Raw genomic sequence first — 72089 nt, 5'->3', positions numbered from 1 at the left:
TGGGCTTGATAATATGCCCTTGTGAATTCCCATAGAAGCCCAGGTTAAAACCAGAACAGGCGATAATCTCATATCTCCAGCCTTGGTAATATGCCCCCAAGATCCCAGAAACAACTCTGTCATAGACAGGAGCATAAATGGAGAAGAAATGATGTTCCATGTGAGGGAAATTAATACAAGCAGTGTATTAGGGAATTCAAAATCATGATTTTCATGCTTAATCGAAAAAATTTAATCTGCTAAAAACTCACCTAAAGAACTCTTTCAAAGATTTAATACACTTGTTAATTTTAACAATAAGACCACCTTAGGCCTAAATCAAACCTTCTGTATCAAACTTGCTATTTGTTTTCAATCAGAAGTCAATGAGGTTTTCAATGAGTTTTCCTCAAATGTGCAGGCTGATAATCTGTTTCATTCTAATCATGAAAGCTCTATTGACTCCTAATGAATTCACTCCTCTCACAGATGTGCAGGTGATAGAATTAAATCAGGTGCTCCATCAGATCCAAGCCCCTCGTGAATAGTACACCTAGCACCGGAGATGGTAGAGCTACACCTTGCTAAGTTACAAAATAGTATGTTCAGTTTGAGATGTTTCCCTAGAATTTGGAGAAAGGCCTCTGTGTTGCAGTCAATAAAGAAATCATCACTCAATCCACATGAAGTCAACAGTTGCTGTCCTGTTTCCAGACTTCTGATCCTAGCCTAAATAGTGGAGAAATCAATTAACATAATACTTTCTAGAAGCCAAGTGCCATTCCTACTGCTAGGCAGTATATTTTAAGAGTGATTCGTCTGGAGAAACACAAAAACACACGTCATTGTCTGGGGGCGCTATCTATACTAATAAGAATGTGTCAATAACCCAAAAATAAAATTTTTGAGGGAAAAAGTTGGAAACCTGTGCCTTGCAGTTTGCTGCAGTCTTAGAATGAACTAACTGCAAGTAACAAAATGATATCCATGTCAAAAGCAGAAGCAGTAAGAAATTGGGTTGGTGGTTGACTGGAATATAAGCCCTGTTCAAGCAGGAACCACAATACTTGCCAGGGTAAGGCACAAGCAAACCTCAAATTAACCTGTACTCAACTCCCTGGTAGCTATGCCAGACCAGTCAGGCTTAACTTAGAGGCAATGAATGAAGTATTTGTGCAGCACTCCAAACAGTAAAACAGTAAAAATAAACACACAAAAAGTATCTCACACCAGGTTAGAAAAATAGTTCTTGATATCAAATCAAATCAAAATATCTTTATTCGGGTTCCATATGTGAAAACCATAAAAGTACATAAAAACGATATAAAATATTAAAAAACATTTTTCATTCATTGTAAAAAAGTTATTAAAAACTATTACACATCATTTACAGGTTCGTACGGTGCCTAATACAAAGTTTTAGATATTGTGCCACAGATTTTGTCATCAACGAATTTTCCAAAAGTTGCAGAGCTAAATAGGCAGGGCGACATCTACGGATGTTCATGACTTTTAGTAGTGGTAATATCCACCTCCTGCGTAATTGCATATAAAATTTGCAAAAAAATATGACATGGATTGTGGACTGTGAGGACGTAGAGTCACACGGACACACTGCAGTGTTGTGAGTCCATACATTCTGAATGGGAAATAAAACCAGAATATGGTATATGTTAAGCCTAAAATGAGTAAGAAGTAACTTTTCATATTGCGATAAATCGTATTGTAAATAAGGTTGCATAGTTGGAACCAACTGTATCATTAAACATTGTTGCACTGAGGGTTTACCTATTTCACATAACATTCGGATTTCAGATAAATGTGACAGGCACAGTGTTTTTAGGTCTTTTTTTGAAATGTCTGTTACGGATAATGGGTCTTCAAAGAAACTCGGACGGCCAATATCAGTAAGAAATGATTTTACATATGCCAGCCATTTTATCTTTTTCATATGGTCTAGTTTCATGCAATCCTCTATTATTGTTCTCGTGAGGTGGCATCCTTCCGTGGCCCATATTCTACGCCATAGCATGATAGGCTGGATCTTAATTATGTCCGATATATAGTGTACTCCGAGTTCACGGTGACACCCAAATGTGGTAGTGCTGTTAGGAACCGCCAGGAGAAACTTTAAAAAGGAGTTTTCAGTCTTTTGGAGTTGCTCTACATTCGTTGTACCCCAGACTCCTGCTCCAAAGGTGGCGGTGCTGATGGATTTTGCGTTATATATCTTAATCATTTCGTTAGGTGGTCTTTTTCCCAAGCGAAGTGAGAATGCTTTTAAGGCGCCAACTGTTCTTGTGAGGGCTAAGTTTCTGGAATTATTTGCCTCTCTCCAATTAAACGCCTCATCGATAGTTATACCAAGATAAGGATAGATGTTAGCTCTTTCTAGAGGCAGGTTGTCAACAAAGACATAGGTTTTCCTTATGTTCACTTTTAAATTGAGACTGGTCATGAAGGAACAATAGTTGTTTAGGGCCTTCTGAAGCTGGACGGGTGTTCTTGCCAGGATTACCGCATCGTCGGCGTATAGCAACGCTGGAATCTGTCGACGACCGGCTTCCGGCAGATCTTTAACGCCATTTAGCAGCGCGACCTCTAGGCCATTCGTATAAAGTGTGAATAGGAAAGGGGCCAACACACAGCCTTGTCTGACCCCTTTCTGAATTTGAAAGCTATCAGTTATTTGTCCTGTTATTCCATATCTGACCTTTCCAGTTGCGCCAGAATATAGCTCACGAAGGATGTCCACTATAGGTGGATCTATCCCCATTTGTAACATGATTGCCCAGAGCTTCGAGTGTTCCACGCAGTCGAAGGCTGCTGTAAGGTCGACGTACACCATATGTAGGGAGGATTTCTTTGCTGTTACATATTTCCCTACAAGTAATGTTAAGTTTAGGACTTGATCCACGGTGCTTAGGCCGGCCCTGAAGCCGTATTGGAGGTCTGAGAGTACCCCTTGCTCTTTTGACCACTCCTGGAGTCGATTTAGAAGTATGCGGCCTAGCATCTTTCCAGTTGAATCCAGGAGGGATATGGGGCGGTAGCAGGTTGGACTGTCTCTGTTGCCTTTTTTAAATATGGGGACCAGGATCGAAGTTGACCAAGAATCAGGAAAGCCAGTGTCTTTTGCTGCGTTAAGCACTTTGGTCAGAAGAGGGGCCCATAAATCAGGTAGGATTTTGTAGAGATCCATAGGGATAGAGTCTGGTCCCGGCGCTTTACCATTTTTTGCAGATTTTATAGCATTGATTGTTTCTTTGAGTGTAAATTGTATCTCAATCGGGTATTGGACCGGCGGAAGAAGATCTTGAGAAATTGAGTCTTCAGTCCTAACCTCCCCAAAAAACCCTGAAAAGTGGTTTACCCAGTCTTCTGCATTTATGGCAACATCCAAGGAGGGGCCAGCGTTATTATCAGTTAGGAATGGAGTTTTAACTGTTTCCCAGAAGGCTGTGCTGTCTTTTAGGGCACTGCTTTTTAGGAGTTGTGTCCAAAGTTGTACTTGTACCTCCTTTTTCCTTTGTTTAATTGCATGTGCGTAGGCTTTCCTTAGTTTTATTACCTCTTCTCTGTTTCTTGGTTTTTTTGTTAAAGCTTTCTTTAGATTTGAGTATGCTTTTGTGCATTTTGTGTTGAACCACCCGCTTTTCGGTTTATTGTTGTTTTTTTTGATAGGTCTGGTTAATTCTAGACTTATTATATTTGCTATTTCTTGGTAGCTATTCATAATCTCTACTGAATTTGAGGAAGGATCTAAGCATTTGTCAATTTCATTCTTGCATGTTTTAATTATTTTCTCACTGGTAAGTTCTTGATCTAAATTGCCCCACCTAAGGGTATATCCGTTTTTCCTGTTCAAAGTTAGTACTTCTTGATGTAGCAAGCCGGGCAAAGTCTTTTCAGAGTTCTTTTGAAGATCTGGTTCTTGGAATGTTAGTCTAAGTGGGAAATGGTCGCTGAGTGCGTTTCTCTCCACTTCAAATGATTTGATACATTTGGCTTTACTGCAGGATATCAGAATGTAGTCTATTAGTGATTCACATCCTCTACCATGGAAAGTAGGAGAAAACTTAGTAATCGGTGTTTTTAGCATATTTGCAAACCCTATGTCTATTTCAGCCATGATGGCCTGCATATTAGTGCCTTCGTTGGTATGAGAAAAGTGAGGTATCGGATTTTCATATTCATCTGTAATCCCGCAGATGGAGGCGTCGCTGTGTTTGCATAGATGAAGATTAAAATCGCCTCCCCAGATTATTGTGTGTGAAGTTCTGGCATGTTTTCTCCTTAATTCGTTAATCTCCTCAAGAATTTCTTTTAAGGTTTTAGACTGCTCATTTGTGGTCATGTTGTTATAAAAGTTTACAAGAATGTAAACCTCTTGATTAGTACCTTCGATGATCAGAATCTGGTAATTCTGATGGAGTATGACAGGAGTTACTTTGTGACATGTCCAAAGATTGGAGATATATATTGTTAAGCCTCCTTTGCTTCTCCCTGATGTTGATTTTATTGCCTGGGAGAAGAATGTTCTATATCCCACAAAATGGATTGGGTTATTTAGCCATGTCTCTTGTAGACAAACTATGTCGCTTGAGTAAACCAAGTCTAAAAAACTGCCTTCCATATGTTTTGTTGCTAGTCCTGCCACGTTCCAGGATAACAAGTTCCTGTCCTGATGTTTACTAGAAATAGCAAGCGGGCTTGGGGGGATTTGTAGGGTGATTTTTGATCTGTTGCTTGCATCGGTTATGCACTGAGATGCTTCAGCCAGTTTTACAATGGGTTGAGATTGTGTCATTACTTTTGGTTCCAGTTGTCTCGCTTTTGTTATACCTTGGGTTTTATTTGAGGTCGTAGTCACAAGATGTTTGACTGGTCTTTCAAAGCGTGATCCTTTATTGTGCGAGTTGGGTGTGGTACAGGGCTCTGATGATGGTCAGTCCACCATATCCAGGCAGCTATAACTGTTTGATGTTGGTATTCCAGCCCATGTATCTCTATGGTGTGGTTGTCTTGGCCTTCTACCATAGTTGTTCCAATCACCCCGTTCGTTGTAGTCATGTCCCCAATCTCCCGGGTGCCAACTCGAGTGGTTATTTCCTTGGTCCCAATCCCCCTGATTCCAGTGTCTCTGGTTATTTCCCTGCCCCCAATGCCCCTGGTTCCAGTTTTTTTGTTCATGATCTTGATGATTCCAGGACCATTCTGGGGGGTAGTTGAAGTCATCATGACGGCGAGTTTGTTGGGGGTAAAAGAAAGATAGACGTTTAACCTGTATTCCTCCTGTATTACCTGATGAGTCCCATGAACATATGTATTCCACGGCACAGGGGTCTTCGAGGTTGACTATTATGCAGTCTCCCGATATTGTTTTTGATTGATGGCCTATCCATGAAACCCTTTTCGCGGTCGAAATTCTAGTAATATTATTTGAATGGTTAGGTCTGTTGGTGTTTAACCAATATCAAGTTTTATTTAGTAATGACCATGTTGGTTCTTCTGTGTCATAGTTCAGTTCTGGGACACCTGTTAAGATGACCACAAAAGATGCTGCTTCCGGTGGAAGATTTACCAATTTTGACCGTTTTTTATTTGACCGTTCTGGTTTGTTAGGTTGTCTCTGTGTCTGGTCATGGCCAAAGGTGTTTGGTGTGGGACCTGTAGAAGGTGTTTTTGTTGGAGGAGCTTTTTTATCTGTGCCATCCTGACTAGGGAGTTTTCCTGGCGATTTGTTTAGTGTGCCCATAACTGTTTTAGTAGTTTCTTGAGAAATCTTATTCTTTGAAGAAGATGTCGAATGGTTCGTATTTTTGTTTATGTTCTCTACTGGTTTTGCATTGGTGTTATTTGTAGTAGCCATACTACTAGCTGGTTGTTTTGGTTTATCTGTAGATTTTACGACATTTGATAGAACCTTAGGTCCAGAGAGGTTTAAATGTTCTTTGTTTCTCTGAATAGGATTTGTTTTTGAGATTGCTACCAGTGTTGCTAATTGCTTTTCTATGATTTGTATGCTTTTTTGAAGCAGTTGGAGCTGGTGCTTAACTATTTCCGCAATTTCTTTTAGTAAAGAAGCTTGTGTTTTGGTATTAATTACATTTTTTGTTGTGGTACAGGCTGCCGACTTCTTGTGAGTTTGCTTATGATTAGATCTATCGTTGTGATCTTCGACTAATAATACCTCGGCAATGGTGTTACTATTGGATATCGAAGAGGCAGCAGTTTTGTCTTTGTTTGAATTTGAAACATTGTTTGAATCACTCGTTTTTGTAGGTGGATCTAAGTTTGAATTGGCAGTTTCTTTAGTTGTTAAGTTTTTTTGGGGTTTTTCTTTATGATGCTGCACTTTGGGAATTGCTCCTTCCCTAATCCCTCTAGATTCACCTTGTGTGAGTTCGATAGAGATTCGCTTTGGACTCGTAAAGATATCAGGGGTCTGTTCGAGACCCTGACTAAGTTGTGAGTCTGAGAGTTGTAATGATACAGAAAGATCAACAGTGTTTGGAATCACGTGGATGTCCGCGTTTGTTTCCAGATTTAGGGATTTTTGCAGTGGGACGTTCGGGGTTTGTGCGTTAGCCAGCATTCCCATTGATGAGAGCCTAGCTTGGTCTAATTCATAGGAGACTCGTCGATCGATTAGCATTACCGTTTGGTCGATGGTTTGATTCACTTTAGTTAGGAAGAGATCGATAGGACCAACAGTAGATGTCATGTTTTTTCAGAGTTTTGCTCCTAGAGCCTCTGGTAGACATTTGTATACAAATGGAGAAAAGAGACAGTGCAGAAGTGTGATTTCTAATCAGCACATAGATGACTTTGTGGTCACGTGTTACTTACTGTTCCGGTTCTTATTTGATGAGGGGTTTTAGGGGGGTGGGCCCAGCCCAGTCTCCTCCGGTCTTTGACGGGCTAAGACGGGCCCACCCTTGGCCCAGGCTTCGCCCAGCGTCCCGCTCGCGTCCCGCGAGACGGGTTTAGTGGTGATTTATAGCGCCGCCTTGCGCACGATGACCTCACAGGACCTCGCAAGGGCTTCTGGTCCTCGTAGTCAAGCCCCTCGCCGGTCTCCTCCTGGCGCCCCCGCTCTTGGTGGTGTTTAGAGCGGCCGGGCAGCTGGAGACTGGCGGGCGGGTACAGCCGTTTTAAAAGTGCTTTTGGCAGTGCTTTTGGCAGTAATCCAGGCCAAAGATGAAAGCGGGAGGGCAGGTACGGCGGCAAAACAGGTCCTCACAGATTCACCCACTCGATGGAATTAGTGGTGATTTATAGCGCCGCCTGGCGCACGATGACCTCACAGGACCTCGCAAGGGCTTCTGGTCCTCGTAGTCAAGCCCCTCGCCGGTCTCCTCCTGGCGCCCCCGCTCTTGGTGGTGTTTAGAGCGGCCGGGCAGCTGGAGACTGGCGGGCGGGTACAGCCGTTTTAAAAGTGCTTTTGGCAGTGCTTTTGGCAGTAATCCTGGCCAAAGATGAAAGCGGGAGGGCAGGTACGGCGGCAAAACAGGTCCTCACAGATTCACCCACTCGATGGAATTAGTGGTGATTTATAGCGCCGCCTGGTGCACGATGACCTCACAGGACCTCGCAAGGGCTTCTGGTCCTCGTAGTCAAGCCCCTCGCCGGTCTCCTCCTGGCGCCCCCGCACTTGGTGGTGTTTAGAGCGGCCGGGCAGCTGGAGACTGGCGGGCGGGTACAGCCGTTTTAAAAGTGCTTTTGGCAGTGCTTTTGGCAGTAATCCAGGCCAAAGATGAAAGCGGGAGGGCAGGTACGGCGGCAAAACAGGTCCTCACAGATTCACCCACTCGATGGAATTAGTGGTGATTTATAGCGCCGCCTGGCGCACGATGACCTCACAGGACCTCGCAAGGGCTTCTGGTCCTCGTAGTCAAGCCCCTCGCCGGTCTCCTCCTGGCGCCCCCGCTCTTGGTGGTGTTTAGAGCGGCCGGGCAGCTGGAGACTGGCGGGCGGGTACAGCCGTTTTAAAAGTGCTTTTGGCAGTGCTTTTGGCAGTAATCCTGGCCAAAGATGAAAGCGGGAGGGCAGGTACGGCGGCAAAACAGGTCCTCACAGATTCACCCACTCAATGGAATTAGTGGTGATTTATAGCGCCGCCTGGCGCACGATGACCTCACAGGACCTCGCAAGGGCTTCTGGTCCTCGTAGTCAAGCCCCTCGCCGGTCTCCTCCTGGCGCCCCCGCTCTTGGTGGTGTTTAGAGCGGCCGGGCAGCTGGAGACTGGCGGGCGGGTAGTTCTTGATATATTTAAATAAAGCAAGACCAAACCAACAAAAATGAAATTAGTAGAAGCTGAGATGTTTAATTGTAAACTTAAAAAAAAGAAATAACGCCAAAAGGCATAAAGCGCCAACTGTAAATATCTGCAGTTGGCATGCAGTACTGGGACAAAGTCACATGTTCAGGCCGACCGTGATGGAACGTGGGCTGACTACAAGGACCTAGTTAGGCCAGCTGAATAGCATTACCTTCAATACTGGTTTCTGGAGCGTTGTGTGGGTCCGCTTCAAAGATGCATTGTGCAACCAAGGCAATGTGTTGGTTCCGAGATGCGGTGATGTTGAGGTGCTAGGTCCTGTTGCGTAAATGTAAAGGATCCCATCGATAGGACTTGAGATGCGAAGTCTGGTCTCGGGGATGTAGCCTGCAGTTGCAGCAATGTGTCCGTTTCGAAGAGCTGCGAGGCTGTGATGCGGAGTCTGGCATTGTCGCAGAGGATTCTATCAACAAGAGGTGTGAAGGCTTGTACTGGGAAAGTATCGCACAGCAGCAGTCCCGAAGGCGATGCGGGATGTGGCGGCGATGTGAGTCTTTTGCAACGGGTGAAATCCATGCAGCAGAGGAGATGTGGTTCTGCTTGGATTTGCACCTCGCAGCAGAGGAGATGTGTCAGTTCCGCTGGATCCACAGGCTGGCAACGCACCTGAAGCCCATGTCCAAGTGTCCAGAACTGGGATGGCACTACTTGGCAAGGCAAACTCATTGACGGCAGAGTCCAGGTGCAGATGCAAGGATGTTGGAAGCCTGTTATGTCCCAGAGGACAACCAACTAGCCCTTGGATTTACTTTGGATTATGGGTTCAAGAGATGGCGGTCCAGTCTTCTTCGCCCATGAAAGAGGGCAGCAGGCAGCAGGTCAAGTCCAGCAGAGTGGGAGTCCTTCAGCAGCATAACAGTTCTTCATCCTGGGAGAGCATACACAGGTCCAGAAATGAAGAAAAAACACTTTGATGGCGGACCGTAGTTTCTGCATCTCACTCTAATTTCATTTATGTCAGGGGTTCTTGCGCAACAAGCCCTGGCACCAGCCATCAGATGATGCATCTGTAGATCAGATCCTAAGCAGGGAAATTGTTCTGCGTGCGGCAAGTAACGAAGTCCAGAGAGTCAATGTAATACGTTTTCAGTAAGCCTTTATTTTCAATTTGTGGGTTCTCACGAGATTTGAGATTTTCTGGGCAGCTGGCACATTTCGTCTGAAGATGAGAAATTCGTCAGGGCTCAATGGACAAGTGTCTTTCCATTGACGTTACGGTTGCTACACTGGTTTGCACTCCCAATTGGGTGCAGGGTAGAATATAAGAGTCGCCAGATGTGGCCTGACTCCAGTCAAGACCTTTTGTTTAAAAAAGAGAAACACAAATCAGTCATCCACAATCAAGGTCGGTGTACAGAATAATATTTCTGGAAACACTAGGGAAATAACAGGGCCTTGGTTGGCTTTGTAATTGAATCTTTAGTCGAAGGTCTCCTGCCAGAATCAGCGAGGCCCAGAAATGTACTGGAGTGGTGGTGTTTGCAGCTCTGCTAAGCATCACGCAACAGGGATTAGAGTAACGCAAATGAGTCATTGTTCCCGCATTACAGCATTGACACCTGGTTGTCACACAATTTGTGGTCCTTGGGCTCAGCAGCGCATTCAGTCGGGAGGTGTGAAGTGCCAGCATGTGTGAAACAGTCAGCATTCAGCTGCTGCTAGCGTGCTCTGCATTCAGGGTCGAGGAGAGGTGGTTGTTATGGTAATTGGAGGCTTCGGAGCCCAGTGTATCATCAAGTGGCAGCCTGGCCCCTTAGCTGCTCTCTTTCATGATTGGTCTACTCAACTGCTGTCATTTCCGAGGCTATAATATGTTTTGTGGCTCAAGTGGCACCCGAAAGAACTCTTGACACACTGAATAGTGCAGTTTCACTGGTGGATATAAGTCCTTGTTTGAGAATCCACTGTGACAGGCAGCAAGTGAACTTCCAAGCTTCGTTACACTCCTGAGATGGAGGGACACAGCGTATTCAGATGTAAGTGAGGCTGTCTCTTACTCCTCCCTCCCGTCTTGCCAGTGATGGCCCATCCAGTCACACCTAGTCTTCCATTGTGTGTGGCTGTCTAGGACTCTGAACTTCCAGTGGGGCTTGCTTTTAAAGTGCATAAACTCTGAACTCCCAGTGGAGCGTGCTTTTTAAAGTGCACACACTCTAAACTGCCAGTAGAGTGTGCTTTTAAAGTGTTTACACTCTGAAATCCCAGTTGAGCTTGCTTTTAAAGTGCACGTATTCTGAACTCCCAGTGGAGCGTGCATTAAAGTGCACACACTCTGAACTCCCAGTGGAGCTTTCTTTTTAAAGTGCATGAATTAACGGCACCTTGAGAACTTGGCACCCAGTGCGGAGGCACCACCTGCACAGCCCCAGAGTTGTCCATTAGTCTGAACCCATGTAAGGACTTTATTTTCAAAAGCATCACTTTATTGTCAGTATCTGCACCTTGTGTTGATGAAGATTACCCCTCTCATGAAATTCGTCAAAGTGATGTTTGCAATGGTGATCAGTGGAGCTTTTATCCACCTGGAGTTTTCAGTCATCCTGACTGTGGGTTTCCCATATTCTCTCCCCCCTTTCTTACCTTGCCTTTAACTTTCCTCTTTTTCTTTTTCCTCTTCTGTTTGGGTACTTCTAGATGTACTGCGGGGAACATCCTTTACAACACGGATGTTACCCCGCAGTGCAGTTACGACGCATCTTTTACAACGCAAGTTGTAACCACGACTTGTGCTTGAGGGCGCTCTAGACTATGGAATAGTAGATTTACTATTCCAACACCTTCCCTACTGTATGTAGGCTGGTGTTGGAATAGTAAATGTAAATATTCCGAAGTCCAGCACCCCTACTGCGCAAGTCGTGGTAACGACTTGCGTTGTAAAAGACGCGTTGTAAAGTATTGCGATGTAATACTTCGTGTGATAACACCGTACATCCATGTACTGCCCTGTGTATTTTCCATCTTGGCCACACCGGATTTGATTTCCCATCAAACAGGGCATTTTCTCCCGCCTGAACAGGGATAAGCATCCTTCGGTGCCCAGAATCCTTTCTTTCGTCGCTGCCCTTGTGTCTTCCCATGCTCTGCCGCGTTCCTGCTCGCTGAAGGCGGATTTCTAAAAGGTACCATCTGATCCCAGCTCCTACCTGTTACATTTGGTACTGAAGCACATCATCAGCTTCTGTCTGTAAGTCAGCCCAAAGTAGGGGGTCTGTACAAAAATGTTGTCACTGGGTCTCTGAATTTGAGTTGTGTTTTTATTGTGCATTTTGTTTGTGGGTTCAAAGTTTTGATTGCCTCTGGGTGTGACTGTGGTCAACTGTTGAGCTCGTCCACTACAAGGAAAGGCTGGAGGACATTCTAAGGTTACAAAATGGTGCATGGCTACCATGGCTGAAGCATGTCTATGACTGGTTTCATAAATTAGGTCTTAATTATTTTTGGGACGATCCTGCTGGTCTGTCTATGGTATCGAAGTAAGTGCTTAAGATAACTTTTTGGGCCTATATTTGAGACAGCTATCATCATAATTTAGCCACTGGTACTCTAACAATACAGAGGCATATTACCAAGGGCCCTTATCGCCGCTTTAGCTGGACTTTTTCCCGCTAAAGCGGCGATAATTTGATCGCCCTATTACCAAGCTGTCGCTAACACCAGTTAGCAACAGCTAATAAGCGACAACGAGCATCTTGGGGCCCGCTTTGCATGTCAGCGATATTTATCGCTAATGACATGCAAAGTGGGCGTTCCAAGATGTTAGCGACAGTCGCTAACATTGCTATCTCCTATTACTTACAAAGGCGTAGTTTTGGAAATATTCGCGCTAAGCGCGAATATCTCCAAAAGCTAACGCCTGCCCAGAGTAGTTCTTAGCCATGTTATCTAATGGGAGGTGGATAACATGGCTAAGAGCATTGTCACGATAATGTGTGAATATTGTTGTATTTCCAGCGATATTCACGCATTTCGAATGATTTTTATAGTTTCTGAGATAAACCTTGATGATAGCAAGGTATCTCAGCGATAAAAATCGTCGTAGCGCGGCAATAACATTATTCCCGCTAGCCCTGCTTAGCGATAAATATCGCTATTTCTAGGTAATATGCCCCAACGCTCCTCTCTATGAAACCAACCTGGGGTTTTGAGCCCTTTTTGGACGAGGTGCAGCCCCAGTTAGCAAAATCTTTATATTTGAACTTCCGATACGGTGCATTACAGATAAAGTTGAATACATCAAAATGGGTCCAGAAACAAGGGGATGAAGGCTTGGAGTGTTGTGTAATATGCCATAGAGGTGCTAAAGAAAACGATGTACATATACTGTTCTTCTGCCCAGCCTATAAAAAATGTAGAAATAAATGGATCAAACCCATCTGCCGATTGTTTGGTATAAGATCCTGCTATGAGGCAGAAAGAATATTACAATCTGAAACATCCCAAACTGTGGTTTTTAGTGTTTGTAGGTGCCTGTTTGGAGCAGGCCTAATAAGAAGAAAAGAAGTTTTAACTTACTATCCCAAACTACACTGGTTCTCTGCATTTGCACTTTAGTTAGTATATGAAGAACATTATTAGTATTATTATACTTACCACATGGTTTAAAAAGGAAAAACAATTAAAACATTATATAGGGCATACATATATTTGTTTGTACTAATAGCATTCTTAAGATCAGGAAGTAAGCTTGGCTGCTGGTATTTTTTTGATGAAATTTGCATGACTCCTCAATGTTTAATGTTCTTATGATCCTTTTTTTTAAAAAAGAGCTTTTATGATATTTATTTTTTTAGGATTAACAAAGGTCTTTTGATTAGAAACACGATTTCAAAAAAATGTATGCATTGGTCTAGCAGTACCTTTTAAGAAGATTATGTCATAAAATGTTTTTACTGCGACGTGTAATTTGTTAACGTGTATCTTATGGTTTGTAAAACAGAAATAAAGATTAATTTAATTGAATTGATTGTCTCATATGTCATCCTTCCATACCACCCTTGAGTAGTTTTAGCAATGGCTCAGTGTCAAAGGTTGAGTCCAGGGGCGTAGCTTCAGGGGGTAGGGAGGTTAAATTAAATATATTTTCTGATAAATAGTTGGATACAGGTGGTGTCAGTCGGCTTTGGTGAGGTGTCTGTCAGATTTCACCAGAGATTTTACATATACACAAATTCACACTCTCTCCCTTTGTCTGTTTTGAAAGTCTTCAAAAATGTTGGTTATTTTACAGAATCTTGTGCTTTCTCTAACTTAGGGGCCTATTAGGATGGCGGACGGACCTGCGTCCGTCTGCCACCCCGGAGGAGGAGGGACCGTCCGCAGGGGCAGCGGCGGTCCCTCCGTCCTAATTAGCCGCAATGTTACAGGATGTGACTGCCAGCAAACGCTGCAATGTTAAAAAAATGCATGTTTACCTTTGCATGCACGAAGCTGCAGGCACCGCGTGGTGCCTGCTGCTTCGTGCACGCAAAGGCAGGGGGGTACCATAGGTACCCCCCATGTGCACCCCTAACCCCCCTTAACCCCTTGGGGCCTGCAACAGGCCCCCGAAGACAACACTGTATGCCTTTCCACAGCGGAAATGCCGCAGTGGAAAGGCATATGACCGCAGCTATCATAATATGGCTGGGGGTGTCTGATAGACATCGCCAGCCATGTGAGAGCTTTTCCGCCACGGTCGGAAGGCTACCGCGGCGGAAAAGCGGCAGCCGGAAAATAGATCCCCCAGCCATCCTAATCTGGTGGGGGGTCTTTTTCCAGTCCGCAGCGGATAATCCGCATCCTCCAGGCCGGCGGTGGCTTCCACCGGCTCGGAGGATGCGGATTATCCGCAATTATAATCGGCCCCTTAGTGCCCATACCAATCTACATTCTTCTTCCTTTCCACCGTCCCTGTAGCCCTTCTTATGCGCCTTCCTTGTTGCATACCTGCCAACTAAAACAAAGATTTCACCGTGTGAGGAGGGGAGGGGCCTTGAAGGGGCAGGGCCTCGTGCTGAGAAGTACCTAATAGAAGCTTTGGACCCGCCCTGACCTCAAGACCCCTCCTCCAAAAAGAAGAAAAAAAGCTTTCCGAGTATGAGGCTGGTGCCCATGTCCTAGGGTGTTTTCACATCCCTTTATGGACATCAACACTTCAAAGTCTTCGAAAACGATCTGAAAATCCACTGTTTACAGAGTTTTTCATCTCTTTTTCCTGCCACCATGTTATTTCGTCTCCTGACCGGGTGACTGGGTGACGGGAGACGATATCGTTTGTCACACGGTGGCACCATGTGAGATGGCAGGTCTGTTCTTGTGTAATGTATTTTAACATTAAATGCCAGCGCGATTGCTTGAAAATTTGAAGCTCACACCGCCCAATCTTATTGACCAAGCCCCCCCCCCTCCCCGGTTGAGTCAAATCCCTTTTACTAAACTACAAAGCAAGCACATTTTCTCCCTTTCTGTTGTCTGTGGACATATTTATTGGGAGTGTCATTTTTATATCTCTAGGATTTCTTTGTATTTGATATTTGGTTTTGTCTGTTTGGAATGCAGCATGATCATTTCCCAGTTTGCTGATGACACAAGTAAGCACTCCTCTAGCTTTCTTCCTTGATCTCCCGTTAGGTATCTCTACAGACAGCTTTAGCTGACTGTTGTCGAAGACCTGCTGTCTACAACACAATCAACAGGGTGGGATTTGGGCTTGCCCTGCCTTATGGTTAGATAGTTTCAGTGTCTACCTTAGTCCGATACTCGCAGAATAATTTCTATATTATTTTCACAAGAATTATTTAAAGATAGCCACTGCACATGCCAGCATAATCATGAAGGTCATCTTGCAATGATATTTCTTTTGCTTTAAGGAAAAATTATTCCAAGAGGGCCACCAGACTGGTGTGAGTGCATATGGTGGCCCAAGGTGGCATTAGCAAATCCAAAAGGTTTCCCTAGCGAGACCTATGGGTTTGCCAATTTTTATTTATATACAAGGGTGATAATTCCCTTTGCCAGTAAACTGGAAAAATGTTTGCACTGCGTGTCACATTCAAAACTTTCATCTATAATGAACTTGGATAGGATTTAGCCTCGCAGAGCGGCGTTGGCTCAGTATCCTGTGATTCTGGGTGTTATATCTCATGGTTATCATTATTCCCAGTTATATTTATGTATATATATGCTCTGTTGTATGTGTTCACATTGTACATTGTATGGCATTCACTAGTTTGTACCTTTTTGTGTGGGATTCTACATTCCACTTGGATTGTTTTGGTCTGCCTTCCACCGGTTGGCTTCAGTTGCCACTGAAGTTCAACTTGAGCAGATTTGAAGCCGTGCTGCCAATAAATCATCTTTACTGGTATTTGGATTATATTGAATTCCTTCAATGGGGACGAGGTGAAGAACTTCAATCCACTCCTGTCTTAATTGCAGCACGGGAACGGAGTGTGCTTGGGAACCTACGTTGGATTTCCTACATTTATTTATTTGAATACCTATGGATACTTTGAGAGTCGACTTACTATTGGTGCGTATTGTTTTATAAGCTAATTGCGGATTGCAGTGTGAAATTCCGCTTATTTTGAGATTTTGTGTAATTTTCATCGTTTTTGGCGCAATTTCTGCCGACATTTAAATTTCAAAAAGTACAAACGGATCATTACCTGACTCGAGACTTCGCACCGTCATCCGAGTTCCAGAAGCTCTACGTTCCACCCTGGAGTCTCTCAAGTAAGAACACGCAACAGGCAAGCATCCATCGTCCATACGTCACCACCCTGCCTGTGCGTGCAACGTAACCAGTGGCCATTTTGAGGGTTGCAGTGACAACACTTTAGCGCTTTGTGTTTTGCCGATGTTTTTGCATTAATGTGTTATGTTTAGCCGGTTTTGTTATTCAGAGTGGTCCGCTTCTACAGCGAGCGTTATCCTTTTAATCGCTCCCACAGTGGCAAAGTTCTACGAAGTGTTCCCTTTGTGGGCGATTTTCCTCAGTGTTAAAAAAAAGTGAATATGGAGACGTGAATACTTACATACGAAGTGAGTCAACATCGTATTCATATTTGTCACACAGTTTTGTTGCATAAGAAATTTTTATGGTTCAGTTGCTTTGTGTGTACACCACCAGTTTATATGAGAAAAGGAACTATATAGTATCATATCCTATATTTCAGTAATATATATATTGTGGACAGTTTATGCATAATGCAATTTGACCCTCCTGCTAAGTTCCTACAAAACAAAGGGGACCCACCCATGCCTTGGTCAAAATGGAAAGAAGAATTTCTCACCTATATGAAAGCTATAGATCGTGAGCATATGGGTGCAGAAAGGAAAAAAAGTATTTTTCTACATTGTTTAGGCTCGGAAGGGCAAGATATTTTTAGAACTCTTCCTCAAGTTGTTGCACAAAATGGCAGTGGAGACAATATGAATGTTTATGTAGAAGCATTAACTAGAATGGAAAGGAGATTTAAAACTGTTACCAATATAGCATTGAACAGATTTAAAATTCTTTACCAGGGCACAGAAGGAGGAAGAATCCTTTGATGATTTCTTAACCGCACTTAGATCTTTGAGCCTACATTGCAACTTTGGTTGTATTCCTGATGAAATGATTTGAGACCAAATTATTGTACATATTAAAAATAAGAAAACTCAGGAAAAGTTATGGGTCATGGGAGATCCTAATTTAGAGGAAGCAATTGCTACAGCGAAAGCTACTGAAAAATCGGAAAATTGGATGGATATTGTAAAACAGAAGTTGAATAAGTCTACCAAAGATGTGAAGATTTGTGTTGTAAGAGTTAAAATTGAGTCTAAAAATGATACTTCACATGGAAAAGTTGTTTCAAAGCTCTTCAAGAATTACAGGAGGTATTACACTTTCAATAATCACACTGTGTGTTACAGGTGTGGAAGTACATTTCACATTGCATCTTTTCCTGGTTGTCCTGCCATTAAAAAGGAGTGCAGAGTTTGTGGTAGATTAAGGCATTTCTGAATTGTTTGTAGAGATATGAAACGTCATCCTAATTAGACGCGAAATGCTTCCAGTACTACTGAAGTTAACAAAGTTATACGCATTAAAGAAATAGCAGAACACAACAAAGGATTTGTTTTGTCTATTCTAAACAAGAATCCTGATGTAGATCTTAAATCTCCTATATGTACTTTCACTATCATGGAAACTGATATAGAACTGATGGTAGACTCTGGATCACCTTTGACCATTAATACCACACAGTATTTCAAGGAGAAATGAATTAATGTGTGTGATTATAATAACTTACAACGATCAGATATTTGTGCTAAAAGCTTTGATGGCTCAAGAATTGAAATAGAGGGTTTCTTACATGTGACTTTGTGTTTCAAGGGAAGGTGTGCACAAATTAATTTATATATTGCTGTGAGAGGAGTAAATGTGCTAGGGTGGCGCGACCAGTGGAAGTTGGGGATAATTCTCAACCCACGGTCCAGAAAACCTGTATCCTTAAGTGAAGAACCTATGGATAATGTGGCTGTCATTAACCTAAGTAGTAGTGGTGTGGATAAGATAATAAAGTTTATCAAGACCTATAGCAATGTTTCTTGTGCCAAATTGGGTAAGTTGAAAAATTTTACACATTAAATTGTATTGAAGGATAATGCTTTACCTTTAAAACAAAAATTAAGAGGGGCGCCCATAAATATAGGAGATGAATTAGGTAATATGTTGAAAGATGTATCGGATGAAGGTTTTATCGAACCTATTGAGTCTTCTGAGTGGGTTTCGCCCATTGTTTTGGTACGCAAACCATACAAAAACTCAGGGTAAGTGTGAACTTGAGGGCGATAAATGCAAACATTGTTATAGATTGCCAATCAACTAACTAATGTCAATGAGGTGGTCTCCATAAAGGAAGGTGCTAAAACAAATTCTGCGTTAGATTTGAGATCTGCTTACCACCAAATAGAACTCATGTAAGAATAAAAAAAGTTCACAGCATTCATTACTCCGCAAGGTCTGTTCCAATATACTAGGATGCCTTTCGTGTTGGCGTCAGCAGCATCTGTGTTTCAAAGGGTAATGTTCCAAATTTTCAGAGATATTGATGGTTAATTAAATGTTTCCAAGATTACATTTGAAATATTCTCAAGGAATGATGAAGAGCATGAAATACATTTAAATGAAGTATGTAAAAGATTAGACAGTCATGGCCTTACACTCAAAGCTCATAAGTGTAAACTTTTTTAATATTCTGTAGAGTATTTAGGTCACTCATTATCTAGAGACGGAGTAGTTCTGAAGAAGTCAAATGTTGATGCTATAATCAATGCTCCAACTCCCAGTAACAAAGATCAGCTATTATCATTTGCTGGGATGTGCGAGCACTATTGAAAATTTATTGAAACTTTGCCACCAAGATGGAGCCAATAAGAAAATTATTAAGGCAAAAAGTTATGTTTGTCTGGGAAAATGAATAGCAGGAAGCTTTTGAGAACATAAAAAAGGATGTTATAAATGTACCTACGTTAAAACCTTTTAGAATGAAAAAAGAATGCATTATTACAGTTGATGCTAGCTTATATGGTTTAGGTAGTGTTTTATCTCAAAGGGAAGGCATGGATGAGTGGAATGTTGCTTTTACGTCTAGATCTCTAAATGAAACAGAGTGTAAGTATGTGGTAATCGAGAGAGAATTACTTGCATGTGTATGGGCAGTAGAACACTATAGAATCTGTATTTGGGGTAGCAAGTTTATTCTCAGGGCGGATCCTAAACCGTTGGTTAATATACTGTCCACTGGAGGAGGGTGGAACTCTACAGTCAGGATTTCTAGATTGGTGTCGAGGCTTCAAGAGTATAATTTTTAAAACTGAATATGTTCCAGGTAAAAAGAATGTAACTGCAGATTTTCTATCACGATTATCGTGTAGTCAGGATGAAGTTAATGTTGTTAAAGAGGCAGATTTTGTTGTAAGCGTTAATGATATTGTCCCTCTACAGTCCCCAGAAATTACGGAGGAATTATGGGTGGAAAGTGAAAAAGGTGATGACAGATGGAGTGACCGCAAAAAATTTGTTTTAGAAGGGTGGCCCAATAAGCATCAAGTAAGGTCAGATTTGATACCTTTTTACAATGTGTCAGATCAGCTAGAAATGGAGGATGATTTGATTCTCAAAGCTGGAAAATGTGTTCCTATAAAGGAGTTCAAGAGGCAATTTTAAAAGTGTCTCACAAAACTCATCCAGGTATTTCGGCAATGAAACGGTTAATCAGAATCTTTTTTCTGGTGGCCAGGTATGGACAGATTCATTTACTGTGTTGTTAGAGAGTGCAATGACTGTGTATCCAGAGAAAAAATGCTGAAGGTAAATACTCCACCTATGAAAGTTGTTACTTGGCCTAAAGAACCTTGGCAAAAGGTTCCATTCAACATATCTGGACCGTTTAATATGTTACCTGAGAATTCAAGGTTTACAGTGGTCATTGTTGATTATCATTCCAAATGGCCTGAGGTGAAATTTGTTTCCAAAGCTACCACCAAAGCTGCCATTAGTTTTTTCAAAGAAGTATTTGCACGAGAAGGATGTCCTTCAATATTAATATCTGATAATGGTGTGCAGCTTACATCTTCTGGGATGAGTGTTTTCCTCAAAAATTGTGGCATTAAACATAAATTTACTTCTCTTTATGAACCACACGAAAATGGACATGTTGAGCGTTTTAACAGAGTTCTCAAAAATGTTATTTCAGATGCTTTAAAATAATGTAGTGATTGGTTGAGTGCGTTGAGAGAGCGTTTGTGGATGTACAGAATCACTTCACATTCCACCACTGAAATCAGTCCTTTCAAGTTATTAAAAGGAAGAGATCCTGCATCCAGTGTATGTCCATGGTGGTTCAGAGAAAGATGCAAGGAGTTTGTAAATGATAAAGAGTGTGTATATAGTACTGCAAAGAGAGTTGAGATTAAACAATTTAAAACCAGGAAATGGTATGATAATAAATGGAAAGTAAGAGTGCCCAATTTCAAGGTGGGTGACTGGGTTACAGTTTTGAGACCCAGCTTTGTAAATAAAAGTTCTGGAAAATTTGGTAAAGCAATACAAATTAAAAAGATTTTTAGCAATAGTGTCATTTCTCAAGAAGGGAAGGTATGGAACACCAGGAGGATAGCTATATGTTCTGTCAATGTTGCCAGTCAAGTTAATGATTCTGAGAGTAATGGTTACAGCACTTGTAATAGTGTTTTTAAACAACCTGGTGAGACAGTAGCCTCAAGAGTTAACTTCCATAACCGTTTGAGAAATGTCCCAAAAAGATTTAATGATTTTGTTTAATTTAAGTTGTTATTGTCAAGCAAGCATTGCAAGAAAATCGCTTGCTGGTTGTTTACAGTTGTATTTGTTATTTCGATAAGGGAGATATGTTATATCTCATGGTTATCATTATTCCCAGTTATATTTATGTATATATATGCTCTGCTGTATGTGTTCACATTGTACATTGTATGGCATTCATTTTATACCTTTTTGTGTGGGATTCTACATTCCACTTGGGTTGTTTTGGTCTGCATTCCGCCTGTTGGCTTCAGTTGCCACTGAAGTTCAACCTGAGCAGATGTGAAGCCGTGCTGCCAATAAATCATCTTTACTACTGTTTGGATTATATTGAATTCTTACACTGGGCAAATCATTTAATCTCCTCATGCCTACCAAAAATGAATATGTCCTTCTGTATCGTAACTGGTGCTCATGTATAGTGGTCCGATACCTTTGGGTCGAGTTCGCCCTATATAAATTAGAGGGGGAAAAAAGGAGTATGGAGGTGCAGTGCTTGAGCCTTCTGGGCCAGATCTACAAAGTGCTTTTGCAGCGGTGAATCTTGTGATACGAAAATAGCTCGATTTGCGACAGAAAGAGGAATGTTCCCAATGTACAAAAGCTCTTTTAGGAATGGTAGACCCTTTCCGATTGTTGAAACAGGTTTTACAACTCTTTCCAAACCGGAGCTCAGAGGTGGTGGGAATGCTGCGTCCGACTCCTATCATAAAGCACCTGTGGCTTTACTGCTCACGAGCTGCTTATGAAAGATGTTTGCGACTGGGGGGTGCAAATTCCGGGGTCAGAGGTCTGCTGCCTCCAATAAGCCACCTGTTGTGCATGTGCAGCCAATCACAGGAGTTTGCACATTGCGACCTGTCTAATTATTATTCCATAGAGAGGTCTGTTGTGTGACCCACTCCTAATGGACAATTTGTGATGCAACCTATTAGTACATAAGCTCCACCCCAAGCTGCACACGCATTTGCAAACTAGTCGGTGTGCAAATTACATATCCCGATTTACTAATGAGTGTTCATAGATAGGACACTTCGGCATCTATTGTGTTTGGTTTGTTATTTGGTTCTCTGTTCTTCATGTGTTTGCACAGCCCTTTGCTATGAATATCACTGTGTGGGCGTGGTGGCTTTGAAAATCTTTAAGGGCCCGATTCACAGAATGAACTTAAGACTCAATCCTAAACTTACTACTATTTTGGCATTCACAGAATGAATTTACTACTTTTGGCATTCACAGAATGAACTTATTACTTTTGATATTCACAGAAGTTAGGATTTTGTCTTAAGTCTGTCTTAAGTCTGTCTTACTGTCTTAAGTTTGTCTTAAGACAAACTTAAGACAAAATCCTAACTTCTGTGAATACCAAAAGTAGTAAGTTCATTCTGTGAATGCCAAAAGTAGTAAGTGCATTCTGTGAATACCAAAATAGTAGTAAGTTTAGGATTGAGTCTTAAGTTCATTCTGTGAATCGGGCCCTAAGTCTGGTTTCAAGTCTGTGGAGTTCTCAACTGTATTTTAACTTGTGTGGAGTGATTTCTTTGATGGGCATACACAGGCATTTATCCAAGATGAGTGGTTCATCAGTCTCAGGATTTTGTCTTGCAGCCTTGACCCACATTACAGAAAGTGTGAGCTCTCTTTTTGCACCCCAATGGCATTTTGGTAAACTTTGGTAAACAAGCATTTGCATTGCAATAGGTCTCGCATATGCGAGTTTAAGCCATTGGCATTGTAATTGCCAATGCCTTTTATTTATCTGTTTTGATAATTAACACAAATAAAAGGCATTGTCATTTATAATGCAGATAGCTCAAACTCTTGTAAATGCAAGACCTATTTCACTTCAAAGAAGTGGCCGCGATAGTCAGGGGCTGCTTGGAAAGTGTAATCACGCGTGGTGTGCTGAATGTTGCAGGAATACACACAAGATGATGGACGGAATGTTGCACAATGGCAAAACATTCACCCCAGTCCCAGATCTGGGTTTAATCCATCGTTATTTTTCTCACCAAGCCACCCCAGTTTAGACATGGCCATATGCAAATCAGTCTGGACCCTGTGCCTCTTGGGAACAGTCCAGCCCGAACTGCCAAGCCATGTCTTTCCTGGACCGGAATCAAGCATCCTAGGACCGGTTTCTGGCTATCAGCCGTCTTTAGCCAGGATAGCTTGACTCCAGTGGCGTAGTGAGCACAGGACCCACGTCTGGGCATACCCTTCCCACATAGGGTGAACAGCAAAACACACAAGAAGATGGACGGAATGTTGCACAATGGCAAAACATTCACCCCCAGTCACAGATCTGGGTTTAATCCATCGTTATTTTGCTCACAAAGCCACCCCAGTTCATGTTGCAGGAAAGCATATAATTCCTGCAGTAAGAGAAACTCATTAAAGAAAATAGTGCTTACCGACTGAATTGGCTATACCGTGCAACTACAGTGAAAGGGCCAGTCCTCATGGGAGGTTAAAATGAAGCCACATCTCTGAACACCCACGAGAACTCCACTGGCTCCCAGTCAAGAAAAGAGTCACCCTCAAGAACCTCACACATGATTACAAAGCCCTCCACAATGCAGGACCAGCATACCTGGACCACAGCCTCTTATTCCACGTATCCACCAGACAACTCCGCTCCGCTCAACTGGCCCTGGCCACCGTCCCTCTGGTCGGCAAGACCAGGACCAGAGGAATATCCTTCTCCTACCTCGCCGCCAAACTCTGAAATGCTGTGCCTCTCCACCTCAGGGTCTCCCCGTCTTTGACACAATTCAGGAAGGATCTCAAGACCTGGCTCTTCGAATGATCGACAGTGCCTAGTCGGACCTGCCACCCCTCCACCTAATGCTCCTCTTCAGCGCCTTGAGACCCTCACGGGCGAGTAGCCGCACTCAGCAATTACTAATTGATTGATTGGTACTGTGAGCTAGCCAACTTTTACTGATGATATTAGTAGACTCTGTCCCATTCTTCTAAAATGTTGCTGACTTAATACACATTCCGACTAAATTTGTAGGAACCGTATAACAATTGGATTATGACAACCCTGCTAAGCAACTTTCTGGAGTTGAAATGTAGCTCACTGCTAATGTATGAGGCCTGCCTATCATATGGGCCTTGAGAAAGAACCTTCTGGTACGAAACATGGTGCGTGCACTTTTTCATATTTTGTATCTAAGCCATTGTTTAAGCAATAAAATAAAAGGGAACATTTCAGGAAAACACAAATGGAAAACAAATTGTTTTTGAAAAACAAGTGGCTATGATTCATAAATAACTAGTCTCTCTTCTGGGCTATATACTTGGGCAGTGCAATACCCGGTTGCCTCAAATCACATATTTAACACATCATAGCTTTGCCTGACACTGCTCTTGTTGAGTCCATGCCTGTTGCCAAGGGCATTTCTCCATGTTTTATTGTTTAAACCGGTATTAAATAAGCATTTCCCATTCCCCTTTTATTGATAATGTGGGGGTGGCTAACAGCCATCCTGTTTCATGCCTAATTTTCAGGGTACGTATGAACTATCTATAAATGGGTTCCATTTCAATCCTTTGCTGGTAAATATATCTCACATAGATATCTTGAAATGTGAAAGGCATTCAGATAATATTTATGTAATATCTGGGTGATGTCTGATAAAAAGTAGTTCTCATGCTGGTACCTGCTTGGCAAATTTACATAATGGCCTCCTGTAGGGTGCGCTGGGATGCCCATCTTCAAATCTCTAATATAACTTTCAAATTTGTTTTCAACATGCTGGCATATCAAAATCCTGCCTGTCTCTAGAACAGGTATGGCACAGGCAGCAGAAATGAAAGCTTCAATCACACAAAGAGCTGTAGCAAAACCACCAGCAGAACAACCGTCCATCACATACAGAACTGCAGAAGCACAGCCAGCAGCAGTGAAAGCTTCTCTCACACAGAACAGCTAAAGCATAGCCAGCAGCAGAGCATGCTTCTTTCACACAGAGAACAGCTAAAGCACTGCGAGCAGCAGAACAACCTTTCATCACATACAGAACTACAAACCAATGCCAGCAGCAGTGAAAGCTTCTCTCACACAAAACAGCTAAAGCACAGCCAGCAGCAGTGCAAGCTTCTCTCACACAGAACAGGTAAAGCACAGCCAGCACAGTGCAAGCTTCTATCACACAGAGTGCAGCTAAAGCACAGCCAGCAGCAGTGCAAGCTTCTCTCACACAGAACAGGTAAAGCACAGCCAGCACAGTGCAAGCTTCTATCACACAGAGTGCAGCTAAAGCACAGCCAGCTGTAGTGCAAGCTTCTATGACCGAGACCAGCTGTAGCATAACCAGCAGCAGTACAAGCTTCAGTCACATAGAGAACTGCAGAAGCATAGCCAGCAGCAGAACAAGCTCCTATCACCTAGAAAATCCTCCTACAGCAGACCCAGGACCTGCTAGCCTTCAGGAGACTACTCTAGACCTGGCTATTCGAGCAGTAGCATCACCCCCTCCCCCAGCGCCTTGAGACCCTCACGGGTGAGTAGTGCACTTTACAAATGTTCTGATTGATGGATTCATTGAAGCACAGCCAGCCAGCAGCAGTGCAAGCTTCTCTCATGTACAGAACAGCTAAAGCACAGTAAGCACTAGTGCAAGCTTCAATCTCATAGAGAACTGCAGAAGCCCAGCCAGCAGCAGAACAAGCTCCCATCTCAAATAGAACTGCAGAAGTACAGCCAGCAGCAGAGCAAGCTTCAAGCACAAAGAAAAAAAAAGTAACATAACCAGCAGCAGAACAAGCTCCTGTAACATACAGAACTGCAGAAGCACAGCCAGCAGCAATGCATTACGTCCTGGCGTAGAAAAGGCACACAGCAGCAGTTCACACTTCAAGATGTACAGCAAGGCCAGCAAAGATGAAATCTTCCTTCTTCTGCACAGACGGGGTACAGCACTGGCAGCTGCGATGCAAGTTTCCTCATTCCATTTATATAGCTCTACTTGCCCATCACTAAGCACTGAGGCGTATATAAAGCATGTTTAACAGCATCAGTCCATACTTCCCCATACAGAAAGCTGCACAGCACAGGCAGCAACCATGCAAGAACCTCTGTCACATCAAACTGGCACAGCATAAGCCACAGCAGTGAAAACTGACCTAGATACGTAGAAAGGTTAAACGAAACTTTGCAGCGACTTAACACAGCTTAGAGGCTTAAGCTCTCATGGGACAGAAACTTATATCTCAGTACGACAGACTTAACTTTATCAGTCCAATCATAGACGAGTTGAGTCTGCAGGACAATAAGCGCATAGGCTCTCCGCACTGGTGATGGCAAGCTAGTTAAGAAGAGTTATTGTGACTTAAAGCATTAAGGCAACTCACAATAAGTGTCGGTTTTTAGGTCTCGCCTATGCAGCGCACATGCGCTGCCTAATGCGCTGCATAGGAGGGCTTTTAGCCATTGCTCTGCTCCTTTTCAAGCACACACTTGTGCTTGTGGCGGCATCCACCTTGCGGGAGCGAGCAGCGGCGGACATGCTAATTGGCTGTTGCTCGCTTCCCCAAGGCGGATGTCGCCACAAGCACTAGTGTGCTTCAAAACAGTCACTAAGCAGAGCGGGGGCCGCATTTCTTTTTATTCCTCCCCTCACTCACTCTCTCTTTGCTTTCAATCGCGGCACTCATGCTTTGGCTGTCAACATCTCAAGCCAAAGCACAAGTGCTGCGCTTGTTTGTACTTACTCTAGTCTATCTGTTAATTTTGCTCTCGCCCTTTCTGTTTTTAACATTCGATGTATAATTTTGTTTTTGCTTGTTTAATCAAATATATGTGCATATATAACAAGGAAAATGCACACACATGCACGCGTTTCCTACACAAATTCTCTCCCTGTATTTGCTCTAGTTTTGCCGTTCTTTTTCCTGTGCCATTTCTTTCTTTCATTTCAGTTTTCATTATTTTTTTAGCACGTTTTGTTTCCTCCCCACTCTTCTTTCTTGCCTCTTTCTTTCGGCGATTCTCTTCATGTTATTATTTTCTTTCTCTTTGGTTTTTCTTCCTCTTTTTTCTTTTATTTGTGAACCCCGTTTTCGTTTCACACTTTATTTCCCTTTCTTTTGTTCATTATTGCTAGTTGTTTACTTTCCGTTTTTCTTCAAAGTGATTTTTTTTCGCAACCCTTCTTTTACCTCTTACTTCGTTTTTCAACTATTGGCTTCATATCCTTATTTTCGTCTGCTGTTTTTCTTCACTTTATCCTTCCCTTCAATTCTTCATTGCTTAATTTCCCCTTCTCTTTTTCAATCTCCCTCACCCATTTTTTTTCTTCTTTATTTCTGCGTATCTTTTTGTTTTTCTTTCTCAGTTTTTGATTTCTTCCTTTTCATATCTTTGTTTTGTCCTGACTCCACTTAATTTCTTTCTATCCTCTTCTGTTGCTTTATCTTTGTCTTTGCCACTTCTTGTCTTTCGTTCCTTCATTCTTTTTTCTTTCCCTGTTTCTTGTCACCTCTTTCTCCCAATGCACCTCTCTCTATTCCTCACTCTAGCTCATTGTTGCTCTCCGCGTTTTTACTTTCTTTAACCATTAAGTCCTGTATGTAAGTGGATAATGCCGCACATCGTCCCGTACAAGCCATTAAACGCGAGTTCAAATGATAAACGCAACCTGGGGTCTGATAAGATACAGCTAAAGGCAAACAAGGCAGAGTGTAGCCCCCTCGCGCCCACCTCATAGGCACAGTTGGCTATGGAGGCAGAATGCCCAGACTTGACTACCGCATGCTATCCTCGTCTCCAATGCCACAGGGACATAAGGCTGGCCGCCACGGTGCACGTGTGCTTGTATGTATAGAGGCAGACCATCAGAGAGCCCCTTACTCATCGGGAGCCCCCATTATCTGAAAGCAGATGAATATCTAAGAAATATGAGAGGTTCACCGCTCCGTAATTTTGAGTTTTGCCACTGCGATGCCACAGGAGCTTGCGTATTGTCAGATGCAGCCTTAAAATACCCTCCATTCTCCTATCTGTAAACAGCATTTATTTACCTACACACCAGCCCCTCTCCTGCAGACCCTGAGCTCAGTTATAAGTGATCCTATGCGCGCTTTACAGTGACCCCCTCCTGGAGCCTGATTATACGCACAATACAGCTGACGGGCAGGTTTGCACCGCGTCACTTCCTCTTTGCACTGGAATTTGAACCCAGTAACGGATGAAAAAGTGATGTGTACAGTGTGACCGGTGGCAAAACATAAGTCACAAAAGTGTCAATGGGTCTAGAATGAGAGTCTATGTGTAGCACGTTAAACTTATGCTGTCTGTAAAGTCCTACTTAATAAGAAAAACGTCTACAAGAGCCCCCTCGCAGCCATCGCACGCCAACACAACCTCAACATCATCTCCTACGCCGACGACACCCAGCTGATCCTCTCCCTCACAAACAACCCCGCCACCGCCAGAACCAGCCTACACGAAGGGATGAAAGACGTCGCCGAGTGGATGAAGAACAGCCGCCTGAAACTGAACTCAGACAAGACGGAAGTCCTCATCCTGGGATCATCGCCCTCCGCCAGGGATGACTCCTGGTGGCCCCCTGCCCTGGGCACCGCTCCCAAGCCAATGGACCACGCATGCAACCTGGGCTTCATCCTGGACTCTTCCCTCTCGATGACCAGACAAGTCAACGCCGTCTCGTCATCGTGCTTCAACACCCTACATATGCTCTGAAAGATCTTCCGGTGGATCCCCATCGAAACCAGGAAGACGGTCACCCAGGCACTCGTCACCAGCTGACTGGACTACGGAAACACCCTCTACGCCGGAAGCACAGCCAAACTTCAGAAAAGACTCCAACGCATCCAGAATGCCTCCGCACGACTCATCCTGGACATCCCCCGACACAGCCACATCTCCGGACACCTGAGCGACCTGCACTGGCTCCCCGTCAGCAAGAGGATCACGTTCAGACTCCTCACGCACACAAGGCTCTCCATGACCTGGGACCCAAGTACCTCAACAACCGCCTGACCTTCTACACTCCCACCCGCCAGCTACGCTCCACCAGCCTCGCCCTCGCCACCATTCCACGCATCCGCAGAGTCACCACCGGAGGAAGATCCTTCTCCTACCTGGCAGCCAAGACATGGAACTCCCTCCCCATCCACCTCCGGCTGACCCGGGACCACCTTTCGTTCAGGAAGCAACTCAAGATCTGGCTCTTCGAGCAGTAGCAGACCCCCCCCCCCCAGCGCCTTGAGACCCATCCGAGTGAGTAGCGCACTATACAAATGCTATGATTGATTGATTGATTGATTGATTAGGTCATGCTGTCGGGCGACGTGGGTGAGTGGTGCCATGTAGACGTTGAACAACGTTGGGCTGAGAGATGAGCCTTGGGGTACGCCATAGATGATCTTGGTGGCTTCGGGGCGGAAGGGGGGAGGCGGACGCTCTGGGTTCTCCCGGAGAGGATGGAGGTGGTCCAGTCCAGGGCCTTCTCTTGGATTCCAGCGTCGTGGAGGCGTGCTCTTAGTGTGCGGTGGCGGACTGTGTTGAAAGCGGCTGACAGGTCCATGAGGATGAGGGCTGAGGTTTCTCCGTTGTGGAGCATGTTCCTGATGTCGTCGGTGGCGGTGATGAGGACAGTTTTGGTGCTGTGGTTCCAGGATGTTGTTCTCTTCGAGGAAGCTGGTTAGTTGTTTGTTGATGGCCTTTTTGATGAGATTTCACCAGGAACGGGAGCAGGGAGATGGGTCGGAAGTTCTTGAGGTTCTTAGGGTCCACCTTGGGTTTCTTTAGTAAGGCGTTGATCTCTGCGTGCTTCCGGCTCTCCGGGAAGGTCGCTGTCTCGAAGGAGATGTTGATGGTTTTCCGGAGGTGGGGTGCAATGGTGCTGCTGGCTTTGTTGTAGGTGTGGTGTGGGCAGGGGTCTTCCGGGGAACCAGAGTGGACGGTGTTCATGATCTTGATGGTGTCGTTGATGTTGGTCCTGGCGCGCAGGCGGTTGGTGCGGGTGGTGGTCGTGGGAGCGGGGGTGTGGGCTGTTGCCGGGGTGGGGACCGCGTCGAAGTTGTCGTGGATGTCTGTGATCTTGCGATGGAAGAAGGTGGCCAGCGAGTCGCACAGGGCTTGTGACGGTGGGATGTCGTTGGTGTTGGAGCTGGGCTTGGATAGTTCCTTCACGATGCTGATGAGCTCTTTGCTGTTGTGTGCATTGTTGTCTAGGTGGTCCTTTTGGCAGATCTGATGAGTTGGTGGTGTCGATGGGTGGCAGTCCTGTGGGCTGTGTAGCTTTCCGGTGTTCTTTCGCGGGTCCAGTTTTTTTCTAGTTTTCGGCAGGTTCCCTTGGAGGCCTGGAGGTCTTTGGTGAATCAGTCAGCTCTCTTGCTGGTGTGGGTGTTTGGGGGTTTCTTGAGTGGGGCGAGGGTGTTGGCGCAGTCGTTGATCCATTGTCTGAGGCTGCGGGCTGCGGCGTCTGGGTTGGTTGGGTCTGCAGGTGGGTTCTGGGCGAGGGTGGCGGTTAGCTGGTCCTCGGTGATCTTGCCCCCGCTGCGGTGAGGCATCTGCTGGGTGCGGTGGTGTGTGGTGGGTTTCTGGAAGGTGAAGTGGATGCAGCGGTGGTCGGTCCAGTGGAGTTCGGTGGTGCGGTCGAAGAAGACATGGGTGCTTGCTGAGAAGATGGGGTCACGAGTGTGGCTAGCGGAGTGTGTGGGTGCTGTGACGAGTTGTCTGAGTCCGAGGTTGTCAATCAGGGTGGAGGAGTTGGCTTTGTTGTTCTCGAGGTTGAAGTTCAGATCCCCGAGGAGGATGTAGTCCGTGGAGGCGAGGGCGTGTGTGCTGACGAGGTCGGTGATGGAGTCGCAGAACTGCAGTCGGGGCCCGGGGGATCTGTAGATGAGAGTGCCTCTGAGGGTGGTGTTGGGGTCGGTGTGGATCTGGAAGTGCAGGTGTTCCGCGGTGCTGAGTGTGTCGTCGGCATGTGTTGAGATTTTGAGAGTGTTTCTGTGGACGATGGCAATTCCTCCTCCTATTCCATTCGTTCAGTCCTTGCGGGTGATCTTGTAGCCTTCTGGGATGGCTATGGCGATGTCAGGTGCCGAGGAGGGGGTCAGCCAGGTCTCAGACAGGAAGGCGACGTCTGGGGCGTTGGTGTTGAGTAGGTCCCAGAGTTCGACGGCGTGTTTGCAGGCGGAGAGGGTGTTGAGCAGGATAAATGTGAGGAAGTTGGTTTCCATGTTGGGTGGGTTGGCGGGCCGGATGCTGGTGAAGCTGCAGTTCCGGCAGGAGAAGGGTCCTTGGGTGCGTTTCGGGGCGGCCAGGCAGCAGGTGCAAGATTGTCCGGCGTTGAGTGCGTGGAAGGTGCTGGAGTCGTAGCGGAGGTGGGTGGCGTGGTGTGTGCGGGGTCCTGAGTTCCTGGCGCTGGGCGCGGTCCAGGCGTGGACGGGCTTGCCTTAGGCGCACGTCCGCTGTGCGGCTGCGCAGGGTCCAGCATATATGGGGAGGTGGGAGGGTGGAGCAGCTGGGAGGCGGGAGCAGCAAATGGGCAGTGGTCAGTCAGGGGGGCAGGGCCACAGGGGACACAGCGGCGGGGAGACAAGTGGCACAGATAGCAAAAATGGGGCACAGGAGGGGGAAACAGTGGCACAGAAGGCAAAAACGGGGCACAAGGAGGGGGAAAACAGTGGCAAGGAAGGCCAAAAAACGGGGCACAAGGAGGGGGAAAACAGTGGCACAGAAGTCGAAAAATGGGGCACAAGAGGGGGCAAACAGTGGCACAGAAGGCAAAAAAACGGGGCACAAAGAGGGAAAACAGTGGCACAGAAGGCAAAAAACGGGGCACAAGGAGGGGGGAAACTGTGGTACAGAAGTCAAAAAACGGGACACAAGGAGGGGGAAAACAGTGGCACAGAAGGCAATACACGGGGCACAAAGAGGGGGAAAACAGTGGCCTAGAAGGGAAAAAACGGGGCACAAGGAGGGGGAAAACAGTGGCACAGAAGGCAAAAAAAGGGGCACCAAGACGGAAGAAGCACACTTACGAGCGAGACCTCAGCAGTGGCAGGGGCACACAGGCGGAGCTGTTCGGAGGGGGAGCAACCTACCAGGAGGGTCAGGGGTCGCTCTCCTCACGTGCAGAGTCCGGCATATATGGGGAGGTGGAAGGGAGGAGCAGCGGGAGGTGGGAGCAGCGAATGGGCAGTGGTCAGTCGGGGTGGGGCCGTAGGGGACACAGCGGTGGGGGAGACGAGTGGCACAGAAGGCAAAAATGGGGCACAGGAGGGGGAAAACAGTGGCACAGAAGGCAAAAACGCGGCACAAGGAGGGGGGAAACAGTGGCACAGAAGGCAAAACATGGGGCACAAAGAGGAGGAAAACAGTGGCATAGAAGGCAAAAAACGGGGCACAAGGAGGGGGAAAACACTGGCACAGAAGGCAAAAAACAGGGCAAAAAACAGAGGCACAGAAGGCAAAAGAATGGGGCGCCAAGACGGAAGAAGCACACTTACGGACGAGACCTCAGCAGCGGCAGGGACACACAGGCGGAGCTGTGCAGAGGGGGAGCGACCTACCAGGAGGGTCAGGGGTCAGGGCCCAAAGCAACATGCGTTGGGTTTCATTCTTTTTACAGGACGAGTCCTCAACATCTACAAGACACGTTCCTGCCCTATTTTCCAACCTCGGTGCCTGAGATTGGATGTAGTTCTTCTTCTCGTGGCCTCAAAAGTTTCCTGGGTCCTAATGGCAGGACGAGCATTCTCCGTGGTGTTGGTGAAGCTGTGGAATTCATGGCCCCTTCAATAGGGTGGGAATCAGCTTGCTGCTGCTTGCAAAATCTTGTGAAGGCTTGGATGGGGTCTGTATAGAAAACAGACCTCCAACTAAGCATTCGCTGGCTATGTTTGTGACCCCGTCCCGTTGAGGGGCAGGGGCCAGGGCTACAATGCCACACTAACATCATGAAGTGAATATTACTTGGGGAAAGCACACAGTTGGCTATCTGTAGGACCCCAGTCTGTGCCCCGCCCTATGCCTCCAGACTATGGGCCCGATTCACAGAATGAACTTAAGACTCAATCCTAAACTTCCTACTATTTTGCTATTCAAGGAATGCACTTACTACTTTTGGCATTCACAGAATGAACTTACTACTTTTGGTATTCACAGAAGTTAGGATTTTGTCTTAAGTCTGTCTTAAGTCTGTCTTAAGTTTGTCTTAAGACAAATTTAAGACAAAATCCTAACTTCTGTGAATGCCAAAAGTATAAGTGCATTCTGTGAATTCCAAAAGTAGTAAGTGCATTCTGTGAATTCCAAAAGTAGTAAGTGCATTCTGTGAATACCAAAATAATAGTAAGTTTAGGATTGAGTCTTAAGTTCATTCTGTGAATTGGGCCCTATGTCTATGGCCCACATCCACGAACCTGTCACACAATGCAGCGCACCACCCAAAGTTTCTGCGCTGCGTTGAGTGACAGGAGGAGAGCAGGAAAGCGTCATATCCAAAGAGATATGACGCTTTCCTGCTCTGTCTTTAGCTTTGACGCGATATCAGGCTGCTGAGCGCCATGCGCACACCTTTGCGCTATAGTGGAAGGGGCATGCAAGGGCAGCGCAAGTCCTTAAGTAAGATTTCCTATGCCACGCAGAGCCATTTGTGTGGCTTTATGTGGCATAGTAAATCTGGAGTAAAAGAAGAGAGGGGAGAGGTGTGGCGCAGCGGCCAGCGCAGCTGACTCCGGAGCATGGGGCTCATGGTTTTATCGCCGGTGGCAGCTCAGCCCACACCATATGACTCTGGGCAATAGTTTGCCTAATCTCCCCGATGGCCCCCAGCGCCTTGAGACCCTTAGGGGTTATTAGTTTGCACTTAACAAATGCCAGGTTAAGGCAGCGCAAGTTGCTGCATGCATTGGTTTGCACTGGGAAGGCCTTACATGGGTAGAGAGCATGGACGCCATTAGGGTGGTCATGGGTCGCAGCTGAGACGTCCATGGTAGAGAGCAATTGTTCCCATGCAACCATCCATGGATTTTGGCGCGTTCCCAGAGTTATTAAGACAAGAAAACCTAGAAATGTGTCAAACTGGCGCTCCTTCCCAGGACAGATGCAATGAGGAGAAATACCTTAAATTCTCCTCGTTTTTTTCGTTTCGGAGTGTGCTCCATTCTGCTTTAGGGGATGAAGCTTGTGTAATGATTGTTTCTTTGACTATCCGTCACAAAAAACAATCCTGGGTGTAGCGAACGCACCCTTGCACCAAGGCGCGCGGGTGCCTGCATTGGTGCTAGGCTGCCCTCATTGCGCCAGCGCAGGGGGAGAGCAGGAATGTGTTATTTCTTTGTAGATAGGGTGCATTCGTGCCCTTTCCTTGTCACACAGCGCAGCAAGTTCTCTTTCTGCGTTGCATGACCTTTAATACATGTGGCCCTATGTGTTTTTGTGACCTACAATTCCATGTCAAAGTATTTGTGCAAGTCTCAAGAGGGGGCGCACGTCTCCGCCACCCACTTCCCTTGTGAAGTACAAGTGCTCGCTATCTGTGTGTTCATTCCTATTCACAATAGCATTTTGAAATCACAAAGCACCTGACACTTTGAAATGGCTTTGACTGGGAAAATAAAGCAGCTTGCGACTAGAAAGCTTTTTTGACACTGTGGCGGTCGTGGAGCAACAGCGCCACCTACTGTTCATGAGAAAGAAGAGCAGCAATCAGCAAGAATTCATGGTATCTGATTTTGTCTATAAAAGAGTCTCTATGCATCCATCAGTCCTCGGAAGTGTGTAACGGCAGTGCTTGAAATGGACAAATAGAAGTGCAGGTACTCGGTACCAGAGTACCTGCTTGTTCCTTAGAAGTGCCGGTAGTCTTCAATTAAAAGTATTACGGGGCATATTATCAAGGCGGGCGATATGAGATTATCGCCGATTTTTGCTGCTGTTTTTGGGCGAAAAGCTGCAATAATTTTATCGCCCTATTAGTAGGCTGTCGCAAACAGTAGTTAGCGACAGCTTGTAGTCGATAGCGACCGGTTCGGGGCCCGCTTTGCATGTCAGCGATATTTATCGCTAATGACATGCAAAGTGGGCGTACCCAACCAGTTAACGACTGAAAGCAGTCGCTAACATCGCTATCGCCTATTATCAACGCAGGCATAGCGATAAAAAAATGTGTGCTAAGGGCAATATTGCCAAAACCTAACGCCTGCTCTGATCACTTCTTCTTTTTTTTTTTTTAATTTTTAAAACCTTTATTATAAAAGAGCACACAGCTATTCAGCCTAACATCCCAGAGGCAAGGCAGCATATTCTCAGGATGAAAATAGTGCAAGGCGATTTACATCAGAACATTGCAGGTTGTTTTTTATTTTTTATAAAAGATAACCAAACCAAGAAAGAAACGCCAAAAGGTGCGTAAGATAGGCAATGGAGTATCAAGGACGTATAGGAGTCGGTCAGAGGCAGAGGAGGACAGGTAGAGAATCGATAAAAGAATGAACAGTAGGATGGAAAGGGGGGGGGGAAAGAGCAGGAGAAGTACAATCAGCATAATTTTATTTATTTATCTTTATTTGTTTACATTTGTAATGCGCACAGCTACCCAACAAAGGGTTTCCCGGCGCGGCAGATCCCAATAGCAATGCGGTTACAGAAACTAGATGTTAAAGAGCCATGTTTTTAAGGCTTTTCTGAATGTGATGTAATTCGACTCAGACCGCAATGTATGTGGCATTGAATTCCAGAGCGAAGGTCCTAGGAATGAGAAGGACTTGCCACCCATGCGTGACAGCCTGGTCCTTGGAATTTCAAAATGATTTGCCGTGGAAGACCGAAGAGATCTGGAAGGACGGTAGGGGCGCACCAGGTTTTGCAGATATTTAGGAGCGGTGTTGGTGGAAATCCTGTGCATAAAACATAGAGATTTGAATTTAACTCGGTTTTCAATTTTTAGCCAGTGTAACTTCCTGATGTATTTAGTGGTTGGAGTAGAGATGGGAATTTTACAGAGAAATCTGGCTGCTGCATTTTGCACTGATTGCAACCTGCGGACAGTAGCTTTGTTCGCCCCCAGGTACAAAACGTTGCCATAATCTAGCCTAGATGTTATTAGGGCATTGACAACTGTTTTCTTGGTGTTTTCAGGCAGCATCCAACAGATCTTTTTTAGCCATTTTAATATGGCAAAGCAGGTGGCTGAAGTCTTTACCGCTTGCTGATGTAAACTGAGTGAGTCGTCAATAATGACGCCCAGGTTGCGAGCATGAGTAACCGGGGTAGGGGGGGTGCCCATTTCAGTTGGCCAATGTTGGGGTCCCCAAAGTTCTTTATTTTTGCCCAACACGATTAACTCGGTTTTTTCGCCGTTAAGTTTTAGGAAGTTTTTTTGCATCCAGTCGGCGATTTTACAGAGTCCGAGTTGTAGGGTGGAGGAATTATCAGAATCTGCAGCTGATAAAGAAAAAAGCAGCTGGGAATCATCAGCGTAGGAAAACATTAAAAGCCCTGTTTCCTCCACTGTTTCCTCCACTATTTTGGCCAGGGGGCTCATATACAGCATAAGGTTCCGGTGGTAAGCACACATCACCCCTGTATGCATTCCATGCCCCCCACACTTTGTTCCACGTCTGAGGCCTCCCCCTGGCAGCATAAACCGTCTTTTCTCTGAGCATGCACCAATCCATGTTGGCTTTCCATTGTACCACCAGGGGGGCCGTAGCAGCACCCCACTTTGGGCAATATCTCGCTTAGCAATCATATTGCCCAGTGTCGCCCAGCGAGTCTGCGCCGTGTTGTAATCAGTCGGTTCCCAGACGTTGAGGAGGCACCTCCGCGCCTCCGCAGCCAACCCAACACCAGTCACCTCTCCCATAATCCGGTGTACTCTTGCCCAGTAAGAAGCGATGACGGGGCATTCCCACAGAATATGCATAAAGGTAGCGAGAAACCCGCAACCACGACGACAGAGGCCATCGGGCGAGAAGCCCATGTGCACGAGCCGGGGGCCGGTGACATACACCCGGTGGAGGATTTTGAATTGCACCAGTCGGAGACGTGAGGAGATGGCGACCTCCTTAGGGGAGGACACTGCACTCTGCCAGTCCTCGTCGTCAAGTTCCAGGCCGTCTACCACCCATTGTTCTCTCAGGCACAGGAGGAGATCAGTTCGAACATTTATCAGTTTTTTGTAGGACAATGAAATAGCGCTGTCAGGCATATGGCCATCCAGAATCCTGTCCTCCAAGGGGGAACTTTCGGGGATCTCGCCCTCCACTGGCCTAGCAGAGATCAACGCGTGCCTCAGCTGGGCGTAGCGGAAAAACTCTGAGCCGCCCAAATGATATTCGGCCTGCAGTTGGGGAAAGGTCTTGACTTCGCCTTTAAGAACCATGTCGTCCACCCTGGAGATACCTATGAGATCCCATTTATCAAAACCCTTGGTGTGCCACAGTCTGCCCAGGATATCAGAGTCGTACAGTGGGGTGAATCTAGTCAGTCTGCCCTGCCAACCCTGTGCTTTAGTGATCATCCGCCAAGTGTGAACCGCTGCCTTGGTCGGGCCCGTGAGGCGCCGATCGAAGGATCTGGAATACAGGGCGCGATAGTAGTTGCCACGGCGCAAAAGCCATCTGTCCATTGCGTAGCCTGGGCTGTCCACTGGGCCATAAAAACCGTGGTTGATGGCAGTGAGCTGAGAGGACCAGTAATACCGCCGTACGTCCGGCAAGGCGATGCCTCCGTCGTACCACGGCAATGTGAGCTTCTGGATGGCGACACGGGGTCGACCCTCCCAGAGCAAGGCGCATTGCAGGCTCTCGATTTCTCGGAAATAGCAAGCCGGAACCGAGTCCTGAGTGTTCTGTAGGGCATACAGGAACCTGGGCAAGGACATCATTTTAAACAATGCCGCCCGGCCCAGGAGAGAGAGCGGGAGCCTGCGCCAACTATCCACATCTCTCCGCAGCCGCTGGAGAGGGGGAAGGAGATTACGATCATATTGCGCCTTTGAACTGCCGGAAATGTATATTCCCAGGTACTTAAAGCCCTGTCCGGCCAACTGGATATTGCAGCCTCTGGGGAGGCGCGGCGTGTCCCCCTTTAGAATGTAAAGAGAAGACTTAGCCCAGTTAATGACCAGGCCAGAGTGGCGTCCAAACAGCCTGAGCACGTCACAAGCTACAATGAGTGACTTGCAGAGGGAAGTAAGATAGAGCAGAATGTCATCTGCGTATAGGGAAACTCTATCCTCAAAGCCCGGGGCCCAAGTGATACCGTGCAAGTCCGGGTGCACACGTAGCATGGCCGCGAGCGGCTCCAAAGCCAAAGCAAACAGGAGAGGTGACAGGGGGCAACCCTGCCTGGTGCCTCGGTGGAGGGCAAAGGACGCTGACATGCGGCCATTAACTGTAACATTAGCCAACGGACAAGCGTAAAGAAGTTGCACCCAACTCAGGAAGCCCGGTCCAAAGCCAAGCTTCGCTAGCACCGCCCAAAGATAGCTCCACTCAAGGGAGTCAAAGGCCATCGTGGCATCAAGGGAAGCAAGTACCGCCGGTTCTTCCAGGGTGTGAGCTCTGGCCATGACACCATGGAGCCGACGCAGGTTAAGGGCAGTGTTACGGCGAGGAATAAAACCCGATTGGTCCGGGTGCACCAAATCACCGATGACTCCAATCAACCGATTGGCGAGCAATTTAGCTAGGATCTTAGGCTCCGCATTGAGGAGAGAGATGGGGCGGTAGGATCTGCACACATCTCTCGGTTTCCCCTCCTTGTGAATAACCACGATAGTGGCCAACCGCTGATCCGAGGGGAGGAGGCCCTCTTCCCGAGCCCTTAGGAACATAGCCCGCAGATACGGGGATACCACATCCGGTCGAATTTTATATAACTCGACCGGGATACCATTGGGACCAGTCGCCTTACCCGACCGCAATGCACGAATCGCCAAGGCAACCTCGTCAGCGGATATGTCCCGATCTAAGTCGGCACGGTCCTCTCCAGAAAGACAAGGGAGGTCAATTGTCGAGAGGAACGCAGACGAGTCAGCTGCAGAGCGGTCTGAGTTGGAAGTATAGACACCCCGGAAATAATCAGCAAACGACTCGGCAATAGCACTTGGGTCCGTGACGGTCACCCCGTCGTCGCCCAAGATCTCCGGCACCACGCGGCTAGCCATCTCGCGCCTGTCTAACCAAGCCAGCAGCTTTCCGGCTTTGTCCCCAACGTCGTAAATACGACCTTGTTGTTCCCTGGCCAGGATAAGGGCGGCATTCGTAGCGAGATCGTGGTATTCCGATTGTTTAAGGGAGAGGTCATGCAAAAGAGAAGGGTCGGGCTCGGGCCCCAAACGGGACTCGAGGCACAAAACCTCATCTTCAATACGCGCGAGGTTGGTATCTCTGACTCGCCTGGCCTCCGCAATGAGAGCAAGAGCCTCACCCCTCAACACAGTCTTGAATGCCTCCCACAAGGTGATAGCCGAGCCAACCGAGCCTACATTTTCAGAGAAATAGAGGTCGATGGCCTTAGCCAGGAGCGCACGAGTCTTGTGATTACGGAAATACCACGGGTTAACCGCCACCGGACGGCCAGACAGGACGACGTTAAAATCAAACGAGACCCACAACGGGGAATGGTCGGAAATACCCCGTGCCAGAAAACGGGCCGCAGACACGGCAGGCGCATGCGCAGCCAGGGTAAGAACGTAGTCTATACGGGACAGACTTCCATGGGCACTCGAAAGGAAGGAAAATTGGCGGAGCACGGGATGTAGCCGTCGCCAACTGTCCACCAACCCCATAGAATCAAGAAAGGAAGGCAACCACATTTGGGAACCGCGGAGATCTCTCGGCGGTTTGGCGGTCCAGGGAGCCAGAGCAGACTGAATTGAAATCACCCCCCATTATCAATAGGCCAGCAGGCAGGGACAAAATGGCACCACCAAGGTCTTGGAAGGTACCGGATTGCAGGCCCGGGGGAACATAAACTGAAAGTAGCGCTAAGGAACGCCCCTCCCATCTTCCCGCCACTGCAGCGTAGCGTCCCCTCTCATCGATCACAGTGACGTCTATCTCAAGGGGAAGGGACGCACGCATCAGGATACCCGCCCCCCGGGAGACCGAAGAGAACCCAGAGTGGGCCACCATTTTGTAGCCTTTACGATTAAGGGCCTTGCAAGAGTTCCCTACCAAGTGTGTTTCCTGTAGGAGCACAATATCGGGCATTTGTCTCTTAATCAGTTGAATCACCACCCCTCTCTTAACTCGGTCACCCAACCCATTAACATTCCAACTGATCACTTTTAATTTCCTACCCCCCATCATCCCGCAACCCATCCCACCCGACCCCAGCCAACTCGATCATCAAGTAAACAATAGTAAACACGAGCCATTGCCTAAAGAAAGGAGAAGAGAAAGAACAAACATACAGATAAACTTGCATAGTTGCACCCCCCACCCTGCATCCCTGCATAAGACTAAAAAGCCCCCCCAACCAGCAGTGTGCCTGTCGCCCCAAAAAACTACTCTACAAAAAGAGACCCAGAGGAGTAAGGAATCTCCGCGAACACCCCCCGCCACCCTCCATGTACCAACAGGAAAGTCAACAGGGTCAATTAAAACAATAACCAATAGTCACATGAAGCGGGGAGGTCAAGCGCCGGTTTTCCCACTGTAGAGCCAAGTCTCATAGATCCGGGCCACCAGCCGCACCTCCATCATGATCGTCTTGGGCGTCTCGACGCGGCGACAAAGTGTCCAACCAGTCACTCACATTCTCGGCAAAGTCAAAGAAAAGGGCTCGGCCCTCATGTTCAATCCGGAGTTTGGCAGGAAACGTCATGGAATACTTATATCCCATATCTCGCAATCTCCGCTTCACCCCGGCATAGCTCTGGCGCTGCCGCTGTACCGTCCTGGTAAAATCCGGATAGAAATGTATTTCAGCGTTCTGGTACTTAAGCGGTCCATGTCGTCTGGATGCCTGCAGGACCGCATCCCGGTCGCGAAAGTTGAGAAGTCGCGCCACAATAGGCCTAGGCGCGACGCCCGACTTCGGCGGGCCTCCCGGCACCCGGTGGGCTCGCTCCACCGAGAAAAAGTTGCTAAGGCCAGACGGTGCCAGATGGGTCTTTATAAGGTCTTCAACAAAGAGGTCCGTCGCCGCTTCTTACGAGCTCTCCGGGACACCGACAATGCGGACGTTCTGCCGCCTGGCACGTCCCTCAAAGTCCTCCAGCCTCCTTGAGAATTGGACCGCAGTCATCCGCAGGTTCCGGACCTCAGTTTGCAGGTCCGAAACGTCGGCCGTCAGGCTGGAGGTCTTAATGTCCAGTGTTTTGACTCGATCATTAGTTTTGCCCAGGTCGGCTCTAATAAGAGTCAGGTCAACGGCCATAGTGTCCACCTTGTGTGTCAAGACCTCATGTTGCTGTTGCATGTCAGCCCGAAAACTGGTGATGGCTCCCATTATGTCGCTCCGGGTAGGCTCGGAGCCGTCGGGCGAGCCCGTAGGTGGGAGGCTCTTGGCAGAGGGTCCCGTAACAGGCGGGGTCTTCGGCTGGGTATAGCGCTCAATCCTGTTCTGTTGCGACTGTGCTTTCCCGCGGACGCCTTTGTTCGATGTCTTGTCGGGGTCCCCTCTGCCCGCCATGTTGGGTCCGATGAGGACAAAGGGTTGTGCCAGTCAAGCCCTAGCCCAAGAGCTGGACGGGGAGATCAGGCCGTCTTGGAAACGCACTGCGGGCGCTAGTATTCCGCCAGCAGAGACGACAGGCAGTCACTCCGCAGATCGACCGTGCGGAGTGACGGAGTCCGGAGAGACAATGGCACAGCACTGGCACGGAATTCCACTCGACGTAGCTCAGCGTAGGAATCACCGATTCGAAAACGGAAAACAGTTCTCGCCTCAGTAGACCATCAGCAATAAGAATCCACCCTTGTGGAACAGGATTTCAGCCAGGATATTTGAGGAGGATCGGAAGGTCCGCGGAGCTCCGAGCTTACGCGGCCATCTTGGTTGCCCGCGAAGCTCCTCCTCTGATCACTTCTTAACCTGTATATCCAATGGATATGCAGGTTAAGACCCTATTAGCGTTAATGCCTGAAAATCGCTGGATTTCCAGCGATATTCACGCATTTTGCCGCTATCGCCGAATATTTTATCACTTTAGAAACGTTGCTAATAGCACGTTATCTCTACAATAAAATCCGGCGATAAATTTTGCGATAAATATCACTAGTTGTTGATAATATGCCCCTACGTTTCTCTTCAGAATTGCCAGTACTCTCCTTCTCAATATGATTTAGTGCCGGTACTCCGTACCGGCCAGTAACGGCCCATTTAAAGCACTGTGTAACAGGGAGGATACCCGGTGGGTTTGGGCCAGGATGGGTGCCAGAGAATGGTGCTGAAGTTGTTAAGGCACAGAGCCTGGATGCAAACCATGGTGGGAGTAGGGCAGAAAAGAATGCAAGGGCAGTCCAGTCAAGGGTACGATGACCGATTCTCAAGGGAAGCCTGGGCAGAGGAGCATTGTGATGACATTATTAGTAAAGGTGCCTGTTTATAAGGCTGGTCTGATTCGCAAAGGTAAAACTTAAGACTATGCTATCTTTTAATGTGTGGAGACTCCATAGTCGTAAAGATACTACTGGTAAAATACTTTTTTGAAAAACAAACAATCAGAGACTTACACAAAAGTGTAAGTTTACCTTGATGAATCAGGTCTGCCATATGGGTGTTCACATATCCGTGCAGTTGAATGCATAATTAGCACCATCGAAGGAAGGTACTGGATTCATCTTTCCACAAACATATGGAAAGTTTTGCCTATCACGCTCCAATGGCAAAAACCAAAATATAATTTTTTTTTACCAAATACCTGCATGGAAAAAAACCTTAGTTGGAAATTCATGAACATACATAATAATCACCAGAGTTAGGCCTCTACAAGAACATGCTCAACCTGACCTTGTATCTTTTTTCCATGCTCCTGCATTGCACGTGCAGCTCTATGCAAATGGGCTGCTGTATTCGTGCTGAAAGTATGTCTACGTCACGACCAGTCAGACTGCTTTTTTTGATGTTGCTTTCCCTGTTGTTCTTAGTTGTCTGAAAGTGAAAGATCTGTGGCCTCATTTATGAGGCTGTGCGTCACTTTTACACCGCTGGTGCGTCACTTTTTGTGACGCACCAGTGGCGTAAAAAATGCGCCTTGTTGCGTCATTTTTTAAAGTGACCCATCTAGGTAGATGCGTCACTTTGTAAACCCCTGCGCCACATTATACCTGCGCCAGGTATAATGTATGCAAGAGGGCGTATTGACGCAAGAAAGGGTGGTAGAAGTGACGCAGTGAAATCTATGAGATTTCACTGCGCCACTTCTAGGACACAAATGCGTTAATTTCTTACGCCTGCCTCACAGCAGGCGTAAGACTGACACAGCACTTTCTCATGGGGCTTGCTCCATGTGAAAGGATACATTGCTGGAGTTGCGTCTCTTTTCTGACACACTCCAGCAATGTGTCACTTTTGCGCCATACAGATACGTCAGAAATACTGACGTATCTATAACTCCTTGCGCAATGATGCGTCATACTGTAAATATGACGCATCATTGGTGTCACAAGGAGGGCGCAGTGAAAAGTGACGCATCGCTGTTTTCACGCAGCGATGCGTCACTTTTCATAAATGAGGCCCCTTGTGTGGATCATGCCAAAACGTACAGTGGACTTAAAGCCCGCCCACTGCCTCAATTGGTGGCTTTTATTGTCACTCTTATTTGCTTTCTTCTTAGCTAAGTTCAAGTTCAAGTTCGAGCATTTGTATAGCGCACTACTCACCCAGAGGGTCTCAAGGCGCTGGGGGAAGGGGTTCAATAATTGTCGAATAGCCAGGTTTTGAGTTCTTTTCTGAAGGAGATGTGGTTCTGAGTAAGGCGGAGGTGGGTGGGGAGAGAGTTCCAGGTCTTGGCAGCCAGGAAGGAGAAGGATCTGCCACCCATGGTGGATTTCCGGATGCGCGGGATTGCGGCGAGGGCTTGATTGGACGATCTTAGTTGGCGGGTGGGTTTGTAGAACGACAGTCGAGTGTTGAGGCATTCGGGTCCTAGGTTGTAGAGGGCTTTGTGTGCGTGGGTGAGAAGGGGGAAAGTAATTCTTTTGTTGAGGGGTAGCCAGTGGAGGTCTTTTAGATCTCCAGAGGTGTGATCTTGGAGAGGGATGTCTAATATGAGTCTTGCTGACGCGTTTTGGATGCGCTGGAGTTTTGTCTGTAGTTTTGCTGAGATTCCGGCGTATAGTGTGTTACCATAATCCAATCGACTCGTGACCAAAGCGTGGGTGACAGTCTTTCTTGTCTCGAGGGGGATCCAGCGGAAGATCTTTTTGAGAATGTGCAGTACGTTGAAGCAGGAGGACGAGACGGCGTTGACTTGTCTGGACATCGAGAGAGAGGAGTATAGGATGAAGCCAAGGTTACGTGCATGGTCTGTGGGTGTGGGTGCTGCGCCCAGAGCAGAAGGCCACCAAGAGTCATCCCAGGCTGAGGGGGAAGATCCTAGGATGAGCACCTCCGTTTTGTCTGAGTTGAGTTTAAGGCAGCTATGTTTCATCCATTCGGCTACTTCTTTCATGCCTTCGTGAAGGTTGGTTTTGGCGGTGTTGGGGTCTTTGGTGAGGGAAAGGATTAATTGGGTGTCGTCGGCGTAAGAGATGATGTTAAGGTTGTGTTGACGCGCGATGGAGGAGAGAGGACTCATGTAGACGTTTAAGAGGGTGGGACTGAGTGATAATCCTTGTGGTACGCCGCAGATGACTTTGGTGGCCCTTGAGTAGAATAGTGGAAGTTAGACTCTTTGAGTTCTTCCAGCGAGGAATGAGATGATCCAGTCCAAGGCTTTTCCTTGTATGCCGATGTTGCTGAGGCGATGTATAAGGGTACTGTGGCAGACTGTGTCGAAAGCAGCGGATAGGTCGAGTAGGATGAGGGCCACTGTTTCTCCGTTGTCCAGGAGTGTTCGGATGTCGTCGGTCACTGCAATGAGGGCGGTTTCGTTGCTGTGTTTGGCTCGAAACCCGGATTGGGATGGACCAAGGGAGTTGTTGGATTCGAGAAAGGCAGCGAGTTGGCTGTTGACGGCTTTCTCGATGACTTTGGCCGGGAAAGGGAGGAGGGAAATGGGTCGGTAGTTTTTAAGTTCAGAAGGGTCTGCTGTGGGTTTCTTCAGAAGGGCGCTGAGTTCGGCGTGTTTCCAGCTCACTGGAAAGGAGGCAGAGTTAAACGAGCAGTTGATGACATCACGGAGATGGGGTGCGATGACGGAGTCAGCTTTGTTGAAGATGTGGTGGGGGCAGGGGTCGGTGGGCGAGCCAGAGTGGATTGAGTTCATCAGGCTAATGGTGTCTTCAGTGGTGATTGGGTTCCAGGCGCTGAGGTTGTTAGTTGGCGGAGTAGGATCTGAAGGGGGTGGGGAGGGTAGATCGCTGGGAGTATTCTCGAAGCTGTTGCGGATGTCGGCCATTTTGTTGTAGAAGAAGGAGGATAACGCGTCGCAGAGGTCTTGGGAGGGAGTGATGTCGTTGGATGCTGCGGCGGGGTTGGTGAATTCTTTGACGATGTTGAAGAGTTCCTTGCTGTTATGAGAGTTGTTGTCGAGACAATCCTTGAAAACTGATTTCTTGGCGGATCGAATCAATTGGTGGTGTTTGCGGGTGGCTGACTTGAGGGAGGCCATGTTGTCGGAGGTTGGGTTTTTTCTCCATATCTTTTCCAGGGTGCGGCTTAGCTTCTTGGATTCGTCATTGAACCAAGGAGCCTTTTTGCTGGCTGATTTCATCTGGTGCTTTTTCAAGGGTGCTAATTCGTCAGCACTGTGGGTAATCCATTGCCTGAGGTTGATGGCCGCTTGGTTTGGGTCCATTGAGATGGTGGGAGGGTTTTGGTTGAGTGATGTGAGGAGTTGGTCGGAAGTGATTTTGTTCCAGTTTCTCCGAGGGATAGGCTGTGGACGGTTAAGGGTCAGGGTGGTTTTGTAGCTGAAGTGAACACAGCTGTGATCCGTCCAGTGGAGAGCAGTAGTGCGATCGAAGGAGATGTGCTTGCTGGAGGTGAAGATGGGGTCGAGCGTGTGTCCGGCTACATGGGTGGTGGTGTCCACAAGTTGTTTGAGTCCGAGATTGGCCAAGTTGTCGAGAAGGGTGATGGTGTTGCTGTCGTGTTTGTTTTCAAGGTGGTAGTTGAGATCTCCTAGAAGAATGTAGTTCTCGGAGGCGAGGGCGTGTGGGCTGACGAAGTCCGTGATGTCATCGCTGAATTGAGAGCGGGTACCTGGAGGCCTGTAGATGAGGGTGCCTCTAAGTGTGGTCCTGGGGTCGGTGTGGATCTGAAAGTGGAGATGTTCGGCGGTTGCAAGATTGTCGTCGGAGTTGGTTGTGATTTTGATGGTGTTTCTGTGGACGATGGCGATGCCTCCTCCTGTTTGATTGGTGCGGTCTTTTCGGATAATCTTGTATGTGTCTGGTATGGCTATGGCGATGTCGGGTGCTGATGATGTGTTCATCCATGTTTCAGTCAGGAAGGCGATGTCAGGTGACGCAGTGTCGAGTAGGTCCCAAAGTTCTGTTGCGTGTTTGTGGATCGAGCGGGTGTTGAGCAGGATGCACTTTAGGCGGTTAGAGTCGGAACTGTGATTAGAGGACGTGGATTTGGCGAGAGTCCTGAAGCAGTTGAACTTGCAGGGGAGGCAAGCGAATGGGCCGTCAGTACGTCCAGGAGTAGATTCGCAGCATAGTGGTGTGCGTCCGGGGTTGAGGGCGAGGAGAGTAGCGGCATCATATGTGAATCTAGAGAGTTGGGAGCGGCAGGGACAAGGGGGTATGGCGCTGGGCGCGGTCCAGGCGCGGACAGGCGTCGACAGGCTTACCTTTGGCGCACCTTCGGCGCGCCTGGGGCGCGACCGCTGCTCGTAAACGCTGCGCGATTGTCCAGCTGTCATTAATAGAGGGTGGAGGGGGGCAGAGCGTGGGCGGGGCGGCTGGGAGGCGGGAGCGTGGGGGGAGGGACGGGCTGGAGGCACATCAAAATGGCAACAAGCAGAAAACAGAAAACAAAGGCTAACACGCCGATATTGGGGCACAAGGAATGAAAATAAAGGTAATGCAAATTAAAATACTTCCGTGGGCACAGTTAAGCACACAGGCACCATTAAAATCAATACTCAACATACGGCGCTATTATTGTCCAGCAATGCGAGGCGCTATTAGGCAAACACACGGCACAATAAATAAATGTTCAGCAGTGCGAGGCGCTTAAAATGTCTGAATTCAAATTAGCAGCAGTGTGGAGGAGAGCAGCGCTACGATACCCAGAGCTGCAGGAGGCAAGGGGGAGCAACCGCTACGTCCGGAGACAGGCCACCTTCTTATTGTGTTTGTCCCTTCCCTGGAGCATATCCTCTGTACGATTCTTTTGATTGATTTACTTTTATCCTTTCACTGCTCACTTTAAGGAAACTTTAGGGCATATTATCAAGGGGGTTTATCTCCGCTTTTTTGGCTTTAAAAGCCAAGAAAGCGGAGATAAAATTATCTCCCTATTACCTAGCTGTCGCTAACACCAGTTAGCGACAGCTAGTAGGAGATAGCAACCATCTTTGGCTCGCTTTGCATGTCAGTGAAATGTATCACTAATGACATGCAAAGTGGGCGTGCCAAGATGTTAGTGACTGGAAACAGTCGCTAACATCGCTATCTCCTATTACCAATTTTTGGAGATATTTGCGCTAAGCACGAATATCTCCAAAAGCTAACACCTGCCCCTGAGCAGTTCTTAGCCATGTTATCCAATGGTAGGTGGATAACATGGCTAAGAGCATTAGCTCGGTAATGCATGAATATAGCTGACTTTTCAGCGATATTCATGCATTTCGGACGATTTTATCGCTTAGGAGATATGCCTTGATAATAGCAAGGTTCCTAAGCGATAAAAATCGCCGCAGCTCGGCAATAAAAATCGCCGCAGCTCGGCGATAAAAATATCCAACATAGCGATAATTATCTCTAGTTGTTGGTAATATGCCCCTTTGATTTTTGTTTAGCACTCCCTCCATTAGAGTGCATATATTTTTCTAGGTCTCGCCTTTATGCGCTTCTCCCCCCACCATGTAACTACATCCTACTTTTGCTAATGCTCTCTCCTCAGTGCTGCTCTCTTGTGTGCTTCTCTCTCTGCCAAATCCCCCACACGCTCCTTTTTGCTCTTTATGTGGTCTGCTGCATTTCGCTTCCATCTGAATCCCTTCTCCTCCTCCCTGAGCTTTATTTTTGTTTTTGTATTTTACCCCAGACTTTCCCCCTTCGAACTTCTCCTTTGCTCGCTCGCCCACCCTTGGCGGTCCTTTAATGTTTTGCTTATAGAAAAACAATTCCTGGATGGCCCTGCCACTCTCATTTGTTGCCAGGCCACTCTGCTTGCACAGATGCACTTTAGCCCAATTTACATTTTAATGTTTTTATTTTATTTAGCGCGCCCCGTGGTACTTGTCATTTTGGATCAAATAATATAAAAATTAAATAAAATGGAACCGCTTTATTCAGTAGGTGCGCATTGTGACACGTGCATAGGTCATTACCCTGGCGTGGACTTACAGTTTTGTAATGTGTGCACACTAAGCGTGCATGGCGTGAATTGCGCCAGTGCATTTCTCTTCTTTATTTATTGGCTGATGCTGCACAGCATTGTCAAAAAAAGAGTAAGCAAAACACAGCAGTAGGTTTCAAAGACAATGCCTATTGACTTTGGCACATTTAGCTTTTGAGGAGGGAGGGGGCAAAAGTAATTTTGGGACATATCAGCAAGGGCTTTATCTCCGCTTTTTTGGCTTTAAAAGCGAGAAAAGTAGAGACAAAACCATTGCCCTATCAGCAAGAGGGTGCTAACATGCATATTCGCATGTTAGCACCCTTTTGCACTACACCTACCTTTGCATCTCTCAAGAGGTGCAAAGTCGGCGTTCCTGACATACTCTACAATATCAGGCAAACGAGGAAACCGCTGTGTTCTCATTACCGTTGTGCTTTTTTAATCCAGCCGAATTTCATGTAGCTAACAATTGTGCGCACTTCAATAAAACAATTATCTTTGTTCACTGCGTTTGAATACGTTTGAAAGTTTTATCAAGCTATAAAACATCTTCCCTTCGGCTCAAGATATTCGAAGTGCGTTACGTTGTTTATCCCGGACACGTAATGTCAAATGATTCCAGGTACATGGAAGGAAAGATTTATGTAGGTTATTGCGGTTAGTCCCATTTTACCAAAAGAATTACGTATTAAAACAATGCATACTTTTAACTCTTTGCAGCCATTGAGCTTTCATCTTTTTATAACCGATGAGCGGCAACAATCGCTGACACGTTTCTTCGGCAGAGAGAATAACAGCACAGCCGTATTCAGGTACATTTCCCCAAACAGCAAGCCCAATTAACATTAAATGATAACGCATTAGAATTAAGACGAAAGCTCTAGAAATGTACATGCCGAATTAAAATTATGCAATTCCTTTTTCCGCATTGTGAAATATGAGCAATTGACCAAATACGTATGCATTAGGTAATTTATAGTATAAATATAGGAGACAAACTTCAACAAATGTATCTTTGAACCGAACTTCCAACATGTTCCTTAATTAATACTACAATCACATGTTTGGCTTTCTTGGTTTATTTCTCTTTGTAAATGTATACAGAAAAAGAAGCCTCACGCAGAGATCAGGATTGGACCTATTTCATATTTTCCTTTTTTCCATTACTCTAATGAAGGCAACACATGGTAAGCATTAACCTTTGACTAGATGACACAGGTAACGGTCATAACATCGAACAAAATGAACTAAGTATTGCCTTTCATTCCCTTACTAAGATATTGAATAATAGGCTACAACATATTAAATAGGTTAAAAAGGAAACGTTGATCAATCAAATAAGAGCATGCTCAATTTGTCGTTTTAAGCAAACACCAGTCTTTCTCCCATATTTTATGTACTATTCTCATTCTACATCTACAGACCCCCGGGACCACGCACACAATTCAGCGAAGACATCGCCGACTTCATCAGCCCGCACGCCCTCCCCTCCGCTGACTACATCCTCCTCGGGGACCTCAACTTCCACCTGGAGATCAACAACGACCGCAACACCACCACCCTGCTGGACAACCTCGCAAACCTGGGACTCAAGCAGCTGGTGACCACCCCCACCCACTACGCCGGACACACACTCGTCCCCGTCTTCTCATCCAGCAAGGACATCGCCTTCAGCCACGCCACCGGACTCCACTGGACGGACCACAGCTGCGTCCACTTCAGCGTCAGAAGGACCACGGTCCACCACCACCAGCAACAGGTTGCACGCAGAAGCTGGAACAAGATCACAGCCGACCAGCTCGCGACCTTCCTGAGCATGAACTCGCCCACCAGCGCAACGAACCGAAGCCAGGCGGCCACCAACCTCACGAAGTGGATCAGCGACTGCGCAGACGAACTCGCCCCCCTGAGGACCACCCCTAGCAGACCCGGTAGCAAGAAAGCCCTATGGTTCACTGACGAACTCAAGAGCTCCAAGAAGAACTGCCGAGCCCTCGAGAGAACCTGGCGCAGAGACCCAACTCCGGACAACATGACTGCCCTCAAGCTCGCCACCCGAAAGCACCACCAACTCATCCACGCCACCAAGAAAACCGCTTTCAAGGAATGACTGGACAACAACGCACACAACAGCAAGGAACTCTTCAACATCGTCAAAGAGCTCTCCAACCCCAACACCCCAACACCGGAAACAACGACATCACCCCTTCCCAAGACCTCTGCAACTCCCTCGCCTCCTACTTCCACAACAAGATCGCGGACATACACAACAGCTTCAGCACTCAACCGACGCACGCCACGACCGAACCACCGCCCTCCACCCCCACCCTCCGCGCCTGGACCCCGATCAGCACCGAAGACATTGTCCGCACGATGAACTCCATCCACTCCGGATCTCCAACCGACCCCTGCCCTCACCACGTCTTCAACAAGGCCGACGCTGTCATCGCACCCCACCTGCGGGACATCATCAACACCTCCTTTGACACCGCTACCTTCCCGGAGAGCTGGAAGCACGCGGAACTCAGCGCCCTACTCAAGAAGCCATCAGCCGACCCCACCGACCTCAAGAACTACCGCCCCATCTCGCTGCTCCCGTTTTCTGCGAAAGTCATCGAGAAGACCATCAACATGCAGCTGGCCGCCTTCCTCGAGACGAACGGATCCCTCGACCCCTCGCAGTCTGGCTTCCGGGCCAACCACAGCACCGAGACCGCCCTGATCGCAGCCACCGATGACATCCGAGCTCTGCTCAACAACGGAGAAACAGCGGCCCTCATCCTCCTAGACCTCTCCGCGGCCTTCGACACTGTCTGCCACCGTACCCTAGTACAGCGCCTCAGCAACGTCGGAGTCCAGGAGAAGGCACTGGAGTGGATCATCTCCTTCCTCGCCGGAAGGACACAGAGAGTCCGCCTCCCCCGTTCAGATCTGAAGCCACCGAAGTCATCTGCGGCGTTCCTCAAGGCTCCTCGCTCAGTCCAACCCTCTTCAACGTCTACATGAGCCCCCTCGCAGACATCGCACGCCAGCACAACCTCAACATCATCTCCTACGCCGACGACACCCAGCTGATCCTCTCCCTCACCAACGACCCCGCCACCGCCAGAGCCTACCTTCACGAAGGGATGAAAGAGGTAGCCGAATGGATGAAGAACAGCCGCCTGAAACTGAACTCGGACAAGACGGAAGTCCTCATCCTGGGATCCTCACCCTCCACCTGGGACAACTCCTGGTGGCCCCCTGCCCTAGGCAGCGCACCCAAACCAACAGACCACGCACGCAACCTGGGCTTCATCATGGACTCCTCCCTCTCCATGACCAGACAAGTCAACTCTGTCTCCTCGTCGTGCTTCAACATCCTGCGCATGCTACGCAGGATCTTCCGGTGGATCCCCACCGAGACCAGGAAGACGGTCACCCAGGCCCTCGTCACCAGCCGTCTGGACTAAGGCAACTCCCTCTACGCCGGAACCACCGCCAAACTCCAGAAGAGACTCCAGAGGATCCAGAGCGCCTCAGCACGACTCATCCTGGACATCCCCCATCGCAGCCACATCTCCGGACACCTGAGAGACCTGCACTGGCTCCCAGTCAACAAGAGAATCACCTTCCGACTCCTCACCCACGCACACAAAGCCCTACACAACCAAGGCCCAGGATACCTCAACAGCCGCCTCAACTTCTACGCTCCCAAACGCCAGCTTTGATCGACCGGCCACGCCCTCGCCGCCATCCCCCGCACCTGAAGAGCCACCACAGGGGGACGGTCCTTCTCCTACCTCGCCGCCAAGACATGGAACTCCCTCCCGACCCACCTCCGCCTGACCCAGGACCACCTCGCCTTCAGGAAGCAACTCAAGACCTGGCTGTTCGAGCAGTAGCGGACCCCCCTCCCCTAGCGCCTTGAGACCCTCTGGGTGAGTAGCTCGCTATATAAATGCTTTGATTGATTGATTGATTGATTGATTGATTGATTCTCATTCCCTCCCTTTTTTCACCTTTGTCAATTTCTTCCTTTATCATTATGTCAACTCTCTCCATGACAAGATGGAAAAATGTGTACTTTAGTATATCGTATTTGGGTTACCATTGTTTAGAAAAAACATATACAATGTTTAGTTGCAAAAGCGGTACATCATGTCACACTTTCGAATTCCTAGCTTAAATGTTCAAGTAAAATGCTTTGAATAATGTATTGAATAATGTGCACTGTCTAGCATGAACAAAACAATCTGAATAAACATTATTTATCTATTTTTAGCTACAAGATGGTAGCCTCCTGAGGAAGACACTTCCAACGTGTCGAAACGCGTAGACGGAACCCATCTTCCCTTCATACTATTGGGAATTTTTTACTCAACAAAATGATGTATATCCAGTGAATATTGATTGTAAAGATTTTTAATGTATTTTTTATTTGTTTCTATGCCAATAAATATCTTCATGACATTTTAATCAAATTTATTAAATTCAATCCTTGAATGCTAATTCAGTGCTTTTTTGTTTATTATATATTTTTCCTGTTGGTTCTTGAACTTTGCCAGTATTTGTATATTGCCTGGGTTGTTATTTTGCTTCAATACACTACATGTCAGGACATCATAGCGTGGCTTCCGTGCAAAAAGGCAATGTCCCCCACTATCTCTGGAATTGCTATCGCCCTGGAGCAAATCATTGTTGATAACGCGCTACCAGGGCGATAAATCCCAGAGGTAGACGGCGATGAATAACAAAGCGCTAAGCGCGCTTTGTGTTATTCATTGTTGTTCTTCAAGTAAATTTGCTCTCCACGCATCATTGTGGAGCAGACTGCCCCTGCGCTGTTTTACGTTTTGTGGTTTCTGTTCAAGCAACGGTGAGCAGGATTTGTGTGTCCCACTGCAGGTGGTCGGTGGTGGGTACAGGAGGGTTCAGAAACGAGTAATACAGAAAGACCTGTGCAAGAGGGACAAGTCCATGCGAACTATGGGCCTCATTTACAAGGCCATTGCTCTGCCGCTGCCTCACTTTTCATGACGCTCCGGAGGCGCAGTGTACCTGCCAATATTTACAAGGGCACGTAAAGTCGCCTTGCATGACTTTTCAGGCCTTGTAAATAAGGCCCCTTTTGTGCATTACTCTGCGTGAAAGGGGAAGTTCCATGGGCGTTGCTGTGGGTGTTCCTACCCAACATCCACGGAACCTGGCACATTCACAGATTTACAACGTTTTGTAAAGCTGGGAATGTGTTCCTATGCCGGAGCTGTAGGAGTATTAGAACAAAACAATTGCCAATGCTGAGGCTGACTACTTAGTTTGTTAAATGGAATTCATGATACTAAACATGCAATTCAGCTTTTTTCAGCGTTATTTGTTGTGCATTTCAATAGAAAATGATCATAGACATTACAAAAGACAAAATATTTACACACCCTGAAAAAAAGAAAGTTTGTAAACCAAATTGTTTGACAACAAAAATTCTATACATTTGGCCAATTTCACATTCCTATCACATTCATACAAACAACCATCCTACAATACAAAACAAAAAAGGTTCCTTGCCACATTTAAATGTATGTTTTTCACATTTGAAGCAACCAAAAACACTTTAAAGGTTCACTCAATGTAAAAAGAATTTTTGTTGGCAAACAATTTGGTTTAAAAACTTTCTTTTCTTTCAGGGTGTAAATATTTTGTCTTTTGTAATGTCTATGATCGTTTTGTATTGAAATGCACAACAAATAACGTTGTTGATTGTTAAAATAAATAAGAATTTAAAAACTTCACGTCTGAATAAGCAGCAATCTTTAAAGCTGAATTTCATGTTTAGTATCATGAATTCCATCTAACAAACTAAGTAGTCAGCCTCAGCATTGGCAATTGTTTTGTTTCTATTATCTTAATGGCTCAGCCTTGCTGAGTTGGAGCCTAGACCCATCTCTGTTGTTAGGAGGCATAGGAGTGGCACAACAAGGTGAAGTACTTTTATTTCTTGGTGTTTTTTCCTCTTATTAGAAAGAGGAAAATGCCATCAATTATTGTTTTTGTGCAGAAGCTGTCCCTTCCTGCACAAAAACAATCATCCCCATAATGCAGACACCCTTGCAGCATTGTGCATGGGTGTCTGCACTGGCTCATGGTAGCCAATTGTGCACCAGCGCAGGGGAAAGCACACAGATGTGTCCTATTATTGTTAAAATGATGCATCCCAGCGCTTTCAAATGGCAAAGCTCAGCACAGCAAAATCACTTGCAGAGCTACGTCATCTTTTGTAAATGAGGAGCATATTCCATCAAAAGTTGTCCACATGGGGTCTGCAAGAGCTGAGTCGAGTCAGGGGAGCAGTCACAGGTGACCTCTCTATATTACATGTTCTTCTTTGTCATCCATGCAGGGCCAAACCTACATTACGTGATGCACTTGATTGAGAAGGGCTCTTTTAGTTGCTACACATAAATCACAAAGACCCCTTGGCCAAGGATGGGACCAGGAAGAGGGTGACAGCACATTGTTTTGTTTTTCTTATAGTCTCTTCAGACTATTTAGCTGCTGCTGCTCATATTGTTCTGGTAAATATCTTTTTAACATGCTTACTTGTTTATCCAATGAGCCCATTAGCAGTGAGAAGCTTACATTTGCATTAGAAAGGCTGTCTCTGCTCTCTTCCCCACTGCACTGTTTAACCCTTGATTGCTTACAAGAAAAAAGACTGAAAGTCAGGAACTACATTGTATTTTGCATTTCAGAAGTCTGACAATTGGCACTATGATATGTAATTAGGGGCACTGGAATTATTTGTTCATATGTCTGCCACTTTTTCCGCATAATCATGATTTTCCTGATTTGCCACCTAATACACCATCTGTTCATAATTTGAATATTGCACCAAAAAAATATAATTAATTTCTAGCTCAATCAGATCAAAAGTTATTAACCAAAAAGCACTACATATAATTCTGAGCCATGGCAGATGTGTTGCAAAGTATAACATATAAGCTTTCAGTTGTTGATTGACAGGTACTAATGTGGTGCAGTTTTGCTTAAGCGCTTTTATAATAGCTAATAGAATACAAAATAAAGAAAGAACATTGCTACAGATTGTGCCACATTATGCCTCATAATTTGTCTGTCCTACCTGCATAATTTTTTCAACCTTGTAGCATCATTTGTCCTCCACTGCCGCATAATTCCAGTTTTCCTGCATATAATACAGTCTTCCGTTCCTGGTTTTGCAGCCAACAGCATATTGCTTTAAATGTTACATTTAAGGGCTAAAAACCCTAGTGTGCATAGTGCTGCAGGTCACAATTCCAAAAATGGCCTACAATGTTATGCAAAACATTAAGTATCAAAGTGTGTGCAGTTCCTAACAGGGAGTGCAGGGGAAGGGGAGGTCTTTCTTCGTGATGTCCTCACACACCCCGAGGGATGTCATGCTTCATCCTTGGGCCATGCTTCCCGAGTGGCTGGTGCTGCAATGCCCGACGGGCTGCCGTAAACGGGGCTCTTTGGCGGAGATCGTTTGAAGAAGCTGTAGGGTGCGTGCGGGTGTGAGGGCAGGGTAGTGCACAGGTGGTGGGTTTAAAATAGGTCTGCATTTAACCTCTCCGTGCCCAACAGAAATGAATGTGTCTCTGTAATATAACTGGTCCTCATGCAAAGTGCTTCGATACCTTTGGGTCAAGTTCACGGTATATATTACTCTGGGGGAAAACCGTAGTGGAACACCTCTTCTTCATAGGACAGTCACACCAATACAGAAACTGTGTACAGTTTTATCAAGCAGAGGACAGGTACAACTAGAGCAACAGCTTTCCCTATCACTCAACATATAGGGCCTGATTCACAGAATGAATTTAAGACTCAATCCTCATCTTACTACTATTTTGGTATTCACAGACTGCACTTACTACTTTTGGTATTCACAGAAGTTAGGATTTTGTGTTAAGTCTGTCTTAAGTCTGTTTTAGGTCTGTAATCCTAACTTCTGTGAATACCAAAAGTAGTAAGTGCATTCTGTGAATACCAAAAGTAGTGAGTTCATTCTGTGAATGCCAAAAGTAGTAAGTGCATTCTGTGATTACCAAAAGTAGTAAGTTTATTCTGTGAATGCCAAAAGTAGTAAGTTCATTCTGTGAATACCAAAAGTAGTAAGTGCATTCTGTGAATGCCAAAAGTAGTAAGTTCATTCTGTGAATGCCAAAAGTAGTAAGTTCATTCTGTGAATGCCAAAAGCAGTAAGTTCATTCTGTGAATGCCAAAAGTAGTAAGTTCATTCTGTGAATGCCAAAAGCAGTAAGTTCATTCTGTGAATGCCAAAAGTAGTAAATTCATTCTGTGAATGCCAAAAGCAGTAAGTTCATTCTGTGAATACCAAAAGTAGTAAGTTCATTCTGTGAATACCAAAAGTAGTAAGTGCATTCTGTGAATGCCAAAAGTAGTAAGTTCATTCTGTGAATGCCAAAAGTAGTAAGTTCATTCTGTGAATGCCAAAAGCAGTAAGTTCATTCTGTGAATGCCAAAAGTAGTAAGTTCATTCTGTGAATGCCAAAAGCAGTAAGTTCATTCTGTGAATGCCAAAAGTAGTAAGTTCATTCTGTGAATACCAAAAGTAGTAAGTTCATTCTGTGAATACCAAAAGTAGTAAGTGCATTCTGTGAATGCCAAAAGTAGTAAGTTCATTCTATGAATGCCAAAAGTAGTAAGTTCATTCTGTGAATGCCAAAGCAGTAAGTTCATTCTGTGAATGCCAAAAGTAGTAAGTTCATTCTGTGAATGCCAAAAGCAGTAAGTTCATTCTGTGAATGCCAAAAGTAGCAAGTTCATTATTATTAAGTCCCCCTGAGAGCCAGTTGCTGGAGGAGGGGGTGTCAGGTATTCTCCAGACCCCCGCAGGAGAGAAAGCGGAACCAAATGATGGCAACCTGTCGGAGGCTCTGGACGCGGATAGCTTCTTCTCAGTGGCAGAGGAGTCTGAGGGGGAGTCCACTGGGGGTTCCGTAAGTGGGGATCTGTCATCAGACGAGGACAGTGCTAGTCCACCAAATACAGCGGACACACTCAAAAGGGCCACACCTCGTCACAGTAAGACAAAGCTCACACCCATCCAGGTTTCAGAGGAGGTAGATAGTGAAGGGTCCGAAATGAGCCACAACCTCCAATGGGACTACGCCCCGGCTACCACTAGTCTTACAGGATTAGGGGGGTCTAAGGCCCATGAGAAAGAAAAAGATCGTAATGAAACTAACTCCCCTCCATCCAATACTCTGATCTATGCAATCTTAAAATCGATACAAAGCGAGGCACGCCAGGAACATAAGAGGGCTCAGCTGGCTACAATGAAGATTCAGGGTGCTATCCGGAAAAACACCAAAGCATGTTCCGAAGTGATTGCTAGGACGGCTGCACTCGAGGAAAGGATTGTGGAGCTAGAGACAGGGCTACAGAAGACCGAGACTCAAACAACGGCCAATGACGATAGACTGACAGATATAATGTGGAAGTTGGAAGACTCCGAAAATAGGCTGCGAAGGAATAACCTCAGACTTTTAGGAATTGAAGAGAAAAAAGAGGGTCAAGATATTAGAGGTTTCGTGATAAAATTGTTTCAAGCTGCTTTTCCGGAGCTTTCTCATTGGTCATGGGACACTGAGATTCAAAGAGCCCATCGATTTCCCCTTACGCAAAAAAAAAGATCCTGATCCAGGAGCAAAACCTAGGGCCATCCTCATTTTTTTTGGTAATTTTTTACTAAGGCAAGCCATTTTTGAAAAAGCACGTCCTGATACCAAAAGAACTGCTGAAGGCCATACCTTCTTTGTGCGTCCGGATTTTTGCCACGCAACAGTGGAACGGAGGTGGCGGCTCCGTTCATTGATCAACCCTTTCCAGAAGAAAGGGTGCGAGGTGTTCTTAATGAATCCCGCACGGCTTAAAGTTATTTTTCGTGGCAAAATCCGGGTTTTCACTTCTGAGATACAGGCCGAGGACTATTTAAAAGAAATACCTGTGGGCTAAATGACTCTAAGTCTATCAGTATATTTGTAGATTTAACATGCAGTGGTTTTTTGATCTCTTGATTTGATCGATTTTCCCCTGGGTAGATCTACATGGGATTCAATTCTATTCTATTTGGGAATGTTCGCTCACTTTTGTATGTATATAGACAGGGAGCGACCAGGGCACACTCGGGAAGTGGGAGGCATCACACGGGTCTGAGGACCTATTTTGCCTGTGTTTGGAGGGGAGGGGTCAGGGGGGGTGGGGGGGAGGGGGAGGGGGATCTGCGACGAGGGGCACAAATGGTAGGATTTGAAACGTTGTCTTTTGATAAACTCTCCGTATTGAATATTATTATGAAATGCTGGTTATACATGTTTTCTGGAATATCTTTTTTAAGAGATGGCTAATATTAGAATTGTATCCATAAATATATGTGGGCTAAATAATCCGATCAAACGGCGAAGAGTGAGGGAAGATCTGCGATTCTTGCAGGCAGATGTTCTCTGCCTGCAGGAAACGCATATAGAAGCTAGTCGTCATAAATTGCTGGAATTTGAGGGATTTCAATTAGTCTCTTGGACTAAACTTGAGGCTAAGACTAAAGGAGTTGCAATCCTAGTAAGACGAGGGAAGGTGAATATAACTCGATCTCTGGCAGATAGTTTGGGTCGCTGGGTAATTGTATATGGTGATTTTCAGGGCAAAAATATCACGCTCTGTGTTTTATATGGCCCAGTTTTGGACGACCCAGAACTGTATAAATGGCTTAGCCTGGAGCTGATAGGATGGCCATCCCCTTTTATAATTTGTGGAGACCTAAATATCAATATGGACTGTGGATTATTGAATCAACCAGAGAGCGCATATATTGGGAGAAAACCTAAAGTATATAAGGCTCTACGCTATCTGATAGAGATTCATGGGCTAATTGATGCTTGGGCATGTTTTAATTGGGGTGATCCGGGTTTCACTTTTTTTTCAGCACCACATAAAATCTGTTCCAGGCTTGATTATTTTTTTATATCACCAGCTCTTAGTCAAGGCTCTAGTATCATTAGATATCCTCGAGTGATGTCGGATCATAATCCGCTCGTACTGGTGATGAATATACAGGCATGTAAGAGCAAAAGTGATGTCTGGACGTTTAATCGTGGCCTGCTTAGTGAAAAGGAATTCGTGGATACTATGTCCCCCTGGATTTTGCAGTTTTTAGAGGAAAATAAGGGTAGCACAGGTATTCAGAATATTTGGGATACTCTTAAGGCTGCGATCAGGGGTGAAACTACAAGATATGGCTGGGATGCTCAAAAAAAAGAGAAGGCTAACTTACAGAGGCTGTATAAAGAATTGGAAAAAGCAGAAGTGAATCTGTCTCACTCGATACAGACAGGTGGGGATAGCGATTTAGCCCTAACACGGATTGCTATAGCAAAATCTGCAATTACAGAACGTTCACAGGCGAAAGCAGCTAGCAAATTTATTGCTTGGAGATCTAAAATGTTTGAGAGTAGTGAGAGAGCAGGGCATTTGTTAGCCGCAAGAACTAAAGACAGAGAAGCAACTATACGTATCAAGACGATTCAGGATCCGGATTTGGGGCCTGTGTCTGAGGAGAAAGCCATTGCTCTTGCATTTCAGAAGTTTTATCAAAAATTATATTATGATGATATTTGTGATAACGATGCCCTTCAGGTGGAAATTCAGGAATATCTAAAGGGGATCGGGGTGGATCCACTAACCTCAGAAGAACGAGAATCACTAGACGCAGAAATTAGTATTGAGGAGCTTTGGCAGGCTATGGATTCTCTTCCGAGGGGCAAAGCTGTTGGCCCAGACTTTCTGCCGGGAGAATTTTATAAGATATTTCGACCTCAGCTCACCCCGGTCATGTTAGAACTATTTCGCAGAGTTCAGGGTGGTGAGGCTCCTCCGGAGTCCTGGCGAGGTGCCCGAATTATAACTTTTTTAAAAAAGGATAAAGATCCATCAGAATTGGGATCATACCGCCCTATCACGCTCATCAATAGTGATATTAAAATTTATGCCAAGATATTTGCCAATAGAATTTCTGGGGTAATTAAGAAACTTGTTTCTGTCCAACAACATGGTTTTGTGCCCGGGCGAGAAACTATAGACCATATACGCCGTGTTATTTCGCTGTTTGATTTTACTAAGGTTTCAGGAGACCCTATGGCCCTAATTCTGTTAGATGCAGAGAAGGCCTTTGATAGGGTCTCCTGGCCTTTTTTATGGGCCGTATTGAGATATTATGGCCTAGGAGAAGGAATCATAAGGGCTATCCAGAGCATGTATAAACAGCCGACGGCCCATATTTCAGTTATGGGGATCCAGACGGGTTCAATTAATATTTTAAGAGGTACACGCCAGGGTTGCCCCTGCTCCCCTTTATTATTTGCAATTTATATAGACCCACTTATTAAAAAAATTCTTTTAAATGATTTGATTTGTCCAGTGAGATCCAGGGGTGGTAACACGAAAATACTGGGGTATGCAGACGATCTAGCCATTCTGACAGACACTCCTCAGGCAGCAATGCCAGAGATCTCAAACTTAACTTCACAGTTTGGCAAGTTGTCTGGATACCATTTAAATAATTCCAAGACTCAAATTATATGCAATGATAAAACCATGTTGGTGGATCCTCGGGTTATTGGCAGGGCCAAATACCTAGGAATTGTAATAAGCTCTAATCCCGAAGAAATTGTCGAGATCAATCTTAAACCACTGTTAGGAAAGATAGAAAAAGATACTAGAAAGTTTAACAATCTTCAATTAACACTGATGGGTCGCTGCAATGTTGTTAAAATGATTTTTCTACCAAAAATATTGTATCTTTTCAGGGCGATTCCTGTTTTGTTTGAGCAAGTATGGTTTAGGAAGTTAGAGCATCTAATCTCATGGTTTGTATGGGCAGGTAAAAGACCTAGACGAGCCCATAAATATATGACGTTACCCAGGGAGAGGGGGGGTTGGTCTTTACCAAACTTTCAGCTTTATTATTGGGCAATTACATTAAGACACATTGCTGTATTAATGGACTCTGTGGACTTAGAGGTCTCTGAGCTTTCTACGTATTGTTTAATTTATGGGGAAGAGGTCAAGGGGTTACTATTCAGGCATATCGATTTTGCGTATTTCAAACGTGTGAGGTTTAAAGTCTTACTGGCAGCCTTTAAAGTCTGGACCCCTGTGCGGAAACTATTTAATATAGGAAGGATACATGTGTATACTCCGGTAATGGGTAATACCCTCCTGCCTGAAATATTTGCAGACGGGTATTTCAGAGAATGGACTATACATGGAGTAATAATGTTGGGGGATTTGGTCTCTGCTCAGGGGGTGCGGACATTTGAATACATAAAACATAAATTTGATATTAGTAACCAGCATTTCTTTAAGTTCTTACAGATTCGCGACTTTCTCTCCCGGAAATATGTTAGTTGGACCCCTATCCCACTAGTTGAGGCTATCAGAGGGGGGCACTCTAATATCTCTATAATCTATAAAATGTTGAATGAAAGGCGGAGTGATGATCTACCTAAACACTTTAACCGATGGCAGATTGGTTTACAAGCTGGGCAGGAGGTTTGTGAAAATTCATTATGTTTTAGTTATACTGCCACTATATCTGCTAACCTCCAGGTACAATGTTTTAAAACATGGTTTAATTTGTATATAACTCCACGCCGTATACAACAATGGGGCGGGATCACAGGAGATAATTGTCCTAGGTGTGGGGAGATAGCAGCTGACAGTATCCATATGTTCTCTTCTTGCTCTAGTTTAACTCCACTGATAATTAAAATAGAACAACGATTGGAGCAAGTGTTCGGTTATCAGATACAACTGTCTTCGCAAGCCATTATATTGGGGGTGGCAGATATAAGTATGACGCTGCCAGAACGGAAGCTATTTTATATAGCTATGGCTACATTTAGATTATGTCTAGCAACAGTGTGGTTAGATCCTTCTCCCCCCTCAGAACATGAGTGGTTTAATAAGTTTTTGAATGTGGCGAAGTGGGAGCTGTTGGTTTTCAAGAGGAGAGGCATACGGGCTCGAAGAGAGGGCGAATCAGTTTGGGAGCCGGTAATTAATTGGCTGGATAATTTAAACTAGTAAAAAAAAATAAAAAAAAAATACAAAAAAAAAAAAAAAAATCTTCATTGTATATAATGAAACATAATGGGATTCACCTGTTTCATAATATGAGTTTATCATATTTTCTTTTTCTTTTCTTTTCTTTATTCTCTCCCCTTGTAGCGATCCCTGGGTGGGTGGGTTAGGGTGGGGTTCTGGGGTATAATACAAAAATGGGTAGCAATGACACAGATGTAATGCCCTATGTATTGTATATTTTCTGTTTTATCTTCTGTTTATATGCCGAAATGTGATGTCTTGCTACTCTTTAATAAACATTTAAAAAAAAAAAAGAATACCAAAAGTAGTAAGTGCATTCTGTGAATGCCAAAAGTAGTAAGTTCATTCTGTGAATGCCAAAAGCAGTAAGTTCATTCTGTGAATGCCAAAAGTAGTAAGTTCATTCTGTGAATGCCAAAAGCAGTAAGTTCATTCTGTGAATGCCAAAAGTAGCAAGTTCATTCTGTGAATGCCAAAAGTAGTAAGTGCATTCTGTGAATACCAAAAGTAGTAAGTTCATTCTGTGAATGCCAAAAGTAGTAAGTGCATTCTGTGAATACCAAAAGTAGTAAGTGCATTCTGTGAATGCCAAAAGTAGTAAGTGCATTCTGAGAATACCAAAATAGTAGTAAGTTTAGGATTGAGTCTTAAGTTCATTCTGTGAATCGGGCCCACTGAAACAAGGTGCAGGCAGTGCAAGCTTTACTTCCTCAGCAAACAAGTACAGCTTGGCAGTAGCAAAACAAGCTCCTGTCCTGCGAAGGCAGTCAGTGCAATCTTCCATTGCTGGCTGGATAGATTCAGAAGAGCAGACTAGAACAAGCTTACATCGCTCACAGAAACTGCACAGTTGAGGTTTAAGTGACATGTAGGTTACAGAGAGATCAGTAGAGCAGGAACTTTCACTGATGGGAATGTATAGGTGGACGAATAAGCAAGGTCTGACAAAATTCAAAATTTGTTGATATTTCATTTCCCTTTGTCATATCCTACAGTTGTGCGTGTCTCACTTCCTGTAGATCCAAAGACTGCCGCCCATATGCACATTTGTCATAGGTTCACTCCTTCCAATACCAATACAAAGACCTTTCCTAAACATTGTGTAAAAGGGGCTGGAGGGAGAGAAGTGTTGAGTATGGCACATTTAAGGAAATAAAAAACAACATGGCTCTCTGCTGCTCTTTTGTTCCCTCTCGACTATTGGCCCTCTGTCTCTATATTCCCCCTTTCTCTATTAGATATTCCTTTCTCTCGCTCTCTCATTTTCAGCCTCTACCTCTATCTGTTCTCTCCTTTCAAATTATAGCCAGCCCACTTGCAATAAAAGCATTTTTAATGTACTCTTTCTTTTTCTCTCCAACTGATCCATCTCAGATCCGTAAACAAATAAAATGGTGTCTGTCATTTTGCAATTTCAAGTTTAAACAAAATGACACGACCACACAGCCACGACATCACAACTTTTTTTTCTGAGCGTTTCACCGTGCTGCAGGCATCTAGTGGATGCTGTACGGCATGTGGCAAATGCATTGGCAAAGCCAATAGTGTCAAAGTCAAGACCTACTGGCCTTGTCTCAAACGCATGAACCTCACGCTTTGTCATCTCAACAATCTACCTCCCTTCCTCCCTCTACACTGCGCACTCCTTCGACCACCCCATTTTCACATATTCACACTCTCTCCACTCAGTGAAATGCTCCTCACACAAACGCACGCCCTCGCTCCTTTCCCTCTTTCGAGTCCTTTCTCTTGCAAACCCCACTTACTTGTCTTTCTCACACACTTAACCTCCCTTACACCGAGCCGGCTCTAGCTCATTGCATTCTCTTTCTCAGCTCCTGTTTCTCACAAGCATTTGGGGGCAGATTTACAAGCCCCTTGCGACACTTTTACACCGCCGTTGCGCCACTTTTGTGATGCAGTGGCGGTGTACACAATGCGCCACTATGCAACATATTTACAACGTGACGCGTCTGGTGAGAAGCGTCACGTTGTAAAGCCCTGAGCTACATTATATCTGCGTCAGGAATAATGTATGCAGGGTGGGCGTTCTGTCACAAGGAAGCCCCGTAAAAGTGACGCAGCGAAATCTGCAAGATTTCACTCAGTCACTTTTATGTCCTCGCTGCGTCAAAAACTTATGCCTGCTTGTAGCAGCCGTAGGGAGTGACGCAGCACAGCAAGTATAGGGCACCTCTTAGCAGTGTTGGAGTTGCATCGCGCTAGCACTGCGTCACGTTTACGCCGTGAGATGCTTCTCGCATCTCTCGATCCTTGCGCCACGGTGCGCCGCATAGTAAAGGCGCATCCATGGTGTCGCAAGGGGTTTCAACTGTCACTCAAAATAACTGGCGTATCCCTGCTGATATGCAGGGATGCACCAGCTATTGTAAATCTGCCCCTTTCACACAGTTGCACCCACTTAAAGGATGACATAATGGGGCATATTAGCAAGAACCTCGTTAAAATTATCGCCGTTTTAGCTGCAGGAAACTGCCGCTAAAACAGCGATAATGGGCTGGCTAATATGCATTATAGAATTCCAATAAAAGCCCAGGTTAGATTTGCAGGACATCTAACCTGGGCTTCTAATGCATATTAGCAAGCCCATTATCGCTGTTTTAGCGGCAGTTTCCTGCCGCTAAAACTGCGATAATTTTAACTAGGTTCTTGCTAATATGCCCCCATGTTTTTATGGTCCCTATCACTGGTGTCAAATATTTTAATGACTATTCTTAAAAATTACACCGGTGAAACAAAGCTGTGTTCCACTGTTTGGCAATGCTGACGTAAGACACCCTACTGATAAGGTCAGCAGAGAAAATCCTATCCATGATTGTAGACTTAAATCAACACAGTGATGGTTTCAAGATTTGGCATGGATATTTACTGGGAAATTGGAGATAAATGAAAGTTTACAAATTACTATAGTTTGCCTTGATTCTTCGGTTTTCCAAATAATGAAAAGTAGCCGTTACCTGGCAGGTGCTGCACGCTGTCAGCTGCGGCGCTGCACTTATCCAAAATGTTGAGGGTCGCGGGCGGTGTTTGGAGATCTGCAGGAGTAGCCAGAGCGGGTGGGCAGTGCTTAATTTGGGCCGGTGGTTTCGGGTGGGGGACACCAGTACTTATTTCTGGGGGCCGTACTCATTTATCTGCATCAGACATTTACCAAGAGAAATAGAGGAAATATTTTTAATACTGGAAAGATTGAGTAAGAGAAAGACATTAACACCGACAAAGTGAGAAAGAACGGACATGCAGAAGTGAGATAAAGGCGAAGTGGTGTCTGTTGGCGAATTAAAGACGAATGAGGTGGATTTAAGAATTTAGGGGCATTTTATCAACGGCTCGCCGACTGTGCTTAGCGATAATTTTATTATCGCAGACTATATCTGGAATTCATCCCCGTGGTAAAGCGTTATTAACAACACGTCTCTCCAGGGCGATCAAAATTTCAGCTTATACGACTCTAATCCATCCCAATGTTGGGGATAGGTAAGTCTGCGTTTTAGCAGACCTTAGTTTTTGGAGAAAACAGCTGTTTTCTCCAAAAACTAACATGTGGTAAAACGCTGGGGCAGCCTTGTAAATATTGCGATGTGAACATCAGCGATATTTGCAAGGTTGTTCATCCGGTGTACGCCCAGTGACATCCGCTTTGCATCTCATTAGAGATGCAAAGGGAGGCGTTGGAAAAAAAAAGGGTGCTAACATGCGATTATGCAAGTTAGCACCCTCTTGTAAATAGGGTGATAGTTTTATCTCCGCTTTAAAGCCCTTGTACATGTGCCCCATACAGCCTTGGAAATCCGTGCACGCACTTTCAGTTGCACCAGCCGCGAGTTGCAGAGCAGAACTTCAGCACCGGCACCATTTCATTTACAAATTAAGCAGGGTGGGCAGCCAGGGCGGCAGTGAAGCACACTGGTTAGAGCAGGTCGTGGGCCTGGGAGACACCTGTGCCCCCGGTGCGCCTCCTTGCAGCTCCCCGCACCTCACGGCTCCTCCCCGGGTCTGCCTGTCACCTTCGCCCCTCTGCCCCCCTGCAATGACCTTGGGGCCCCTTCTCCATTCCAGGATGGCGCGTTGCTCATTTCACAGCTCAGTGAAGTGGGTAATGAGGAGCGTCGAGGCGCAGGCCGTGCTTGCCGGTGTTCATGCTTCCACCGCATCTGCTGACGTCTCTGCCTCCAGAACAACAACAGCAATAATAATACGACATTCATTTCCAGCCCGGCAGCCCGAGCATGCAGGTGTGCAGGGCTTCCCGCAGACTTCACAGAGAGACCCGGGGCTCGAGGCCAGGCCCTGCCCATGGCTCGTGTGCTCACGCGCGCACGTCCCCTACCGAGACAATGGCAGGAGCGGGGTATGGCTTGGCCAGAGACGCAACTAGAGCCAAATTTCAGAGGGGGGCTACAAAAAATTTGGGGGGGCGGGGAGGGGGCGCTGATTCTTCCAGCAATATGCAGAGTGGAGCTGCAGGGGCTCTAAGAAGGGGTGAAAACACAGCAAAACCTCGTTAGTAAATGGTATTATAAAGACCTGTGACTTACTCGGGTGTGGCTGTGTTCGCCCAGGAAGCTGTTTCAGCCAGGCTGACATGCACGACGAGGGGGGGGGCTAGTACGGGGGGGTGGCTGAAGCCCATTGAACCCGATGGGCGTTGTGCGCCGGGCTTGGCCTGTTGTTATGGCTGGATGTGCAAGGGGCTGGTCATCAAGCTGTGGGGAGCCCAGGCGTGCAACGGCCATAGGGCTAAAAGTACTTCAGCCCCTCTGGCCCCCTCACCTCTGCCCCCGTCGTGTGTCTTAGCCCGGCTGCTGCAGTTCGGGCTCGCCTGGGCAGTGTCTGGAGTCTTATCTACGGCATCCCATGTTTTTCACAGGTCTTTCAAGACTATTTGCATATTTACATACCTTACCTTACCTTTCATATGAAAAAAAATTGAAACTATTTACCAGGATATAGCCAACTCTCATTCAAATATGACCCAGGACTCACAGACAACCACCTCGAATACCACCACCTGCCTCGCTACGTCTGACTTGCCTTGCACAAACGTACACCTGGATTCATGGCCACTTCTCAACTTGGACGCCCTGACAAATATTTTAGGTAAATTAAAATCTGTTTCACCCAAAGACCCACTCCACATCCCAATATTAAAACAACTGGACAACTCCCATTTATGCATGATTTGTAAAACCCTAAATCTTTTCCTGCAAGATTCAACTGTCCCGGCTCGTTGGAAACACGCCATGGTGACACCTCTCCTAAAAAAGCCTATGGCAGATCCATGCGACCTATCCAACTACCGCCCTATTTCTCTTCTGCCAGCCTTCTCCAAGATCCTTGAGAGGCACATCCATTCCCATCTCGCCCAATTCATCGAATCCAATCACATTCTTCATCCCACGCAATCCGGCTTCAGATCCAGTATCTCCACTGGTACAACACTACTGGGGGTTATGGAGAACCTGCGCCACCATCTTGACAGAGGAGACACAGCTGCGCTTATACTACTTGACCTCAGCGCAGCATTCAACACTATCTCACATCCCATACTCACAAGGACATCAACTTCACTGGGCATCTGCGGACCAGCACTGAACTGGCTCTCCTCTTTCATTACACACTGCACGTTTCAAATCTTTCTAACACGGCAACTTCCAATATTCATGCTTCCCCCTATGGGGTTCCCCAGGACTCTGTGCTCAGCCCCCTACTTTTTAATCTGTATGTCAGACCGTTGGCCCACATCGCTGAACAAGCAGGTATTACCCTATTCACGTACGCGGATGACTCCCAGATCACATTCTCCCTTTCTAACCCTGGCCCTGACTCCACATCCCTCCTGCAGTCAGGCTTAGGGAAAATTGCCACCTGGATGAACAACAACCTCCTCAAATTGAACGGTGGTAAGACCGAAGTCCTAATTCTGAGTCAAAGACCAGATCTATGGAGTTCTAGACATTGGCCTACCGAGATGGGCACCCTCCCTCTCCCATCAGACCAAGTCTGCAATCTGGGTTTTACCATTGATAATGCCTTGACTATGCACCAACAGGTAAGCAAGGTCTCGGCAACCTGCTTTACAATCTTGCTTAGGAAAATCATCTGGATGCTGCCAAGCGAAACCCCAAAATCTGTGGTCCATGCCCTTATAACTTCCCAGCTGGACTGCGGAAATGTCCACTACCTAGGTGCTAACAAGGCAGTGACAAGACGACTACAGTTGGTTCAAAACGCCGCTGCAAGACTACTGTGCAAAATTCCCAAAACAGCCCGCATCTCTGAACACCTACAAGAATTACATTAGCTCAGTGTAGAGAGTCGCATTAAATTCAAAACCCTGAGCTACATGTTTAAAATCAAATTGGGCTCAGCTCCACTTTACCTACATTCCCTTGTTCGTCCCTACACTCCTTCTCGCCACCTTCGGTCCTCATCCCAAGGTAACTTTAATGTACCTAGAATCAAACTCGCTAGGATGGGTGGCAGATCGTTTTCATACCTAGGTCTCATACTCTGGAACTCTCTCCCCCTGGATATCCACAAAGAAACTAGTTACGTCCGCTTTAGCAGAGCCATCAAGACCTGGCTTTTCAACCAATAACGCTGTTCACTATCTCAAACGTTAGGTTACCTAGCACTTTGCCTGTCCAGCACCGGGAAACCCTTTTTGGGTAGCTGTCGCGCTCAATAAGCTTAATAAATAAATAAATACATAAAAATGTGTATACTGTTTAACAAGGCTTATTTTTTTTCTGGTCCCAGAACCCCCTGAGCTCCCACTCTGCCTACTACTAACATTTGTGTTTTATCTTTACTGTCATAGTGTGAGAAGGCATTTCAGTAGTATGAGAAGGCATTTCAGTAGTGTGAGAATGCATTTTATGAAAAGGAATATCAAATTAGGTTGCAAAAATAAAAATGCCAGCCATTTGTTGTTTAAAGAGCCTGCGAAGACCTCCTCATGACACTAAATAGGGCTATAAATACAAAAATATGTATTCATTTATAATGTGACTTTTCTGTCTTTGTTCACCTTTAATTATCAGTCATAGATCATTCAAGCAGCCCTAGAACATATTTAAAAATGCTTTCTATTTATGTTTGCTGTTCAAAGTATGCACAGATAAGTGCTGAAAGTAGACTTTAGGTGACATCTTATTTTTGTAGCATCTGGGACATCAATATAATGAGATGACAACCCTAATCACAAGACTGGAAGTTTGTTGCAGGATGAGAACAATTTCCTCTATCCTCACCCCTGGACTCTGAATAATGCGATAATAGCAATAGTTTAACTTATATCTGAAACCCTACCCCAGCCCTCAATAACATGCTGAGCTACTTCAAATGTCTGGGAATGCACCCTGCATTCAGACAATTCCCTCTCGCCCTTCACTTTCACACTCACTGTGATCACAATGTACTCACACTGATCACCATGCACTCAAACCATTCACCCACTCACCCTGCACTCACAGTGACCACAGTGAACATATGCACTCGCCATGAACTCACACAGTTCTCCCTCCACTTACACAGCGGACACATGTGCATACCGCTCACTCTACACTGACAGTGATCACTCTGCATTCACAATGCACTTGTGCTGTTCACCCTGTACCTCACTCTGCAGTCACACAAGCACACTGCTCACCCTGCACTCATGTGACACTGCACTCACTTGTCCCCCTCACTGCTCAATCTGCAATCTCACTCAAACAAGCCCATCAGTAACCATACAATAATTTGTCCCCCTCTGCACTTACATCTGTACCCAAATTCATACAGTCACCTCACTCACCCTGCAGTCACTTGTGTTACCCTACTCTCACAATGTTGTATCGCTCAGCACACACTCACATAGGCACTCCTGTCACCCACACAACACAGAGGGCTAATGTGCCTGCTACAAAGAACTTGTATCATGCAGATCACAGAACTGAGTGTGAGTAAAATACGGGTAGCCCTATAAAAAACATGAAATGATTGTTAGAAAGGTGCGCTAGAGAGACGAGGTGCATTGTTGGTGAGTGAGTGGTAGTGAGGGAATTTATGAAGAAGGAGGAAATGGGGGAGGGGCACCAAAAAAGACTGTTGCACCATGCTCAACCAGTGTCCCTGGCTGGGAATCTGGCCCCCCAACGAAGTTCGGGTCTAGTTCCGCCCCTAGGAGAGCCTGTGCTAGTCACCAGGTAGCTGTCAAACACAGGCCCTGGGTGTGTGCAGGCTCAACGAGAGCTCACCTCTATAGAAAGATCTCTACACCCACTAAGCGAGCGTGAGCAAGCGTTGTGATGTACAGACCTGTTGGCTTTGCCAATGTTTGTGTTTAGCTTGAGGAAGTACAGACACACTTGCCAACAGCAGTGGTGCTGTAGCAAAGGATGAGAGCCATTGGGTAAGCTCAAGAAGGTTAGAGGCGCATGCGGGGTGAGGTGATTAAAGCAGAGGGATCACTGACAGAATATTGGAAACATAGGGTCTCTTTTATTGGACACTACTGGTACTATTGCGATGCCGGAACGTCACTTTTTTTAACGTTTGGGTTGGGCAATGTGCCGCTGGCATATTTAAAAGGCCACATCAAGCCACATTACATGGCTTTTCATGGCCTTATAAATATGTGCCCCTTTCACGCAGAAAGCTGCGTGAAAGGGGCGTTCCCAGCAACATCCATGGCTTTTTGACACTTCCCCAGATTTACGAGAAATTGTAAGTCTGAGGCAGCGCCAAAAACTTACGCCTCCAAGGGAGGCACAACGGGGAGAAATTTCACACATTTTCTGTGTGCCCAGGGTATTGTAAAATTATAAAAGGGTCACAGATGCTCGTGTTGCCCCTTCTATATTATAGATAGCGTCAGGGCACAAATAGCACCAGCGCTATTTTAAAGGGGCGATCCCTCATTTGCATGGGGTTATGACCACAAACAAATGACATAAACATTTTGTCTCTGCTCCTGCACTGTATTATGGAAGCAGCCAAAGAGGTCGTCAGGTGATGCACTTGTGCACCACAAAGAAGTGACACGCAATCAGTGCGCCCCACCAAGGTGAGCCCTGAAAGGAGGGACAAAGATGTTTATAAGTGCATAACCACAAAACTGGCCAACCATCCCATAAAACCAAACCCATACTGGTAAAAACCTGGCCCCAACTCTGACCTGTCAGGCTGCCCTTCTGGCCCTGCCAGTGTGCCAGATTGCCCTGGTTGAAACTGAGGTAGAATAAATGTGCAAGGGCAAATAGGAAAAAAATAAGAAAATGAAAGAAGTAAAGCAAATGACACTTTCATCACACACCCATAGCTATTTTCCACTCCCCGTCTGTTTTAGGGTTGGCACCTTTCAAAAGACAAATACCGCCTGCTAGTATTTTAGGATCAGTTAGGGGGACAGTGCTGATGCTTCAGGACGATTTCAAAATTATTCCTAATGTTCCTGTTTGGCGTCTTAATTCAGCTCTTCTGGCTTAAGACAATCTCTAGGTGTATTTTTAAATATCTATAAAATACTAGGGGTGGTCAGAATTTGCGTAGCCGTGTTACGCAAAGTTCAGCGAAATGGTAAAAAAACTCTGCGAGCTAGGCAGAATTCCGCGAGCACGCTGAATTGCTTGCTCTGCCCGTTTGCGATGTGTTTTTCCTGTTCGGGGACGCTGTTTGATTGC

The sequence above is a fragment of the Lissotriton vulgaris genome, chromosome 1_2 (assembly GCF_964263255.1).
Source record: "Lissotriton vulgaris chromosome 1_2, aLisVul1.2, whole genome shotgun sequence".
In the NCBI taxonomy this organism is placed as follows: Eukaryota; Metazoa; Chordata; class Amphibia; order Caudata; family Salamandridae; genus Lissotriton; species Lissotriton vulgaris.
The sequence above is the reverse complement of the archived record's forward strand: the minus strand, read 5'-3'. Positions refer to the sequence as shown.